General features: G+C 44.3%; 2 protein-coding genes and 1 long non-coding RNA gene across 3 annotated transcripts; all 3 read right to left on the bottom strand.

Moving 5' to 3' along the window:
- Window positions 1–18,666: 18,666 nt before the first annotated feature.
- On the bottom strand, window positions 18,667–40,041 carry LOC146175592 (uncharacterized). Its single transcript, XR_014701430.1, has 5 exons — window positions 39,841–40,041; window positions 33,346–33,524; window positions 32,527–32,654; window positions 20,008–20,154; window positions 18,667–19,949 (listed from the first exon to the last, which is right to left on the bottom strand). It is a non-coding gene; the product is annotated as an uncharacterized LOC146175592 (long non-coding RNA).
- An 18,239-nt stretch (window positions 40,042–58,280) lies between these two features.
- LOC146175591 (uncharacterized) lies at window positions 58,281–61,548 on the bottom strand. Its single transcript, XM_084580833.1, has 4 exons — window positions 61,523–61,548; window positions 60,915–61,108; window positions 60,343–60,397; window positions 58,281–59,121 (listed from the first exon to the last, which is right to left on the bottom strand). The coding sequence occupies exons 1-4, from the start codon at window positions 61,546–61,548 to the stop codon at window positions 58,281–58,283; spliced, it is 1,116 nt and encodes a 371-aa protein (XP_084436959.1).
- A 3,572-nt stretch (window positions 61,549–65,120) lies between these two features.
- Window positions 65,121–70,071, bottom strand: LOC146175590 (kunitz-type serine protease inhibitor dendrotoxin DaE1-like). Its single transcript, XM_084580832.1, has 3 exons — window positions 70,017–70,071; window positions 67,620–67,805; window positions 65,121–65,215 (listed from the first exon to the last, which is right to left on the bottom strand). Exons 1-3 carry the CDS (start codon window positions 70,069–70,071, stop codon window positions 65,190–65,192), a joined length of 267 nt encoding a protein of 88 aa, XP_084436958.1. The 3' UTR covers window positions 65,121–65,189.
- Window positions 70,072–72,089: the final 2,018 nt, after the last annotated feature.

Here is a 72,089-nt window from a genome sequence, read left to right as displayed (position 1 = left end):
TGCATGGTGATGGTATCAGAACTCTACAGTCCAGACGCAAGTTTTTGCGTCTGAAATTTTTATTTTTATTAATAAACCGCAAACTTGCTCTTGATCCTTACCCGTATCTATCCCCTCTTGCAACGCGCATAACCCGCCATACCCATCCCCTTTCTCTTACACCTTATTTTGCTAGGACAAACTTATTCAAATTTTCGCTCTTTCCCCGGACTGTTCATGACTGGAATGATTTACCTGCGTATTGCCTTCACTCGCTTGACTCCATTGACAGTGTGCTGCAATCAAATGGTTGATGTTATCCTTATGTATTTTGTTTTTGTAGCACCGCATCAATTCATCAATTTGTTTTTTTTTTTTGTTTTTTTTTTTTTGCTTTTTTGTGTGCCCTGATCACGTACCATTGATTCAGTTTATGTATCTTGTGCTTGTATTTCATCGTTCTCTACATCTTGTATGCCCCTCCTGCCTGGGCTTTTCGCCTGCAGTATCATATAAATAAATAAATAAATAAATAAATAAATAAATAAATAAATAAATAAATAACGTAGTGCCAGTCCAAAAACTTCTGGCGATCTGGCTTCATGCGTCGACTTGAAATATATGAATGCCTTGGCGACTATATAGCGGCATTCTTCTCAGCAACTCGTTTTCTGGCATGAAACAATACGTAGAAAAGGCACAGGACGCGTGAGAACCAAAGGACGCCGAGGTTGACGCACTTCGAATGATGAAAACCCAAATCGAATGAAAAGACCCCTCGCTAAATGGAGCACGTGGTCGTCGAACGTTTGGTTTCATCTCCTTCAATTTCCAGTTTGGGATCTTTGCATTCTCCGTTTCATCGACACTGCAGCAGCAAGGAACTCTATATTAAATACGAAGAGCTCTTCCTCGGTATCAAGAGCATATTATCTGATTGAAGATGATATTATCACAGTAAGCAGAGGATTCCGATTTTCGTGACGAGTAAAGTAAACGAGCTCGAAAATGTGAAGAATCAATGCATAATTCGCCAGGTAGAAAAGCGAAAGATCTGTTGCGCTCACGTAGTGCCAGTCCAAAAATTTCTGGCGATGTAGCTTCATGCGTCGACTTGAAATATATGAACACCTTTGCGACTATTTACCGGCATTCTTCTCAGTAACTCGTTTTCTGGCAGTCGTGCCAGTCGAAAAATTTCTGGCGATGTAGCTTGATGTGTCGACTTGAAATATATGAATAGCTAAGCGACAATGTAGCGGCATTGTTTTCAGCAACTCGTTTTCTGGCATGAAATAATACGTAGAAAAGGCACAGGACGTGTGAGGACCAAAGGACGCAGTGGTTGACACACTTCAATTAATGAAAACCCAAATGGAATGAAAAGAACTCTCACAAAATGGAGTACGTGGTCGTCGAACGTTTGGTCTCATCTCCTTCAATTTCCAGTTTGGGATCTTTGCATTCTTCGTTTCATCGACACTGCCGCAGCACACGACTCCAGGATAAAATACGAAGAGATCTTCTCCAGTATCAACGCCATACCATCTGATTGAAGATGCGTTATCGCATGTTATCGTAGTATGCAGAGAAGGATTCTGATTCTGGTGAGGAGAAAAGTAAAGGAGCTCGAAAACGTGAATAATCAATGCATAATTCGTCAGGTAGAAAAGCGAAAGATCTATTGCGTTCACGTAGTGCCAGTCCAAAAATTTCTGGCGATGTAGCTTCATGCGTCGATTGAAATATATGAACACCTTTGCGACTATTTACCGGCATTCTTCTCAGTAACTCGTTTTCTGGCAGTCGTGCCAGTCGAAAAATTTCTGGCGATGTAGCTTGATGTGTCGACTTGAAATATATGAATAGCTGAGCGACAATGTAGCGGCATTCTTTTCAGCAACTCGTTTTCTGGCATGAAATAATACGTAGAAAAGGCACAGGACGTGTGAGAACCAAAGGACGCCGTGGTTGACGCACTTCAAATGATGAAAACCCAAGCCGAATGAAGAGAGCCCTCGCTAAATGGAGCACGTGGTCGTCGAACGTTTAGTCTCATCTCCTTCAATTTCCAGTTTGGGATCTTTGCTTTCTCCGTTTCATCGACACTGCAGAAGCAAGGAACTCTAGTATTAAATACGAAGAGCTCTTCCTCAGTATCAAGAGCATATCATCTGATTGAAGATGATATTATCACAGTATGCAGAGGATTCCGATTTTCGTGACGAGTAAAGTAAACAAGCTCGAAAACGTGAATAATCAATGCATAATTCGTCAGGTAGAAAAGCGAAAGATCTGTAGCGTTCACGTATAGTGCCAGGCCAAAGCGTTTTGGCGATGTAGCTTCATGCGTCGACTTGAAATGTATGAATACCTTTGTGACTATGTACCGGCATTCTTCTCAGCAACTCGTTTTCTGGCACGAAACAATACGTAGAAAAGGCACAGGACGTGTGAGAACCAAAGGACGCCGTGGTTGACGCACTTCGAATGATGAAAACCCAAATCGAATGAAAAGAGCCCCCGCTAAATGGAGCACGTGGTCGTCGAACGTTTGGTTTCATCTCCTTCAATTTCCAGTTTGTGATCTTTGCATTCTCCGTTTCATCGACACTGCAGCAGCAAGGAAGAAGAGCTCTTCCTCAGTATCAAGAGCATATCATCTGATTGAAGATGATATTATCACAGTATGCAGAGATTCCGATTTTCGTGACGAGTAAAGTAAAGGAGCTCGAAAACGTGAATAATCAATGCATAATTCGTCACGTAGAAAAGCGAAAGATCTATTGCGTTCACGTAGTGCCAGTCCAAAAATTTCTGGTGATGTAGCTTCATGCGTCGACTTGAAATATATGAACACCTTTGCGACTATGTACCGGCACTCTTCTCAGCAACTCGTTTTCTGGCATGAAACAATACGTAGTAAAGGCACAGGACGTGTGAGAACCAAAGGACGCCGTGGTTGACGCACTTCAAATGATGAAAACCCAAATCGAATGAAGAGAGCCCTCGCTAAATGGAGCACGTGGTCGTCGAACGTTTAGTCTCATCTTCAATTTCAAGTTTGGGATCTTTGCATTCTCCGTTTCATCGACACTGCAGCAACAAGCAAGAAGAGCTCTTCCTCAGTATCAAGAGCATATCATCTGATTGAAGATGATATTATCACAGTATGCAGAGGATTCCGATTTTCGTGACGAGTAAAGTAAACGAGCTCGAAAACGTGAATAATCAATGCATAATTCGTCAGGTAGAAAAGCGAAAGATCTGTAGCGTTCACGTATAGTGCCAGGCCAAAACGTTTTGGCGATGTAGCTTCATGCGTCGACTTGAAATGTATGAATACCTTTGCGACTATGTACCGGCATTCTTCTCAGTAACTCGTTTTCTGGCATGAAATAATACGTAGAAAAGGCAGGACGTGTGAGAACCAAAGGACGCCGTGGTTGACGCACTTCGAATGATGAAAACCTAAATCGAATGAAAAGAGCCCCCGCTAAATGGAGCACGTGGTCGTCGAACTTTTGGTTTCATCTCCTTCAATTTCCAGTTTGGGATATTTGCATTCTCCGTTTCATCGACACTGCAGCAGCAAGGAACTCTAGTATTAAATACGAAGAGCTCTTCCTCGGTATCAAGAGCATATCATCTGATTGAAGATGATATTATCACAGTATGCAGAGGATTCCGATTTCGTGACGAGTAAAGTAATCGAGCTCGAAAACGTGAATAATCAATGCATAACTCGTCAGGTAGAAAAGCGAAAGATCTGTAGCGTTCACGTAGAGCCAGTCCAAAAATTTCTGGCGATGTAGGTTCATGCGTCGACTTGAAATATATGAACACCTTTGCGACTATGTACCGGCATTCTTCTCAGTAACTCGTTTTCTGGCAGTCGTGCCAGTCGAAAAATTTCTGGCGATGTAGCTTGATGAGTCGACTTGAAATATATGAATACCTTAGCGACAATGTAGCGGCATTCTGTTCAGCAAATCGTTTTCTGGAATGAAATAATACGTAGAAAAGGCACAGGACGTGTGAGGACCAAAGGACGCCGTGGTTGACACACTTCAATTAATGAAAACCCAAATGGAATGAAAAGAACTCTCACAAAAAGGAGTACGTGGTCATCGAACGTTTGGTCTCATCTCCTTCAATTTCCAGTTTGGGATCTTTGCATTCTTCGTTTCATCGACACTGCCGCAGCACACGACTCCAGGATAAAATACGAAGAAATCTTCTCCAGTACCAACGCCATACCATCTGATTGAAGATGCGTTATCGCATGTTATCGCAGTATGCAGAGAAGGATTCTGATTCTGGTGACGAGAAAAGTATACGAGCTCGAAAACATGAATAATCAATGCATAATTCGGCAGGTAGAAAAGCGAAAGATCTGTTGCGTTCACGTAGTGCCAGTCCAAAAATTTCTGGCGATGTAGCTTGATGTGTCGACTTGAAATATATGAATACCTTTGCGACAATGTAGCGGCATTCTCAGCAACTCGTTTTCTGGCATGAAACAATACGTAGAAAAGGCACAGGACGTGTGAGGACCAAAGGACGCCGTGGTTGACGCACTTCAATTAATGAAAACCCAAATGGAATGAAAAGAACTCTCACAAAATGGAGTACGTGGTCGTCGAACGTTTGGTCTCATCTCCTTCAATTTCCAGTTTGGGATCTTTGCATTCTTCGTTTCATCGACACTGCCGCCGCACACGACTCCAGGGTTAAATACGAAGAGACCTTCTCCGGTATCAACACCATACCATCTGATTGAAGATGCGTTATCGTATGTTATCGCAGTATGCAGAGAAGGATTCTGATTCTGGTGACGAGAAAAGTAAACGAGCTCGAAAACATGAAGAATCAATGCATTATTCGTCAGGTAGAACAGCGAAAGATCTGTTGCGTTCACGTAGTGCCAGTCGAAAAATTTCTGGCTATGTAGCTTGATGTGTCGACTTGAAATATATGAATACCTTTGCGACAATGTAGCGACATTCTTTTCAGCAACTCGTTTTCTGGCATGAGATAATACGTAGAAAAGGCACAGGACGTGTGAGCACCAAAGGACGCCGTGGTTGACACACTTCAATTAATGAAAACCCAAATGGAATGAAAAGAACTCTCACAAAATGGAGTACGTGGTCGTCGAACGTTTGGTCTCATCGCCTTCAATTTCCAGTTTGGGATCTTTGCATTCTCCGTTTCATCGACACTGCAGCAGCAAGGAAGAAGAGCTCTTCCTCAGTATCAAGAGCATATCATCTGATTGAAGATGATATTATCACAGTATGCAGAGGATTCCGATTTTCGTGACGAGTAAAGTAAAGGAGCTCAAAAACGTGAATTATCAATGCATAATTCGTCAGGTAGAAAAGCGAAAGATCTATTGCGTTCACGTAGTGCCAGTCCAAAAATTTCTGGCGATGTAGCTTCATGCGTCGACTTGAAATATATGAACACCTTTGCGACTATGTACCGGCACTCTTCTCAGCAACTCGTTTTCTGGCATGAAACAATACGTAGTAAATGCACAGGACGTGTGAGAACCAAAGGACGCCTTGGTTGACGCACTTCAATTAATGAAAACCCAAATCGAATGAAGAGAGCCCTCGCTAAATGGAGCACGTGGTCGTCGAACGTTTAGTCTCATCTTCAATTTCCAGTTTGGGATCTTTGCATTCTCCGTTTCATCGACACTGCAGCAGCAAGGAAGAAGAGCTCTTCCTCAGTATCAAGAGCATATCATCTGATTGAAGATGATATTATCACAGTATGCAGAGGATTCCGATTTTCGTGACGAGTAAAGTAAAGGAGCTCAAAAACGTGAATTATCAATGCATAATTCGTCAGGTAGAAAAGCGAAAGATCTATTGCGTTCACGTAGTGCCAGTCCAAAAATTTCTGGCGATGTAGCTTCATGCGTCGACTTGAAATATATGAACACCTTTGCGACTATGTACCGGCACTCTTCTCAGCAACTCGTTTTCTGGCATGAGATAATACGTAGAAAAGGCACAGGACGTGTGAGCACCAAAGGACACCGTGGTTGACACACTTCAATTAATGAAAACCCAAATCGAATGAAGAGAGCCCTCGCTAAATGGAGCACGTGGTCGTCGAACGTTTAGTCTCATATTCAATTTCCAGTTTGGGATCTTTGCATTCTCCGTTTCATCGACACTGCAGCAGCAAGCAAGAAGAGCTCTTCCTCAGTATCAAGAGCATATCATCTGATTGAAGATGATATTATCACAGTATGCAGAGGATTCAGATTTTCGTGACGAGTAAAGTAAACGAGCTCGAAAACGTGAATAATCAATGCATAATTCGTCAGGTAGAAAAGCGAAAGATCTGTAGCGTTCACGTATAGTGCCAGTCGAAAAATTTCTGGCGATGTAGCTTGATGAGTCGACTTGAAATATATGAATACCTTTGCGACAATGTAGCGGCATTCTTTTCAGCAACTCGTTTTCTGGCATGAAATAATACGTAGAAAAGGCACAGGACGTGTGAGAACCAAAGGACGCCGTGGTTGACGCACTTCGAATGATGAAAACCCAAATCGAATGAAAAGAGCCCCCGCTAAATGGAGCACGTGGTCGTCGAACGTTTGGTTTCATCTCCTTCAATTTCCAGTTTGGGATCTTTGCATTCTCCGTTTCATCGACACTGCAGCAGCAAGCAAGAAGAGCTCTTCTTCAGTATCAAGAGCATATCATCTGATTGAAGATGATATTATCACAGTATGCAGAGGATTCCGATTTTCGTGACGAGTAAAGTAAATGAGCTCGAAAACGTGAATAATCAATGCATAATTCGTCAGGTAGAAAAGCGAAAGATCTGTAGCGTTCACGTATAGTGCCAGGCCAAAACGTTTTGGCGATGTAGCTTCATGCGTCGACTTGAAATATATGAACACCTTTGCGACTATGTACCGGCATTCTTCTCAGTAACTCGTTTTCTGGCAGTCGTGCCAGTCGAAAAATTTCTGGCGATGTAGCTTGATGTGTCGACTTGAAATATATGAATACCTTAGCGACAATGTAGCGGCATTCTTTTCAGCAAATCGTTTTCTGGAATGAAATAATACGTAGAAAAGGCACAGGACGTGTGAGGACCAAAGGACGCCGTGGTTGACACACTTCAATTAATGAAAACCCAAATGGAATGAAAAGAACTCTCACAAAATGGAGTACGTGGTCGTCGAACGTTTGGTCTCATCTCCTTCAATTTCCAGTTTGGGATCTTTGCATTCTTCCTTTCATCGACACTGCCGCAGCACACGACTCCAGGATAAAATACGAAGAGATCTTCTCCAGTACCAACGCCATACCATCTGATTGAAGATGCGTTATCGCATGTTATCGCAGTATGCAGAGAAGGATTCTGATTCTGGTGACGAGAAAAGTACACGAGCTCGAAAACATGAATAATCAATGCATAATTCGTCAGGTAGAAAAGCGAATGATCTTTTGCGTTCACGTAGTGCCAGTCCAAAAATTTCTGGCGATGTAGCTTCATGCGTCGGCTTGAAATGTATGAACACCTTTGCGACTATGTACCGGCATTCTTCTCAGTAACTCGTTTTCTGGCAGTCGTGCCAGTCGAAAAATTTCTGGCGATGTAGCTTGATGTGTCGACTTGAAATATATGAATACCTTTGCGACTATGTACCGGCACTCTTCTCAGCAACTCGTTTTCTGGCATGAAACAATACGTAGTAAAGGCACAGGACGTGTGAGAACCAAAGGACGCCGTGGTTGACGCACTTCAAATGATAAAAACCCAAATCGAATGAAGAGAGCCCTCGCAAAATGGAGCTCGTGGTCGTCGAACGTTTAGTCTCATCTCCTTCAATTTCCAGTTTGGGATCTTTGCATTCTCCGTTTCATCGACACTGCAGCAGCAAGCAAGAAGAGCTCTTTCTCAGTATCAAGAGCATATCATCTGATTGAAGATGATATTATCACAGTATGCAGAGGATTCCGATTTTCGTGACGAGTAAAGTAAACGAGCTCGAAAACGTGAATAATCAATGCATAATTCGTCAGGTAGAAAAGCGAAAGATCTGTAGCGTTCACGTATAGTGCCAGGCCAAAACGTTTTGGCGATGTAGCTTCATGCGTCGACTTGAAATGTATGAATACCTTTGCGACTATGTACCGGCATTCTTCTCAGCAACTCGTTTTCTGGCACGAAACAATACGTAGAAAAGGCACAGGACGTGTGAGAACCAAAGGACGCCGTGGTTGACGCACTTCAAATGATAAAAACCCAAATCGAATGAAGAGAGCCCTCGCAAAATGGAGCTCGTGGTCGTCGAACGTTTAGTCTCATCTCCTTCAATTTCCAGTTTGGGATCTTGGCATTCTCCGTTTCATCGACACTGCATCAGCAAGCAAGAAGAGCTCTTCCTCAGTATCAAGAGCATATCATCTGATTGAAGATGATATTATCACAGTATGCAGAGGATTCCGATTTTCGTTACGAGTAAAGTAAACGAGCTCGAAAACGTGAATAATCAATGCATAATTCGTCAGGTAGAAAAGCGAAAGATCTGTAGCGTTCACGTAGTGCCAGTCCAAAAATTTCTGGCGATGTAGCTTCATGCGTCGACTTGAAATATATCAACACCTTTGCGACTATGTACCGGCATTCTTCTCAGCAAATCGTTTTCTGGCATGAAACAATACGTAGAGAAGGCACAGGACGTGTGAGAACCAAAGGACGCCGTGGTTGACGTACTTCGAATGATGAAAATGAAGAAAACCCAAATCGAATGAAGAGAGCGCTCGCTAAATGGAGCACGTGGTCGTCGAACGTTTGGTCTCATCTCCTTCAATTTCCAGTTTGGGATCTTTGCATTCTCCGTTTCATCGACACTGGAGCAGCAAGGAACTCTAGTATTAAATACGAAGAGCTCTTCCTCAGTATCGAGAGCATATCATCTGATTGAAGATGATATTATCACAGTATGCAGAGGATTCCGATTTTCGTGACGAGTAAAGTAAACGAGCTCGAAAACGTGAATAATCAATGCATAACTCGTCAGGTAGAAAAGCGAAAGATCTGTTGCGTTCACGTAGTGCCAGTCCAAAAAGTTCTGGCGATGTAGCTTCATAAGTCGACTTGAAATATATGAATACCTTTCCGACTATGTAGCGGCATTCTTCTCAGCAACTCGTTTTCTGGCATGAAACAATACTTAGAAAAGGCACAGAACGTGTGAGAACCAATGGACGCCGTGGCTGACGCAGTTCAATTAATGAAAACCCATATCGAATGAAAAGAGCCCTCCCTAAATAGACGTGTCCGCCGAACATTTGCTCTCATCACCTTGTCTTGATAGTTTGGCATTTTCGCATTATTCGTTTCATCGACACTGCCGCCGCACACGACTCCAGGGTAAAATAAGAAGAGATCTTCTCCGGTATCAACACCATACCATCTGATTGAAGATGCGTTATCGCATGTTATCGTAGTATGCAGAAAAGCATTCTGATTCTGGTGACGAGAAAAGTAAACGAGCTCCAAAACATGAAGAATCAATTCATTACTCGTCAGGTAGAAAAGCGAAAGATCTGTTGCGTTCAGGTAGTGCCAGTCGAAAAATTTCTGGCGATGTAGCTTGATGTGTCGACTTGAAATATATGAATACCTTTGCGACAATGTAGCGCCATTCTTTTCAGCAACTCGTTTTCTGGCATGAAACAATATGTAGAAAAGGCACAGGACGTGGAGGACCAAAGGACGCCGTGGTTGACACACCTCAATTAATGAAAACCCAAATCGAATGAAAAGAGCCCTCGCTAAATGGAGCACGTGGTCGTCGAACGTTTCGTCTCATCTCTTTCAAATTCCAGTTTGGGATCTTTGCATTCTCCGTTTCATCGACACTGGAGCAGCAAGGAACTCTAGTATTAAATACGAAGAGCTCTTCCTCAGTATCGAGAGCATATCATCTGATTGAAGATGATATTATCACAGTATGCAGAGGATTCCGATTTTCGTGACGAGTAAAGTAAACGATCTCGAAAACGTGAATAATCAATGCATAACTCGTCAGGTAGAAAAGCGAAAGATCTGTTGCGTTCACGTAGTGCCAGTCGAAAAATTTCTGGCGATGTAGCTTCATGCGTCGACTTGAAATGTATGAATACCTTTGCGACTATGTACCGGCATTCTTCTCAGCAACTCGTTTTCTGGCATGAAACAATATGTAGAAAAGGCACAGGACCTGTGAGAACCAAAGGACGCCGTGGTTGACGCACTTCGAATGATGAAAACCCAAATCGAATTAAAAGAGCCCTCGCTAAATGGAGCACGTGGTCGTCGAACGTTTGGTCTCATCTCCTTCAATTTCCAGTTTGGGATCTTTGCATTCTCCGCTTCATCGACACTGCAGCAGCAAGGAACTCTAGTATTAAATACGAAGAGCTCTTCCTCAGTATCGAGAGCATATCATCTGATTGAAGATGATATTATCACAGTATGCAGAGGATTCCGATTTTCGTGACGAGTAAAGTAAACGAGCTCGAAAACGTGAATAATCAATGCATAACTCGTCAGGTAGAAAAGCGAAAGATCTGTTGCGTTCACGTAGTGCCAGTCGAAAAATTTCTGGCGATGTAGCTTCATGCGTCGACTTGAAATGTATGAATACCTTTGCGACTATGTACCGGCATTCTTCTCAGCAACTCGTTTTCTGGCATGAAACAATATGTAGAAAAGGCACAGGACCAGTGAGAACCAAAGGACGCCGTGGTTGACGCACTTCGAATGATGAAAACCCAAATCGAATGAAAAGAGCCCTCGCTAAATGGAGCACGTGGTCGTCGAACGTTTGGTCTCATCTCCTTCAATTTCCAGTTTGGGATCTTTGCATTCTCCGCTTCATCGACACTGCAGCAGCAAGGAACTCTAGTATTAAATACGAAGAGCTCTTCTTCAGTATCGAGAGCATATCATCTGATTGAAGATGATATTATCACAGTATGCAGAAGATTCCGATTTTCGTGACGAGTAAAGTAAACGAGCTCGAAAACGTGAATTATCAATGCAAAGCTCGTCAGGTAGAAAAGCGAAAGATCTGTTGCGTTCACGTAGTGCCAGTCGAAAAATTTCTGGCGATGTAGCTTCATGCGTCGACTTGAAATGTATGAATACCTTTGCGACTATGTACCGGCATTCTTCTCAGCCACTCGTTTTCTGGCGTGAAACAATATGTAGAAAAGACACAGGACGTGGAGGACCAAAGGACGCCGTGGTTGACGCACTTCGAATGATCAAAAACCCAAATCGAATGAAAAGAGCCCTCGCTAAATGGAGCACGTGGTCGTCGTCTCATCTCCTTCAATTTCCAGTTCGGGATCTTTGAAAACTCCCTTAATCGACACTGCAGCAGCAAGGAACTCTAGTATTAAATACGAAGAGCTCTTCCTCAGTATCAAGAGCATATCATCTGATTGAAGATGATATTATCACAGTATGCAGAGGATTCCGATTTTCGTGACGGGTAAAGTAAACGAGCTCGAAAACGTGAATAATCAATGCATAACTCGTCAGGTAGAAAAGCGAAAGATCTGTTGCGTTCACGTAGTGCCAGTCGAAAAATTTCTGGCGATGTAGCTTCATGCGTCGACTTGAAATATATGAATACCTTTGCGACTATGTACCGGCATTCTTCTCAGCAACTCGTTTTCTGGCATGAAACAATACGTAGAAAAGGCACAGGACGTGTGAGAACCAAAGGACGCCGTGGTTGACGCACTTCGAATGATCAAAAACCCAAATCGAATGAAAAGAGCCCTCGCTAAATGGAGCACGTGGTCGTCGAACGTTTGGTCTCATCTCCTTCAATTTCCAGTTTGGGATCTTTGAATACTCCCTTAATCGACACTGCAGCAGCAAGGAACTCTAGTATTAAATACGAAGAGCTCTTCCTCAGTATCAAGAGCATATCATCTGATTGAAGATGATATTATCACAGTATGCAGAGGATTCCGATTTTCGTGACGGGTAAAGTAAACGAGCTCGAAAACGTGAATAATCAATGCATAATTCGTCAGGAAGAAAAGCGAAAGATCTGTTGCGTTCACGTAGTGCCAGTCCAAAAATTTCTGGCGATGTAGCTTCATGCGTCGACTTGAAATATCTGAATACCTTTGCGACTATGTACCGGCATTCTTCTCAGCAACTCGTTTTCTGGCATGAAACAATACGTAGAAAAGGCACAGGACGTGTGAGAACCAAAGGACGCCGTGGTTGACGCACTTCGAATGATCAAAAACCCAAATCGAATGAAAAGAGCCCTCGCTAAATGGAGCACGTGGTCGTCGAACGTTTGGTCTCATCTCCTTCAATTTCCAGTTTGGGATCTTTGAATACTCCGTTAATCGACACTGCAGCAGCAAGGAACTCTAGTATTAAATACGAAGAGCTCTTCCTCAGTATCAAGAGCATATCATCTGATTGAAGATGATATTATCACAGTATGCAGAGGATTCCGATTTTCGTGACGAGTAAAGTAAAGGAGCTCGAAAACGTGAATAATCAATGCATAATTCGTCAGGTAGAAAAGCGAAAGATCTATTGCGTTCACGTAGTGCCAGTCGAAAAATTTCTGGCGATGTAGCTTCATGCGTCGACTTGAAATATATGAACACCTTTGCGACTATGTACCGGCATTCTTCTCAGCAACTCGTTTTCTGGCGTGAAACAATACCTAGAAAAGGCACAGGACGTGTGAGAACCAAAGGACGCCGTGGTTGACGCACTTCAAATGATGAAAACCCAAATCGAATGAAGAGAGCCCTCGCTAAATGGATCACGTGGTCGTCGAACGTTTAGTCTCATCTCCTTCAATTTCCAGTTTCGGATCTTTGCATTCTCCGTTTCATCGACACTGCAGCAGCAAGCAAGAAGAGCTCTTGCTCAGTATCAAGAGCATATCATCTGATTGAAGATGATATTATCACAGTATGCAGAGGATTCCGATTTTCGTGACGAGTAAAGTAAACGAGCTCGAAAACGTGAATAATCAATGCATAATTCGTCAGGTAGAAAAGCGAAAGATCTATTGCGTTCACGTAGTGCCAGTCGAAAAATTTCTGGCGATGTAGCTTCATGCGTCGACTTGAAATATATGAACACCTTTGCGACTATGTACCGGCATTCTTCTCAGCAACTCGTTTTCTGGCGTGAAACAATACCTAGAAAAGGCACAGGACGTGTGAGAACCAAAGGACGCCGTGGTTGACGCACTTCAAATGATGAAAACCCAAATCGAATGAAGAGAGCCCTCGCTAAATGGATCACGTGGTCGTCGAACGTTTAGTCTCATCTCCTTCAATTTCCAGTTTCGGATCTTTGCATTCTCCGTTTCATCGACACTGCAGCAGCAAGCAAGAAGAGCTCTTGCTCAGTATCAAGAGCATATCATCTGATTGAAGATGATATTATCACAGTATGCAGAGGATTCCGATTTTCGTGACGAGTAAAGTAAACGAGCTCGAAAACGTGAAAAACCAATGCATAATTCGTCAGATAGAAAAGCGAAAGATCTGTAGCGTTCACGTATAGTGCCAGTCCAAAACGTTTTGGCAATTCGCTTCATGCGTCGACTTGAAATGTATGAATACCTTTGCGACTATGTACCGGCATTCTTCTCAGCAACTCGTTTTCTGGCGTGAAACAATACCTAGAAAAGGCACAGGACGTGTGAGAACCAAAGGACGCCGTGGTTGACGCACTTCAAATGATGAAAACCCAAATCGAATGAAGAGAGCCCTCGCTAAATGGATCACGTGGTCGTCGAACGTTTAGTCTCATCTCCTTCAATTTCCAGTTTCGGATCTTTGCATTCTCCGTTTCATCGACACTGCAGCAGCAAGCAAGAAGAGCTCTTGCTCAGTATCAAGAGCATATCATCTGATTGAAGATGATATTATCACAGTATGCAGAGGATTCCGATTTTCTTGACGAGTAAAGTAAACGAGCTCGAAAACGTGAATAATCAATGCATAATTCGTGAGGTAGAAAAGCGAAAGATCTGTTGCGTTCACGTAGTGCTAGTCCAAAAATTTCTGGCGATGTAGCTTCATGCGTCGACTTGAAATATATGAACACCTTTGCGACTATGTACCGGCATTCTTCTCAGCAACTCGTTTTCAGGCAGTCGTGCCAGTCGAAAAATTTCTGGCGATGTAGCTTGATGTGTCGACTTGAAATATATGAATACCTTTGCGACAATGTAGCGGCATTCTTTTCAGCAACTCGTTTTCTGGCATGAAACAATACGTAGAAAAGGCACAGGACGTGTGAGGGCCAAAGGACGCCGTAGCTGGCGCACTTCAAATTATGAAAACTCAAATCGAATGAAAAGAGCCGTCCTAAATGGACCTGGCCGCCGAATTTTTGCTCTCATCACCTTGCCTTAATAGCTTGGCATCCTTGCATTCTACGTTTCATCGACACTGCCGCAGAAAAGGACTCCAGGATAAAATACGAAGAGATCTCCGGTATCAACACCATACCATCTGATTGAAGATGCGTTATCGCGTGTTGTAGTATGCAGAGAAGGATTCTGATTCTGGTGACGAGAAAAGTATACCAGCTCGAAAACATGAATAATCAATGCATAATTCGTCAGGTAGAAAAGCGAATGATCTGTTGCGTTCACGTAGTGCCAGTCGAAAAATTTCTGTAGATGTAGCTTGATGAGTCGACTTGAAATATATGAATACCTTTGAGACAGTGTAGCGGCATTCTTTTCAGCAACTCGTTTTCTGGCATGAGATAATACGTAGAAGAGGCACAGGACGTGTGGGCACCAAAGGACGCCGTGGTTGACGCACTTCGAATGATGAAAATGATGAAAACCCAAATCGAATGAAGAGAGCGCTCGCTAAATGGAGCACGTGGTCGTCGAACGTTTGGTCTCATCTCCTTCAATTTCCAGTTTGGGATCTTTGCATTCTCCGTTTCATCGACACTGCAGCAGCAAGGAAGAAGAGCTCTTCCTCAGTATCAAGAGCATATCATCTGATTGAAGATGATATTATCACAGTATGCAGAGGATTCCGATTTTCGTGACGAGTATAGTAAAGGAGCTCGAAAACGTAAATAATCAATGCATAATTCGTCAGGTAGAAAAGCGAAAGATCTATTGCGTTCACGTAGTGCCAGGCCAAAACGTTTTGGCGATGTAGCTTCATGCGTCGACTTGAAATGTATGAATACCTTTGCGACTATGTACCGGCATTCTTCTCAGCAACTCGTTTTCTGGCATGAAACAATATGTAGAAAAGGCACAGGACGTGTGAGAACCAAAGGACGCCGTGGTTGACGCACTTCGAATGATGAAAACCCAAATCGAATGAAAAGAGCACTCACTAAAGGAGCACGTGGTCGTCGAACGTTTGGTCTAATCTCCTTCAATTTAAAGTTTGGGATCTTTGCATTCTCCGTTTCATCGACACTGCAGCAGCAAGGAACTCTAGTATTAAATACGAAGAGCTCTTCCTCAATATCAAGAGCATATCATCTGATTGAAGATGATATTATCACGGTATGCAGAGGGTTCCGATTTTCGTGACGAGTAAAGTAAACGAGCTCGAAAACTTGAATAATCAATGCATTATTCGTGAGGTAGAAAAGCGAAAGATCTGTTGCGTTCACGTAGTGCCAGTCGAAAAATTTCTGGCGATGTAGCTTGATGAGTCGACTTGAAATATATGAATACCTTTGCGACAATGTAGCGGCATTCTTTTCAGCAACTCGTTTTCTGGCATGAAATAATACGTAGAAAAGGCACAGGATGTGTGAGAACCAAAGGACGCCGTGGTTGACGCACTTCGAATGATGAAAACCCAAATCGAATGAAAAGAGCCCCCGCTAAATGGAGCACGTGGTCGTCGAACGTTTGGTTTCATCTCCTTCGATTTCCAGTTTGGGATCTTTGCATTCTCCGTTTCATCGACACTGCAGCAGCAAGGAACTCTAGTATTAAATACGAAGAGCTCTTCCTCAATATCAAGAGCATATCATCTGATTGAAGATGATATTATCACGGTATGCAGAGGGTTCCGATTTTCGTGACGAGTAAAGTAAACGAGCTCGAAAACTTGAATAATCAATGCATTATTCGTCAGGTAGAAAAGCGAAAGATCTGTTGCGTTCACGTAGTGCCAGTCCAAAAATTTCTGGCGATGTAGCTTGATGAGTCGACTTGAAATATATGAATACCTTTGCGACAGTGTAGCGGCATTCTTTTCAGCAACTTGTTTTCTGGCATGAGATAATACGTAGAAGAGGCACAGGACGTGTGAGCACCAAAGGACGCCGTGGTTGACGCACTTGGAATGATGAAAATGATGAAAACCCAAATCGAATGAAGAGAGCGCTCGCTAAATGGAGCACGTGGTCGTCGAACGTTTGGTCTCATCTTCTTCAATTTCCAGTTTGGTATCTTTGCATTCTCCGTTTCATCGACACTGCAGCAGCAAGGAACTCTAGTGTTAAATACGAAGAGCTCTTCCTCAGTATCAAGAGCATATTATCTGATTGAAGATGATATTATCACAGTATGCAGAGGATTCCGATTTTCGTGGCGAGTAAAGTAAACGAGCTCGAAAACGTGAATAATCCATGCATAATTCGTCAGGTAGAAAAGCGAAAGATCTGTTGCGTTCACGTAGTGCCAGTCAAAACATTTTTGGCGATGTAGCTTCACGTGTCGACTTGAAATATATGAATACGTTTGTGACTATATAGCGGCATTCCTTTCAGCAACTCGTTCTATGGTACGAAACAATAAGTAGAAAAGGCACAGGACTTGTGAAGACCAAACGACGCTGTGGTTTACACACTTAATTCAGATGATGATAACCCAAATCGAATGAAAAGAGCCCTCACTAAATGGACGCGGCCGCCGAAGTCTTGCTTTCATCTCCTTGTATTTCCAGTTTGGTATCTGCATTCTCCGTTTCAGCGACACTGCCCCAGCAAAGGACGCCAGGACCTTGCAATCGCGATCATCCTGTCAATCGGATGGTTCGTAGCCCTCCCGGTCAATACAAAGTGTGTATTATGTCTTGTGTGGTCGGGGGCGCCATATGGCCGATTTTGGTGGTCTGCGGCCCTGCCCCTGCCGTGTGGACGTGTAGCTCTGTTTGATTGGCCTGAGTGCCCTCGCTAATTTTGAACTGTATTATTACATTCCGTAATGACTGTTAGCGGAACACTTTTCGTTTTTGTTATCCTTGTTCCTACTTGTTGCTCCTTGTTTTTTCTCTCTCCCAATTTTTTTTTTTGTTCTTGAGACCTGCATTTTTACCCCCTCCCTCACTGAACTGCACCCTCTCCCTTCTCTCCCTTTTTTTTCCCCTCGTCTTCTTTCCTTGACTTCTCTTCCTTCCCACAGTTCCCTGCACCTTCCTTTATCGTGGGCACTCTCGAGCACATCGCAAGGATCTTGGCACGCTGGATCCAGCCTTGTGTTTTTTTTTCTCGTCTCTATAATGAGTCATTTTGTCGCGGGGCATTTCTGCCCTAAACATCACTTATGGCGCCCGATATTTGTGCCATATTTCTATTATGGTGTGAAAAGTTACGGATCGGCTACGCCACTGCTAAGTTGCGCAACCAAAGGGCTATCTTGGCGGTCACGAACTAAGTAACGAAATGCTCACTAGCCCCGACGGCTGGAATGTAAACATTGCCATAGCGGTATCATACGAAGATTCAGAGATGAAAAACGACGATCGAGGAGACTTTGAGGACATTTTCGCCGCCAATGGCATGGAGAAAGGAGCCGATCCAACTGAAATTGACCGAGTCCGAGCCAATCATGATTTGGACAACTCGTTATGCGGACATGCGCAAAAATGGGCAACACGAAATAGCAGAAATTGACAAGCAAGCACCTGCAGACGCCGGGGTGCGACATCTTGGTGACCGAGGAGAAAGACGGAGAAGACAATGCCCGAGCTAAATATGAGAATGTTTGATAAGAATGTTCGTCTACAAAAGAACCACTACAAAATTATTATGAGGGCCAAACAGGGTTTTCAACTGAGGCAATACTGAACGGTGGTAATGTGAATCATTCAAGAGGCAGGATGACACCATCCACAATGCCTAAGCATAGAACTCGAGTTCGATGGGGCTCCATAATTAATTAAGTGCATCATTTTAGAGACAGTGCCAGTCTTGAAGCAAATACTACAAATGATAATCGGGGCAATTAGGTACATAGGGAATATGTATGCGTCGACACCTGAGGATGTTATCCAGACAGTCGTGCACAAACTAGATGCAGGCAAGAAAACGAGCAGAACTTCTAGGAGCCTACGAGTTCGAAGGCTTTGAAACGATGCCAGCGGCAAGTAACTGTCAACAATGATCGTTTTAACGGTTGCTGTGCCAAGATAAGTCGTATATGCTGGAGAAGAATTCAAGTTCTACCTGTATCGAATTAAGTGGAAGGATTACCAGGTCTTTCTGCAACCCGGACACCGGTTGAGCATACGTGCATACCCGCAACAAAGGGCTGCAGAGAATGCAGCACCCAGAACCCCAAAGAAAGCCACAAATAAGCAGGTAGAAAATGCATACCCTGCAAAAAAGACCGTCTTAGGGGGGTCGAATAAAAAAAATAAAATAAAAACGCACTGCAGCGCAACCTGAAATCCTTGAGAATTGCGCCAGCAGACAAAGGACGAGAAAGAACAAAACAATAAGCCTGCATCATAAAAAGATGGCTTAGCTTCCAACGAGATAAAGGCACCAGCACCTGAAGCAATAAATGACTGAGAACGAGATACGAATCCCAATTAGTGGCTGGTGGAAGCAGAAAGGAGCACAACGCAATGCCAGGCGACTACCCGAGCTTTCGGATGGACTGCTGGCGAGACCAGCAAACAGCTGCTCATTTACTCCGTGCATTGAGAATCTCACCCGCCTGACTTCTGACTTCTGCGATGGCGAAAAACTCAGATCATGTCCTCGAACATCTCTACGCTCTTCCTGGGCCTCTGTATCCCTGAACGGCCTATTCAGCCTTTTCTTTCCGCTGTCATAGTCATGCAGGAGCTTACGAAAAATTCCGGCCAGGTCAGGAGTCGACTCATGGTTCTCAGTGTTGGTCTCAACGGGATCTTCAAAGCGAAATACACATGTTTCAACTCATGGTGGTAGTTCCGCTTTTGTCACCAGTCACAGTCTAGTGATCGCGTTATCGCATGTTATCGCAGTATGCAGAGAAGGATTCCGATTCTCGTGAAGAGTAAAGTAAACGAGCTCGAAAACATGAAGAATCAATGCATAATTCGTCAAGTAGAAAAGCCAGTGATCTGCTGCGTTCACGTAGTCTTCGGCATTCTCGAAAAGGTCGCCACGGAGGAACCTTGCATATGTGGTGACTAGGCGACGCAGGGAGGGGATTGAACCTACAGCGTCTGGTAGACCACAAGACTTGGTGGCTGTTGTGAGCGGCATTCCGTCAGAGAATGGGCTAAGTTGCGGAGCGAACTCGGACAACTAAGACAGAAAGCCTTGCAGGGGGCGGCTAGTCCTATGGACGGCAGGTGCTATTATGTCTTCACTCTCTTCTCTCGTTCATCAAGGGAAAAAAGTATAGATCTCTCTGGCAGCTGCAACAATTTGTCATTGATAAAAATAGCGCAATAACAACTGTTTGGGCATTCTCATTGCACACATGCACATTCATACAACTGTCTTCTCACGAAAGATCAACACTAATGCCGACTAAACCCGCCACTGAAACAACTAAGTTATGCAATACATGGGGAAATACATGCACGATCAATGTAGTTGACAGCGCAGGTGCCTTGAATGCAGGGCAGATAATTTTCCACGCCAAAGGTCGTCATGCCGAAGTCACTCGTGGTGCAAGCCCCATGAACGTCGGTAGTATGGAGAAGCCACAGTTCGCTGATCTGCAGAATAGAAATGGAGGTGTGACAGTGATAGGTGCAGGAGATTTGAAGTGCTTACACTTGCAGCATATGGGAGTTCAGCCTTTTAGCGACAGCAGCAGAACGTGAATATGTTGCACGAAGCATGGCTATGCCGCCTGGCTCAAGGTGTGGCACCTCGTAGTAGTCCCTGCCGACAGCACTGGCTCTAGTGGAGAAGGGATACCTGCAAACAAAGCACCCGGGAGTGCACGCAGTTTTGAAACATCCAACACACTAATCAGATTACTGCGGCGAATGGTAAAAGAGGCAGGCAAGATGGAACGAAACGGCAGGATACATAGCTCCTCTTGCTCTTGTATGCATGAGGGTGCTTGACTGAATGACACAACAAGAGTACAGAAATAAAGGCTGCTTGCAACCGAGGCTCTAAGGGAAGCTGAAACATGTTTTTATCGTTTTTTGTCCGCTGAACAAGACTATCGTGTTTAAAAATGGCAGAAATGAACGCAAACGACACGTTTTGCAAACACGAGCCCAAGCGCGACCGCCCTCCAAACAAACGCCGCTGTTGTCCGTGATTGGCCGGGCCCATCATGACGTCATTCTCGGTATACCAGGCCGAAGCTGGCGGTGTTGCTGCATGCGCCTGCTTCAGGTGACTTCACAGCCCGATTTAAAATCTTATTGATTATTCGAACAATCTAAAACAGCTTGGACACTTACTGTAAAAGTTAAAGAAACCAACAGTTCAAGAAAACGGCGCTGCGAAAACCCCTGTCAAGTACATCGACAGCGAAACTTTGTCCATCTATCCTCCTCTGCCTCAGCTTTAAAAATCATTTAAACATACTGCATAATTCGGTTTCACTAGTAATAACGGACACTTCAATAAGGCCCCTGTGCAAGGCACTGGCACCACGCAGATATGAAGATTCTAGGGCATTTGTGAATAGCTCACGATTTTTTAATTTTGGCATAATATTGCAACAGGAAGAAATATATTTACAAAACAGGATTAAATATATATGCATTGAGAGACAGCCAAGGAGCCAGAGATTGAGGACCCAGCGTTCGACGCACTTCTCACCTTCCACAAACGAGCGCGCCACTTCGTCCCGATCGTTTTCCACCCGTAGCATTATTGCATATAGTCATTTTTTGTCTCGACGTTGCACATTAGCTGTTACAGACACAGCAGTGAATGATTCGGATTCAGTTTTGTACGCTTAAAGTTCCTGATACGAGGCGGCATTGGGCCGCACACAGACGTTTCTCGCGATCACCTTCGCCGTATCGCGGATTACACAGAAAGACGATACAGTTCAATCAGAATGCAACGTATTCCAAGTACTTTTAGTGGAATGGAAAAATTGTGAAGGGCATAGAAAACTACCTCATTAAAACGGTGCTTCTGGGCTGCATTCATTAATTCGAATGATTCGAGAGCGCACATTGTCATTCCTGTGCACAGTTTCTTCCATGCAGTCCCCGCTATGCGTGTTATCCCGTGTTATCGGCAAATTGTTGTGAAGCGAACAAAGAAAGGGCGGATAGAATAGTGAAGCTCCAGTGCACATGCGTTAAACAGATACCCGAGAGGTACTACTGTTTTGAACTCTGCCGGTCCGAAGACGCGAAAACGAGTTCTCACTGCGCCGCCTCTTTTAACGAACCCAGCATACCCCAGCACTCATAGACGCTCCGGTGACAATATCATCTCAAAATGAACGTCCCCTGTTCCTTCGGTATCTTTTCTGTACAGTTGTACATCTCTTAAAGACCTCAAATCCAATCCTGCTTACATTTTCTACGCTTAGCGGGCAAGAAGTCGGATCTACAGCAATTGCAAATTCTTCTGTAAGGGTCTTATTGGACTGGCCGTAACTACTAGCGCATCAATATTATGGAATATGTTTTCATTAATATTGAAAGTTGACGCGAAGGAGAATAAGGAGACAAAGTTTCATCATCATCATCATCATCATCTTCAACCTAACTATACCCACTGCAGGGCGAAGGCCTCTCCCATATTTCTCCAATTAACCCGGTACTGTGCTAGCTGCATCCACTTGACCCCTGCGAACTTCTTAACCTCATCCGCCCACCTAACTTTCTGCCGCCCCCTGCTACGCTTTCCTTCCCTTGGAATCCAGTTTGTTACCCTTAGCGACCATCGGTTATGCTCTCTTCGCGCTACATGTCCTGCCCATGCCCATTTCTTCTTCTTAATTTCCACTAGAATGTCGGTAACTTGAGTTATTTCTCTGACCCACTCTGCACGCTTCCTATCTCTTAATGTTACCCCTACCATTTTTCGTTCCATAGCCCTCTTTGTTGTCCTCAACTTAAGTAGAACTATCTTAGTTACCCTCCACATTTCAGCCCCATAGGTGAGTACAGGCAAGATGCAACTGTTGTATACTTTCCTCTTGAGCGATACCGGTAAGCTGCTAGTCATAATCTGCGAGTGCTTGCCAAATGCGCTCCATCCCAATCTTATTCTTCTTGTTATTTCCTTTTCATGGTCCGGATCTGCGGTTACTACCTGTCCTAAGTAGACATACTCGTCTACTACTTCCAGTACTTCGCTACCTAATGTAAACTGCTGTTCCTTCTCAAGGCTGTTGAACATTACCTTAGTCTTCTACATATTGATTTTCTAGCCTACCTGTCTACTTCTCTTGTCTAGGTCATCAATCATTATTTGCAGTTCATCCCCCGAGTTGCTTAGCAAGGCAATGTCATGAGCAAATCGCAGATTACTGAGGTATTCTCCATCTACCCTTATCCCTAACTGCTCCCAATCCAAGTCTCTGAATACTTCCTCTAAGCAAGCTGTGAATAGTACTGGGGAGATTGTCTCCTTGCCTAACACCTTCCTTTATGGGAATTTTTTTACTTTCTTTATGCAGGACTATGGTTGCTGTGCAGTCACTATCTTCCAGCACTTTCACGCACGGCTCGTCTACCCCCTGATTTCGCAATGCCTGCATCACCGCCGAGGTTTCAACTGAGTCAAATGCTTTTTCGTAATCAACTAATGCTATGTATAAGGGCTGGTTATATTCCGAGCATTTTTCTATCATCTGATTGATGGTATGGGTATGGTCGATAGTAGAGTACCGTTTCCGAAAACCTGCTTGATCCCTTGCTTGGTTGCAGTCTAAGGTTGTCCTGATTCTATTAGCGATTACCTTAGTAAATACCTTATACGTAATAGACAGTAAGCTGATTGGTCTGTAATTTTTTTCTGTCCTTAGAAACTTTCATTGTTATGGTGAAGGTGATTGCGAAGAACGTCTGTGCGCTGCCCGATGATACAGCGCATCATGAACTATACGCGGACAAAACTGATTCTGAATAATTCACTGCGGTGTGTTTCACAACTAATTTACATTGTCGAGACAAAAAATGACTAGATGCAATATTGTTACGGGTGAAGAACGATAAGGATGAAGTGGCGCGCTCGTTTGTGGAAGGGTTTTCTGGCGGGCTAGTTGGTGCTTGTCGTTCATGATTAAGCTGCGCTCTGCATCTGCGCTCTGTGTGTTTGTGGAAGGTGAAGAGAAGTGCGTCGGATGCTGGGGCCTCATTTGCCTGGCTCCTTGGGTGTCTTTCAATGTATATATCTTTAATCCTCTTTTCTAAATATATTTCTTCTGTCATATAATATGCCACAATTTTAAAATCGTGGGCTATTCACAAATGCCCTAGAATCTTCATATCTGCGTGGTGCACAAGGGCCTTATTGAAGTTGCCGTAATTACTAGTGCCACAAAATTATACATGTTTTATATGATTTTGAAAGTTGAGGCAGAGGAGAATAGATGGAGAAAGTTTAAAAGATATAATTGTTTTTTAGTTGTCCTCAGAAATTTTCATTGTTGGCTGTTTTCTTGAAATTAGCGATATTGTATCTCTCTATGGAAACTTTATATAATAATACGCTTTAGCGTTTTGATAGATAACTATGCTGAGAACATAGGGCCAAATTATTGCTGCTCTGCCATAAATATTTATTGAAATATAAAGCACTGCAAAGTAGGTAAAATGTTAAGCGAAAATTCACTGCATACAAATCAAAACATGCATGTATTTAGTCAGACACTTTTCAGCTACCTAACATTACCATATCTGTATAATTCATAACCAAAGTTCGTCAAAACAGCAGAGAAGATAAACATGGCTTTCCACCCCTCCGTCGTTATTAATTCTCTGTGCCCCGAAAACGTTTTTGGCAGCAAAACTAATCGCAGCACTCTTCTTTGCAGTCATCAGACAACAATGTATAAAATTTTGCAAGAAATATAAAAGGTCGACCAACCATCCTTTGTTCGATCTTACATGGAAACACCCTAATAATTTCTCATTGGCGCTACAGCAGACGACGCTTGGGGATTGAGCGGCGCTGTAGTAAACGAGCTACTCATAGAACTGCCTACTGTAAATCACTTTGTCTCACAATCAAATGAAGATATCATTAATTACGGCGCCGCCTTAGCAGAGGAGCTAATGTATACAAGACACTCGGATTATCCGCGACGCACCGGCGACTACCGCTATGCAGCTGTGGAGAGAAACTTGCTTGTATCACAGTTATTGGTCAGCGATCCACAATAAGGGTTAATTTTTTTTAACATTCCGTTATCCTTGGGTTTATTATTTAAGATAACAATAAATTTAAGCACCCTTTCTTGACCCTATCGCAAGGGATCGACGGACAGCTTGCGGGAGGCGTGGCATGTGGAGGCAGTGCTGCCTTCGGACGATTCTTGAGTGTGCTGTTGCCGCGCGCGAGCAGCACGGTATTCCAGTCACTGCGTTATAAATGACTGCTACAAATGCAGCTTCATTCTACCAATCATATATCGTTTGCTGTACCTAACTGGTAACTGAAAACTAACCGAGAACGGCAGCGAGCTGTGCAACAGTAAGCCACGAATCGCGTTTTAAGTTAAGCCTCCTCGGTTAAGAACCACGACGGTGAACGCAGCCTTGCAAAAACGGTAGGTGCGGGAACAATGGCAGGACGGCATGCGGACTTCAGTTGCGCTGATTTAATTGGAATCCCAAGTGGCCACAATCACTACCAAGATCCGATGATCGTCATCGACAAATAATCATCAGTGCAAAGCACAGCTTATTCCAGAGAAAATCATTTTTTTTTTCCTTTTTATAACGGAGACCCACTGCGCTGAAAGCTTATTCTGGGAAACTATAAAGCACCATGTCACCTCGACCACCAATGTTAGCACAAGGGAAAGCCTTGCTGATAGGCACTAGTCGCTTCCCGCACTTACAAGAATGTTTGCTTTCTGACACGAGGAAAATATTTTTTGAACATCGGACGACGTTTATTCTACAACTGAGAAAAATAGGCTCATTTAGTCGGAGAGCGTCGAGAAGCGCGCGGCGCCGCACTCCGCAACAGCCGCGTATCTGCTGGTTGAGCTCGTCGAATCTGCACTCTAAGAAAAAAAGGTGTGATCTTACCCCTTTAGGGGGGTAAGTCCACTGACGCACTGGGGAGCCCCTTTGGGTGCAAAGTTACACCCTCGACGGGGGCTTAAGTGTGTGTGGTGTAAAGTTTACGCTACAACGAGGCTAACGTTATGCCATATGGTGAAGTGCAAGTATATGCTTCTGGGGAGTAACGTTACCCTTTCTCAGAAGGACTAAAGGTTAGGCCATGAAAGTGCAAAAATATGCTCTAAAATCGGGTGCATGTTTGCTCCCAGCTGGAATAAGCTTATGCTTAATCATAAGGCGTAAACTTACCCTCACAGGGCCTGCATTTATGCCAGCGTAATGAGCTTACTACAGCACCCCGTAAGTGCATCTTTGCACCCTATGAATGGGCGTAACTTTGCACTTTTACGTTCATATTTATGCTTCGTTTGGAAGGGTAATATTACCGCCCAGAGGAATAAAATAAATTCATATTACAGTGTTTTTTACACCCATTTAAGATAATGTTGTTTTCCTTCGAAGGGTATGTTTGCGCCCTTCTAAATATAGTCTAGGCGCACACTGGTACGCTAGTAATTTGAAAACGACCACACTTCGACTGATTGTGCAGTCAGTCACAAGACATCGCCGCTATCGAAGCGATACGAGACATACATTTTCTTTATTTGCAACGCAAGCGACTCCGTTTGGCATATGTGTGGTAATGCTGCCTCCGCTGCAACATTAGACAGCCTTAACATACTCCCTATACAGAAGAAAAACGTTTGGTGAAAAGATGTATGACGTCTTCGTCAGCCGGTCACAGATGCCCTCGCTTCCGCAGTGTTGGTTTCTTCGTGCTAGAGCGACATATTTGTGACGGGCCATGTAGCCATTCAGGGTGCAGTTTACACACCGATATTAGTACATGAGAACGGAAGGCAGGGTTTACTTTTTATTGCGTTTGAAAATGGCAGGATAACCGAGCAGTCTTTTGTCATCGTCGTGGTTGAATCCATACTCCGAGGGAACCTGTGTGAGAGAAAAACGAGAGAAAAATGAGATGTGGAGGGAATAGACACATTCACAATGTATACACATGCAAGCGATGGAAACACCTTGGCGACTAAACAGCAGCGGCGCGGCAAAAAAAAAAAAAAAAATGGAAGCGTGTTGGAACCGCGTCGCGGCTGCAGATACAGCAAGCGCTTTCTCTTGCATGGAGAACATTTTTCCAGCACCGCACCCTTCTTGTGGCCGCCAAGCGAGGAACATCTGACGGGGCGAGTTACCGAGGATCGCTCCTATTTTTTCTGCACAAATGCTTTCGCAGTAGTGGTGCCGGCCTGTTTTCCAAGCATATATATAAGTGCTGGGCTACTTTCAGCTAGCATGTGTAATGATATGCTTGAGGCATCTGTGGACACACCCTGATATACCTTCCCCCTGCACTTGACCTGCTTCATACATGACAGCCCTGCATTCAACTACTGCTCATAAAATAAGCCCACTCAACTATTGTGAAAAAAACGTTTGCTGGAAATATGCGAGGGAACCTCAGTAAGCCGTCCGGTCAAGGGTATTTCACCTGGCGGTCACAAGAAGGGTGCGCAGCTGAGAAACGGTTCATTATTGTGCAGCAGGCCAGGGCGTCGATAACTGAGGAGACGTTCGTGAAAAATCACGCTCGGAAAACTCCTCCATTTTCGCAAGCATGGTCATCAAAAATGGTAGATGAGGGGGCTTTGTGCAATCGCAGGAAGCTACTGCAAAAATGTCCATTATGAGACATGAAATTAAGCGGCGCGAACTGGCCTGAAATTCAAAGCTGTGTGCATGATTCTGTTAAGCGGTTTTACTGTAGGAGAAAGGATATGACACAGTAATCAACAACGCAAGCTCTCAACGCCAGATAACTCTGAAGGACATGTCCCAAAACTAGACCAAACTTAGATATGCCTAAATAAGAGTGCAAGGAACAACAAGGAAACACACAGAAGAATGGACGGACACAGGCGCTCAATAACTGAAATTTTATTTCGGAGCACAACATATATAAACATGCATAAAGGTTTAGTTAACCACCAAATTAGCTTGATTAACCTGTATCCTGATGTAAACAATTGCAATTTGAAACCACCTCAATATCACAAAAAGCAGTTTTAAAACTTCTGGTTCACCTTCGCTGAAATACATGCTATACGTATGGGTGGTCACTCAAATGCAGTCACGCCTGCTGATCATAGAGATTGGGACCACTCGAACCTCGGACTCAACATTGTTCTCACTATTGCGACGCATGCTGATTAAACGAGTACCGGCTTAAACACACAATAAGGGCAGCAAAAAGTTTGAAAAATGGAACTTACAAGCACCATGGGCCGGTTTACGTTGACCGCTGCCGTCGCACCTGCTGTCGCCCATCATTGGCATGCGTAATGGAGTCCGAAGCTGGTCTTTGTGACACGGCGCCACCGCAGCAGCAGCAACCTTTCAAGTCCATACTTGTTCTCAACGCTGGCCCAGCGAATCTGCTAACGTGATCTCTCCTCCGCTGCTGCTTTTGCGCAGCCAAAGACTGTTGCAGCACTAGAAGATGCGTACTTCTTGCTTTGTCCAAGCTCCACGTCGTCGCTGATTGCAAAGTCGTCGTGAGCTGTGCCCTTAACAGAATTCTGCCGCGTCAGTTAATTTAAGATTACGTCTTTACAGGGGTAGTTCCCTGCAGTGACAACAAAGGACTTTGCTCGCACATATCTATTTGCATGTTGAGTATGATACAAATATTTACAACTCAAGGGCAGTGCAGCCCATAGGCATAAGACTGAGGCCACTGCTTCCGCGTCCGAACAGGACATCGCTTCTGCTGGAATGACTCGTGACCCACGGAGCCTTGAGAAGAGTATGTGTCATTGTGTCCAGAGCCACCATGTGCTCGCCGTCGAAAAGAGGCACGCATTTTGGGCTCCCTGGGACCTGTCATATTGTTCACAATGAAGGCTTGTGTACCCCGCCTAGGCACTCTGGAAGCTACAGCCAAACTGGTTTTCGAAAGTCCGGCGAAAAATGACTTCATGCTGTGAAGAAAAGAGTTCCGGGGAGCAGCAGGTTCTTCTGATTGTTCCTTACCCCGCCTCCGTCATTGGCGCTTGAGATTCAGTGTCCAAAATTCTGATGTTCACTGGAGGGGCAAGCTTATCAGGACAAAAGAGCGTGCGTCACCTTAGCGCTGTTTCATACGGCGAGCGAAGGAATCAATGCCCAGTTTCCTGAATTCTCGGAACTAGAAAGGATAAGTGACCACGTGCAAGTATCACAGGCTGTACGTGGCTCCGCAACCAGCTAGCTGGTCTTTTGTAAGATTTCCACTCAACTTATGCTCGAAGGCATCGTGTCGCACAATGCTGCTGCAGACACGTGTGTGCTGCATTGAAAAACGCGAAGTGCCTGGTGTGCGGCGTGATGGAAAACATGCATGCGTCGTGTTTCATCACAAAAGCGCCCGAGAAGCGGCGATTGGAACCACATGACAGCCTGGTGCAGCAAGTACGAAACACGCCGAAGCACTGCGAAAAAAAGCAGCCCTGGTAAACTAAGAACAATAGAGCTAGCTCTTGGGGCAGTTTGTACACCTTAAAATTAAAAGAACCTGCTGAAGTCGGAACGAATGAAAAAATTATGAATGATGACACGCAAAAATAACGTCTCCTGCAATATTAATACAGAGCACGAAGACACGGTGTACGCATTCTGTTTTCTTCCCTTTCCAAACTGATTAGCCTATTTTTGAAAATTGAAAAAAAAAAAAGGAATGAAGAAGGGAGCATGTGTGTAGAACAGTAAGATCAAGCAAATGAAAACCTTGGTCGAGGCAAGACGAGTTATTTACCGCATTCCGACGGCCCGTTAAAGTGCATTTATAGGGCAGACAGGCAGGTAGTTCGTTTGCAGAAACATAAAAACTCTCTAAAAGAGGAGACCCAGGAATATACAGGGCGTTGCACAATTACCAGCGCGCTGTAGAATGCTCCTCCAAGCTAAACCGCAAAATCCTCGCAGCTGAAATTTCGCACAGAAATGGCATTTTGCCCTTTAGTATTTTTAATATTAAAGTTGTTTGGCGTACTTGCCTCGCCGCATATTATGGGAACATTCGACTTCTGATCGAATCAGGCAAGAACCATACCATTGACAAAATGCCATTTATATATATATATATATATATATATATGTGTGGACCATATCACGCCACGCTTTCCGGTCTCCCACTATCTTCATAACATCACATAACTTCATCTGCAGCGCCTCGAGGATGCCATCCAACCATCGCGTTCGCTGCCTACCCCTTCTCCGGCGACCCTCAACCTTTCCCAACATCAAATCTTTCTCCAGCGACTCCTCTCTTCTCATCAGATGACCAAAGTAGCTGAGCTTTAACTTTAGAATTTGACCCTCCAATGAGCAGTCAGGGTTTATGGTCGACAATATCGACTGATTTGATCTTCTGGCCGTCCAAGGAACTCTCAAGAGTCTCCGCCAGCACCACAATTCAAACACGTCAATTCTTCGGCGGTCAGCCTTCTTCACAGTCCAACTCACGCATCCATACATCACAACTGGAAAGACCATAGCACGAGTTATACGGATCTTGGTTGGCAGTGTAATGTCTCTGCTCTTTACTAGGCGGTCAAGGCTAGCCATGGTTCTCTTGCCCAGAAGCAGGCGTCTCCTAATTTCATGGCTGCAGTCTCCTTCCGGGATAATCTTGGAGCCCAAGAAGAGAAAATCAGTCACAGCTTCCACTTCTTGTCCCTTGATGCTCCAGGACTTGATAGGGGAAGACGCCATGATCTTTGTCTTTTTAATGTTCAGTTGAAGCATATATATATATATATATATATATATATATATATATATATATATATATATATATATATATATATATTATACATACGTGTGTGTTTGTCCATTTGTAAACTAAGAATGTCCGACTGACATACTTTCTGCGGTACGGTAAATGAGGGTGAAGAAATCCTTATTTTCAGTGCAGCTGGTCGCATTCAACAAAAGCGGGTAGAAAGAAACAACGTTTGATGAAATTTGTCCTCGAGTGTCACAGCTTTCAGCTGCCCACCAGCCTGCCTCTAGTTAACGTTATAAAATTAAATAATTTCAAGCCAGCATGACACCAAAGCTGTAGACGCGATAGCGCCTTTAAAACGGCGTTTTCATTCCGCGAATTCTTGCCGTTAAGAGACGCAGAGTTTGGGAATGTGATTAACGCCTTTAGTTTGCTTTGTTTGGAGGAACGGAAGGTGTTGTATCTGCCTCACTTCTCGGTGAACGGCGAACTTTAAAATGAAAGGCATAAAACCGGAGGTAGAGCCGCCCAAATCTTTAACTGGCGTGCGCATGACGACCTCCTTTTCTATGCTCCTGCGCCTTAATAAGGACAATACTTGCCAGATGATCAAGATTACGCAAGAGCTTGGTGAGCCATTTCTTATACTTGACTGTTCGCAGGTTAGCTGCTCTGTAACGCTCAGAATCACAGAAAGTACTGCCGTCACGAACGTCATTTAAGATTTCGGCAGCTGTACATATGTCGTTGGTTCCAATCTCTGTCGCAAACTAACCTTCAACATGACTAGCAGATGGATGCTAAATGTGACGCGAAAAGTGTATGACACCACCCTGAAAGCTGTATAAGGAATCGATTTTATCAAGATTTTAATATACACCAGAGCATATATTTTTCCACGAGTTGCGAGTTTCGGCGACGACCATGGCAATGGCGATGCCTTTTCGACCGAACGAGCTGTATGCGCTTCAGGTAAAATCAAATATGTGAATAATTTTGTTGCTGAACATCCCCCCCCCCCCCCAGCACCTCTTTCTCTCTTTTCTTTTAATCCACCTTCCTTCTTCCCCTTACGGTGTGGTTCAGGATTCTACCAAGAAGTGTGACAGATACTGTGCATTTTCTTTCTTTTAAGAAGCTTAGCAAATACGTTTGCACAACGGCCCGTGACCGCTATGCAGTCGGAGCGGCTCCACTAAGCCTGAAACAGGCTGTGTACTGCCAGAGCATTACTCCCACAATTAAAACAAAAAGTATCTGCTGTTTCATTACAATTTAGAAGCAGTTTTGCAGTCATGACGTCACCCCATAGAAACCACGACACACCTGCAGCTTGCTGTTCGTGACCGGGGAAAGGTAAACATGGAGAGGGACCCAAACCGCGCGCGAGAAAAACGGTGGCGAGGGTGGCATAAAAGGCGTCCCCTCTCTGAAAGCGATGGTGCGGGAACGAGACATGATGTGCTGCATGAGCGCCCCATCGTGACATGTGCTCAAACTAATCACCCCGCTGTTTAGGAGGCAGGAACATACACACAAACACACAAACGCTGGTAGAGAGGGTAAGTAGGGTTGCAGTAGGGTGCAAGTTTTCTAAGAGGGGGTAAGTGAATAGGGACCTGCTTCCAGCAGGTGCAAAGTTACCCCCAAGGCCTTCTAAAGGGGGTAAATGTCCATGCTATGCCCTTTTTACCCCTTTCGCACACCCTTTTTTCTTAGAGTGTGAACACGCAGAAACTTCAGCGCAGAACCGAACTGTAGAAAGCAAACGGCACCAGCAGCAGATTGCGCTGATCTGTCGATCACTGAAGCGTGGGATGGAGAGAAGCAAGCATGCAGAACGCGCGTCCGAACTAGCCGACCGGCAGGCATGCCGAGATTCGCGTCACATCCGCCCTTTCCCCAGTTTCAGCGATGACATGGCCGTGGCGCGTTTTTAACAAGCGTTCGTTTCTTGTTTTTGTTTTTATCGACATAAGGACCTATTGTCATCAATGACCTGTTACTTTGTTACTGGTATCGTCATTCTGATCGTCATTATCTCCTGTACTCGTCTCGTCACACACCTTGTCCAGGCCAACAATAAGCCAAGAAATGCTTTCGCATTAATATTATGCATGACGTGCAACTGGAGCACATGGTGTCCCTGAAGACAGCTGACCGCATAGAACACAGGTCCAAACTCCGCGGCGGATGGTGTGGAGACAGGAAGACCCGTGGCAAAATATAGAAGCAACCGTGGAAGTCGTACACGATATAATTTATAAAACATATAACGGTGCAAACCTGTAGGCGGCAGTGATGTCGCAGGAGACAGCACAGGGCGCAGATGTCCGAGCAGGCCATGGCCGATCTCCAGGAACGATACGAATGTGTTTTCTGCTCAGGAGGGTCGTCTGGTAATTCAAGCAAATCTGGAAAAAAAAGGCAGCTTGGAACAAACAAATGCCAGCATATCTGGTATACTCACCATTACTGCCGTGTGGCTACACGGCACAAGTCGACGAGGAGCGGCGCATGCCCCAGTCAGAACAGAAAGATTGCCGCACTGACCTTGGCTGCAGCGGAAACACGATGTGCTGCAGACCGCAGGCAGCGTCCGTTCTTCAGAGTTGCTTGACGAGGTTGGCGAGATTTTCCGAAAGCTACGTACGGCCACGAACCACATGTCGTACAATTACAGCGCACTTGCGAGCCATTTTTGTTCTTCAAGATGACATGGTGGCTGAGCCGCAACAGCTTTCGGAACGGGTGCCTATTCCGTGACGCAAACGGCAGCGGGCTTGCTTAGGTAAAGCTTCTTGAGGCAGCGAGGAATACGAGGCAGTGAAGTCAAGCAATTCCTCGCTAATTAAATACCTGCACCTACCCTGCCTAATGTCATCTAAACAAGCGGCCGCCCTGAGTCCTATTTCCCGCCGCGCTTTCGTCACGGAAATAAGACCCGATGGCGACTGTCCATGAAACCGCTACACAAGTGCCGAGATAATTTCATTTACAGTTTTGAAGCAAAAGAAAAGACTAATCCAATGTGAGTAGCTGAGTTAGAGCATGGTTTCACAGACACAAGTCGCCCTCGCCACGAGACTTTGCCCCGCAACTCACCTTCGAAGCCGAAGGCCTGGCTTGAAGATAATGCTGTCCCCGCTCCTTGGCCGGGCAGGTGTCTCAGCCGACAATGGGGAGAAAGTCACAAGTTGCACGGGTCGTGTCCAGTATTGGTAAGGTGCATCGGCTGGTCCCCTCCCTGGCAATGTGCACCCGTACTTATGGAACAGAGGAACCTGCAAGGGAAGAAATGGGAATTGTGCACACAATCAATAAGTGCCTAGTCGGCAATAACTTGGTTGCTAGAACGAGCAATGGAAGATGCAGGGAGCACAGAAAAAAGGACAAGACGAGGAGCTCAAGATATCGTGTTTCGTAAGTATGCATGAGGTCCTTGAGTGAAAAACACGCAATTATCAGAAAAACGAAGGCTGTTTTAAACAGAGGCGCGAAAGCGAATAGCCCTTACAATTGATTCCGAATTCCTGGCTTGACGATGATGCTGTCTACACTCTTTGCTCAGTCAAAAGCGTGATGGCTCCGATAGGCATCTGGAGGATGGCAAATATGACAGCAGCTTTGCGGCATGTGAGAGGTGCACACAAACAGCAGGTCCCGGTGTCGTGTGCAGTGCGGCAGTGTCATAAGCTACGTATCCTTGACAGCCAAGGCGGAGCTGTAACCAGAAGACGCAAGCGAGTAGATTTAGGGAGGAGACCACACTGGAGCACCGTAAGAACGTATACCAGCAAGGCAGAAGATTAACCTGGTGCACTTAAAGGACCTGGGAAAAGCTCTTTTCAAAACTAGACAACACGCATGAGACCAACAGGCATGGCGTGAGTGTCGCTTTTTCGGCTCCTAACAAGTGGGGAGAGTTGTGCCCCCGAATTTGCAACCCAAGAAAAGGGGGTTGCCAGATAAAGCACGACTCTCCGTTCACAAAGTGTTCTGTTGGAGTGGTCTATGCTATTCCCTTGACGTGCGGAAAGTTGTACGTAGGCCAAACTGGCCGATGCATCAACGAGCGTTTGGGGGAACATGCACGAAATTTGTCAGATTTAAAAGACAAGTACGCACATTTGGTTGCGCACGTAATCAACTGCAACGGATGCGGGGCCAGGTTGAATGAGACGAAGATTCTTGGAAAGAGTAAGGATAAAACGGCACGTGTTAGTTTGGAGGCTTTCTACATCAAGAAGTTTGACAGCAGGTGTATCAGCATCCCCTCATTATCTCTTCTGGCCTCCGAAATTAGGTTTTTAGATTCTGTTATCCATTAACCGAGTTTTTTTTTTCCTTGCGTTCTCGATGGTCGATTGATGATTTCCCCTATCTTTCTCCCCATCCTTCTTTCCCTTTGGAAACTTCGCCTATATAAGATCACTCGTGGTTTTCAATAAATTCAGTTGTGAGTAGCGCCTTTGTCCCGTCTTCTTTCTTGTGGTGTGTTTATTTCGGCGCAGTTTTTCACAGTACAAATATGAACCAACTAGCCCAAGAAACGGTGTTAACGCATGAGCAATAGGTATCGCATCAATCCTCTCTGCAACGCAAAACATTTTTATCTGGCTTCATTAGCACTAAACATATCGGCGATCGAAAATGATGCTTCTCTCTTTCTCTTCCCTTATCTCTTTCTCTCCCTTCCCCTGCCAGAGTGAAAGAAAAGTGTCCGAGTTGCGACGGCGCAAGCTCCGTGAAAGCCCGCTTCCTTGACAGCATCCAGTGAGCGGGCGCACCCACCAGGCCCTGATGACCCTGCTGTGCTGGCGGAGTGGTTAGGATGCTTGAATGCTGTGACCAAGAATGCGGAATCTAAACCCAGCCGCGGCGGCCGCTTTTCGATGGAGGCGAAAAGCAAGGCGCCCGTGTGCAGTGCGATGTCAGTGCACGTTGGCCAAGTGGTCGAAATTTTATGAGCCATCCACTACGGTCTCTCTCATATCGCTCTGAGACAACCCCGTAAACCAAGCAACCAAGCCCCGATGACATCATTTGATCTTTCTAGACGTCATAGGGGAAGAAGCAGCGCGGGGAGGCGTCTCTATAATCGGTATACCAAGCGACCGCCGAGAACACTTTTCAAAATTATATAAGCTCCACACAAAGCTTTTAAACTCAACTCGATTGCTCACAGACCAACACTATACATATCTTGAATTACAATTATACTACAAGGACCGTTTCAGGGACTATTTTGCGGAATGCAAAAGGGTGTGGTACATAGTTCTGTTATGAACCCGTTCTACGCTTTGCGAGACCCAATACTATTCCGACGTCGTCACCTTGTCAACCGATGTCCATCGCATGACCGTTTATACTGACCTAAATTCCCAAAAGTTGCGTTATCACTCTTATCTAGGCCTCTCCCATAGCCTGAATCGTTTCGCCATGTTAAAAACAATAAACCATCACTTTATCTGTCTCATATCACATACCGTTGTCACTAACATAAACTGGCACTATTATTAGCTATCACTATCTTAGTAACTATTTATACAGGGTGTCCAAACTAAGTTTAGTGAAAGGCTAAAAATAAAAAAATTGAGATAGGCCAGGGAAACCAGTTGCTAGAACTGGCCGTCTGACGCACCACAGGCAATTTTTTGTTTCGCAAAAAAATAAATATTACTGAAAATAATTTTCCTAAATTTCTAACCAGCATTTACTTTAGGCAATACATGTTATTTGCAAAGTTGGAGAGCACCTTCAGAACATATTCCATTTATTTGTGATAACGAACGCCTCACGCGTTTTTTTTTTTTCCCCGATCTGTAAGAAATACGCGCGAAATACAAAAAAAAAAAAATCACGTGAGTCGCACATTCGCGCGTTGCGAATGTGCTGCTCTGAACCATGAGTGAACGAACCACCATCTGCCAAGCGATAAGGCTCCACGACCTCGTCAAGAGCTTTTAGCAATGGGACCCGTCCGGGATGTTTCTTGGGCGTGTTAAAAAATGAAAAACAAAAAAAAAAATCAGCTGCGACCGCGGCGTCATGGCCCCGTTGCAGCGCCAGGCCGATATGTATGCTTTAGATTCTTCGCCCGCATCAGCCAGCCGGCGCACGTGACGGTGCCCGTTGCAGTGAGCTCACCGCGCTCGCTGCAACCATCGCCCACATATCCTCCTACCGCCGGAAATCGGCTGTCGAGTAACGGCTGTCGAGTTCGTTCAATCGAACACGATTGAGAGCACCACAATCATGGCGCGCGAGTGCGTTAGACAAGTGATATTTTTGTATTTCGTGGGCTTTCTCATTTAGAGCTCGAAAAAAAAAAGATACACGTGAGGCTTTCTTTGTCAGAAATAAATGGAATTGGGGTTTCCGAAGGTGCTCTCAAACTTTGAAAATCACATTTATTGTCTAAAGTCAATATTGAAAGGTTTAGGAAGTTATCTCAATTATTAATGTTAATAAGAAAAAAAAACGTTGCCTGTAGTTCGCCAGACGGCTGACAGCTGTATTCAAGTGGTTTCCCTTGTCTAGCTCAAATGTTTTATTTTTAAGCCTTGGCCAAAGTTAACTTAGACAACCCTGTATAGTCTGATATTCTCCTATGATTACCATTAATGTTGACCTGAATTGCCGTTGAGGTATGTTATCAGTCATTTGTCTTATTATATAATTAAGTATTTCTATCTTACTAGTAACTACTTAATACGATGAGTACGATTTTTCTTATTCCCCTGAGAGAAGTGCGCTGCTAAGACAGGAGGCCCAAAAGAATGAGTGCCGAAACTATGCGTCCGCAGTTGTTTTGCTTTCAATCTTACGATGGTTTAGTGAGGGGGCTGGAATGCAAAGCGGCGCAGGGAGTCCTGGGGAGTCTGTTTCTGCTCAGTGACTGTACGTTTGCTTTCCGCGTTGTAACAGAAATGTAAGCGCACAAAGTACGTGCGGTGCTGCGAATATGTTGCTCGCCTGCAGTACCTGCGCGTGAGTCGTTCGCACAAGCCCAACACATGCAGTGGCGGAAAAAAAAACAAACAACTACCACATCTGATAAAAAGGGCGGTTGTATACACTGACGCTTGGAGTCAAAACCTGGCAAATTAGACAAGACGCTGCTTAGCTGATGCATGAATAATTTTAACGTCTCTATAGCCGTATCACATAGCTGGCGCGAAAATTAGCAGGACACGTGTGCTCCCCTATTATGTGTTAGCGTTGCATAAAAAAGGACGCTGTTTCTCACTTTTTCATATTTTATATTTTTGTTTCGTATTCTTTATACACGAATGCTCGTCATCATTGAACATTAGCCTTGCATTCTGAGCAGTTCGGCGCCTTTGAATGCATTTCTGCCTCTGATTATTTTAAATAACTGATCAACTACACAATAAAGTTATCTTAACATCATCAACCATCAACTTTTTATTCTGAGCATTTTGACGCCTCTGAACCCGCTTTATTCAGTTTTAATTTCTATAATGATTTCAATCCTTCAATTTTTTAATTAGCGTCATCAAGCATTGGCTTCATTCTGAGCGTCTTGACACCTTTCAACCCCCTTTTACCAATATTTGACTTTGTTCAATTATTTCAATTGCATTCGGTTTTGGCTTTAAAAAAGACGCAGGCTCTGAAAGGAGTCCGGAAATTTCGGCCAACTGGGGTTCTTTAAAGTGTGCTGACATCGCAATGCGTTTTCGTCAACACCGAAAATCAGCGCCGTGGCCGTGATTCGATCCCGCATCCTTGGGAACAGCATGTCGGGTGCCTTATTAATTAATTGATCTATAACTCACTAAATTTAGCATCATCAAGCATTGGTTTTTCCGTCTGAGTATACTGGCAGCTTTGAACATTTTTTCTAGTTTTTGCATTTTTTTATTTCATCATTTAATAAATAAATCAATTACAATGATTTCACTAACCTGTCATCCCCTCTTACACAGCAATCAATAACCAATCACAAGAACGACAAATTATCATGATACAATGTTTTTACGCGGTCCCCAATTTCCGACACGCGGCGCCGACTATAGTGGTGCACCTAGGCCGAAGGCTTTTAGACCGGACGAGCTGTACAAGATATCGTTGGAAAATTAGGAGGACACTCATGCTCTACCGTTGAGGGTATGACGCAATGGCGTTTCGAACACACGAACGCTTTTTTTTTTATTCACTTTTATGTTCCTTAAATTCCTTTTCTTGTTTTCATACACACACATACACAATGACTACCAGTATTAATTTCACTATCATTGTCTAATCGTGTAGTTAATTTATCATTATTATCACTATATACATATCTTAGCAATATACGCTATATGTCATTATTTACTATTAATTTCATAGCTTATATTCATTTGCAATCGTTAATTGGCACATAGCATACCATCAAGTACAATGCACACACATTAGCTCACACCAATTGAAGGCACTTTCGACACACACTCCCTTCCCTCTTTACACCACTCATGAGCCAAGAAAGACTTGCGCCTTAAAAGTCTGCGGCAGTACATGAAATAAGGCATGCATCGCTTTGGGACGTTAATCCCCACCAAACAACCAAATAAGGCATGCAAGTATAAAGGCAAGCTCACACTAGTTGGTAAACGCGCAACGTAGGACGTTTTCCGTGTGCCGATTCCAGCAAAAGCCGGCTTTTTTTTTTTTTTTTTTTTTTTTTTTTTTCCCGCTGATGACTTTCTTAACTTCCGTTGAGGGATGGCGTCGCGGTTTATTTTCCCAGTTTCGCAGAAGAAAGTAGCGAATCGAAGCTGGCCGTTCACCCGCAAGCGGAGGCTGACAGCAAAGCAAGATGACGACGCGAGGCTGAAGTTCAGTGACCCGCGGGTGGAGGTGGCGGCTGACAGTGCAACAAGATGGCGCCGTGACAGTGCAGACGTGCAGACGGCGGCTGCGCGGGCGGTAGGAGAGCAAGATGGCGACGCGGGGCTCAAGCGGCTGCGCAGGCTGGAGGAGGGCAAGATGGCGACTCGGGAAAAGCGCGCGCTTTCTCGTTTTCACTAGTGTGATGTGACTGCCGCCCTTTCCACTCTTCTTGTTACCGTCCTCTTTCAGCGTCTCCTCTGCATTACACGGTAAACGCAGGGGGAAACGCGAATATCACGAGCGTTGTCATCAACGCTACGCCACTGCGAGAATTTTCTTGCTAGTGTGACGAGGCCTAACGAGTGCAAATCTTGCGGCGGCAGTGGTCTCACCAGAGGTAGAAGAATGCGATAAATGGCGGCACACGCTTCTATGCAGTAGCGAGGCGGGAATGCTTCTTGTTCAGGAATGTCTAGTTAAACACAGGCAAATTGTTCCTCCACACGACACAGTGGCCGCGTCACAAAGGCTTTCGGAACGGGTACTTAGTGCGTGACGGAAACGGCAGTGAGCTCGTATCGTTATCATTTCTGGAGACAACGACGAAATACAAGGCAAGACGCGGCAAACTACTGTAACAAGCACTGAGCTAATTTCATGTTACAGTCTTGATGGCAGAAATGCCATTAAGCCAATGTAAGCAGTTAATAAAGCTTCACACACACAAGCATAACTTGCCGCGAGGCCTAACTATGCACTCACCTCGAAGCCGAGGGCATAGCTCAAAGATATCCCAGTTTCTCGGTCGACCAGGAGTATAACTGCCTCTACAGCCTCCCGTGGCGACAAACGAAGACGACGGCAAACGGCCGCCAGCGTCCAGACATCCACAACGAGCACAGTGGTCAATAACACTAAAATCAATCTGGCACGTCACGCAACGCCAGCGACGAAGACGATATGACTGCTCGCGAGCGAGTCGTCCAAGGAACCCGGGAGGTGTGCATGCGCGGTCACTGATAAAACGCTCTAGAATGTTCTTTTTCGCTGTGATTGGTTCATTTCTTGGGCCTGCTAACACTTCCGCATCCGCTCGACTGTGCGCTTGTTGGACACGTGTACACGCCGAAGCCATGACGAAGCACTTCGACGCCGCTCTCCGAGCTGTCTGACGTTTTCTTTTTGTTTTGCGTCCGTCTGCGTCTGGCTGAAGCGATGTTAAGATGTCGAATTTCTTTAACAGGAGAGATCTCAGTGTGCATGCCGTTCAGGCCCGCTTGCAGGCATTTGCTTGGGCGACGCGTTTTCGCTACCGTCATCAGTGCTTGAGGGGGAGCCGAGTGAAAGCTTTTCACTCCGCTCTTTCTTGTTAACGAATCTTTCCGTACCAAACGTACCAGATTTTGCGCTCGACCGTTTCGGACATTGTTGCAAAATATTCGTGGATCTTTATCTGACCGGCTATAGTAATTATCCTCAATAGCTTTGGCGCAAATTGGTCTTAGTAGAACATTTACACAAGCCAAAAGCGTTGCTCCTTTTGAGAATTTTGTAGAGTTAAAAAATATGCATTGCGATTTTCAATTGCACAGCAAACACATTTGTAGCGCAGTTTTTTGTCCTTTTTATTTGATTATTTTATCAAGAACTACGGTTTTAGCGTTTTTTTTTTAATACTTTCGGGACATTGGCGAGCATGTTCCGCCGCTTTCTTGCAATTAAGCTAATATCATGCAATGCCTGGTATGTTGTTCGTTATTGTATGTGTGAAAAGTTTTTGTGTTTGTAGAAGAGCGTTACGCTATATACCTGGTCTTGTCAAGGAAAAGATTCATACTTATATACATGCTGGAGCATCTGTCCGACCTGCATAGGGACAGAGACTTCGTTATGCACCAATTGCATTTATCTTCTGTTCCTGCATCAGGCATTGCATTTGTCTGCTGTCAAAAAGCGAAATAATAAATAAATGAGCGGACATGGGAGCAGCCATCGCGGCACCATGGCTAACGCAACTCTGCTGTATGTTCCGGAGGTTCTGGTGGCCCTCGTAACGTCCTTTCATTCAGTTCCAATTACTTAAAACCTTCTTTCGTTCGGTTCGGTGAAATATAGTAATGAATTATTTTCCCTTTTTTCGTGCGATCCGCGTGAATGGTGGTATTCTGTATAATGGCATGCGCTTCATTAAAGAAACAGTAAACAAAAATTTGATAACTGCTAATTTAAAGTGCGCTAATAACGCACATCACATGAGCTTTTTTGCATTTCTACTTTGCTGAGTATATGGTTGCTGCGGCCTTCGTCGAAACCGCGGCCTTGAAATCAGTAGGCGAATGCCAAATCAAGCGTGTGAGGTGCAGACTGGGAAGAATTAACGTAGTTTGTTTATTGCATCCGCATGCACTTGGGTGTTTTTCTAACGACATAAAATGTTTTAAAATGTGCTTCAGGAACCATCGCTTTATTCTTTCATAACTATTAATTTAAGGTGGCTTCTATTCGTTCTTTATTGCACACAATTACTCATTTACAGTGCACTTAAAGCATCACAGATGGTGTCGTGGTAGGTATGAAGCAGTAGAAGCAGCGTACACAAAGGATCTAGTAACGTTGGCGTACACAGCTACACAAGAAATAAGGAAGCATCATGCCTAAACAATTTAAATAAGCTTTCGAGAATAGAAATCGAGCATTTTTTTTTTCTACCAGTGAATGCAAATTAAGGAATAAACTTGCCATAAGAGAGCAAAGAAGACACTTAAACAAGCAAATCTATTTCAGAAGGCTTAATCTTGCTAAGAAGCCGCAGCTAAGAGGAAAAAAGACAGCTCATGCCTTCCCACAGCATACGCACAGTCGGAGCCAACCGGCCCGCAAGGAAGGGGGTGGCTGGCGCGCTCACGGGTAGCGTGCGCAAAAGAGCAATAAAAATAAGAGCATGAAACCATACCATACCATGGTCATGGTGGCCAAGAAGCGGGCGAGGAGGATGAAGAATGGGGGGAGCTGTCATTTTATACGGGCTGCTGAGTCGTATGAGGATGATTCGCATTGCTAGCTTCCTTTTCTGTCTCGCGAAAGGCGGGAAACCGTTTCGTCGGCGGCGTGTTACGTTGCTCGTTGGCATATCTCGTCTGACTCTCGCACTGGAGCCGTCGTTGGCGTTGTCTACTTTATATGAAATTGGACGTTATGGAGAAAAACAAGGTGGATGCTATAATTAGACAGCGTATAAGGCGGTCCTGGGGTTACCTAACAATGCGTCCACCGAAAGGCTGCTGGGATTAGGGGTTCACAACACCGAGGCACACCTGGTGATGCAACTCGGAAGGCTTTCGAAAACAAAAACGGGAAAGTACATATTGGAGAAGATCGGTATTAGAGATGAGAATCCAGCCGGGGGCATGAACGTTCAGGTGAGGCGGGAAATGCACAAAGGATTGTACATAAAGCATTTGCCCAAGAATATGCATCCGGTAGTATATTCCAAAATAACGGCTTAAGGGGCTAGTTGGTGCTGGATCATATTCAGATATGATCCAAGATGGCAAAGAAGAGGAAGATGAGAAGAGGAGGAAGATGAATTGTGCCTGATTGTAGAAGAGGAGGCGTGGTGAAGAGGAAGTGTTTTCTAATTCTAATTACAGTTGGTAGTGTGCGCGTGTGTTGTGTATCTTCTCCTGTGGTAGTATATTGTATCTCTACCAGAAACTCCTCCTATTATCCTTTACGCCGACGATACAAGTGTATTTTTTTTTCAGCTGAAAACTTAGTCTGCTTATTTCCACATGTAAATTTATGGCTTGAGAATTTATCTGATTGACTTGTTACAAATTTATTTATTTATTTATTTATTTATTTATTTATTTATTTATTTATTTATTTATTTATTTATTTATTTATTTATTTATTTATTTATTTATTTATTATAACCTGAAAGGCCCCATTGAAGGGGTATTACATGAGGGAGTGGGTTTCAGGGCATAATATTGCTTCAAGTGATGATTTGAACAGTGATGGGTCCGTATGGAGCACGACGTCGGCAGGCAAGTCATTCCAGTCTTTTGTTGTGCGAACGAAAAACGAATATATATATATATATATATATATATATATATGCGCAGATGTACGGGCTTGCGGAGGATGGGTTGTCTTTTCGTGGTTCGCGCGGCTGGAGGTGCGTTATGCAGGGATGATAACAGACTCGTGCGAAAGATGATAATAGAATTTATGAAATAGAGATAGTCTTGCGATGCTACGCCGGTTAGCTAAATTTGATAAATGAGCATTGCATTTTAGTTTGGTTACACTTTCATCATAAGAATATGCAGAGAAGATGAATCTAGCGGCGCGGTTTTGTATTGCTTCTAGTGTGTTAGAAAGATTAAGTTGATTATTGTCCCAAATAGCGCATGTATACTCTAGTTTGGGCCGTACAAATGTTACATAGGCTAGTGATTTTAACGATGGTGGTGCTAGACGTAGTGTTCGCCGAAAATACCCCAGAACTCGACTTGCTCCTGCTGCAATTTCTGAGTTAGCTATTAAGTACTTAAAAGGTGGTTCAGAGGGACGCCTTTGAAAGGAAGTAAATAAGTTTTTTTCACGTTAAGAGACATGAGCCATTTACTGCACCAAGTTAAAATGAGATCTATGTCACATTGAAGAAGTTGGCGATCGCTATGAGTGATTATGGGACGGTACACAACAATCAGCAAATAGGAGTATGTAAGAGACAACCTTAGACTGCAATCAAGCAAAGGATCAAGCAGGGTTTCGGAAACGGTACTCTACTATCGATCATATCCATACCATCAATCAGGTGATAGAAAAATGCGCGGAATATAACCAGCCCTTATACATAGCATTCATTGATTACGAAAAACCATTTGACTCAGTTGAAACCTCGGCGGTGATGCAGGCATTGCGAAATCAGGGGGTAGACGAGCCGTACGTGAAAGTGCTGGAAGATATATATAGTGGCTGCACAGCAACCATAGTTCTGCATAAAGAAAGTAACAAAATTCCCATAAAGAAAGGTGTTAGGCAAGGAGACACAATCTCCCCAGTACTATTCACAGCTTGTTTAGAGGAAGTATTCAGAGACTTGGAATGGGAGCAGTTAGGGATAAGGCTAGATGGAGAATACCTCAGTAATCTGCGATTTGCTGATGACATTGCCTTGCTAAGCAACTCGGGAGATGACCTGCAAATAATGATTGATGACCTAGACAGGAAAAGTAGAAAGGTAGGCTCGAAAATCAATATGCAGAAGACTAAGGTAATGTTCAACAGCCTTGGGAAGGAACAGGAGTTTACATTAGGTAGCGAAATACTGGAAGTAGTAGGCGAATATATCTACTTAGGACAGGTAGTAACCGCAGATCCGGACCATGAAAAGGAAATAACAAGAAGAATAAGATTGGGATGGAGCGCATTTGGCAAGCATTCGCAGATTATGACTAGCAGCTTACCGGTATCGCTCAAGAGGAAAGTATACAACAGTTGCATCTTGCCTGCACTCACCTATGGGGCTGAAACGTGGAGGCTAACCAAGAGAGTTCTACTTAAGTTGAGGACAACCCAGAGGGCTATGGAACGAAAAATGGTAGGGGTAACATTAAGAGATAGAAAGCGTGCAGAGTGGGTCAGAGAAATAACTCAAGTTAACGACATTCTAGTGGAAATTAAGAAGAAGAAATGGACATGGGCAGGACATGTAGTGCGAAGAGAGGATAACCGATGGTCGCTGAGGGTAACAAACTGGATTCCAAGGGAAGGAAAGCGTAGCAGGGGGCGACAGAAAGTTAGGTGGGCGGATGAGATTAAGAAGTTCGCAGGGGTCAAGTGGATGCAGCTAGCACAGAACCGGGTTAAGTGGAGAGATATGGGAGAGGCCTTCGCCCTGCAGTGGGTATAATCAGGCTGATGATGATGATGATGATGATGAAGAGCATATGTCAGTTGGCAGGTCGTTTATATAGATAAGAAAAAGCAGGGGCCCCAGGACTGTGCCCTGGGGTACCCCAGATATAACGGAGGAATGAGAAGAAGAGCATTTATTAGCGAGAACAAACTGTTGCCGGTTAGTTAGAAAGTTACGAAGCCAGTCAAGTACCAAGGAATTGAGATTAAGACGTTAAAGTTTAAAAAAAAGCCGCCGGTGGGGAACTTTGTCAAACGCCTTTTCGAAATCTAAGAAGAGGGCGTCCACTAGAATGTTATGATCAAGGTTGGAGCTTAGGTCATTAATAAATAGAGCTAACTGTGTGTCGCAAGAAAAGCCCTTCATAAAACCATGTTGGCTAGCGTGAAAGAAATTAACAGATAAAAGAAATTTCATGATGTGAGAAGAGATTACATGTTCCATAAGTTTAGACGGGACGCTAGTAATGAATATAGGACGGTAATTATGACGGGAAGATGAAGGCCCTTTTTTTTTTTTTGGTACTGGAATGACTTTACTCACTTTCCAGGCGGTACAATGCCTGATGAAAGCGATTGCTGAAAGGTATGAGACAACAGGACACTTGTGATATGTTTTGTATTTTTTAGTACTTTTGCGTTAGTATCATCAATACCTGCTGATGATGTTAGTTTCAAAGAATCAATTAATTTAACAATGCCGTGGGGTTCGAATGATATATCGGGCATAGCAGGAAAACCAAAGGATGGAAAATCCGGTAGGTCCCCATCTGGTTCACGAGTAAATACAGAACTAAAGGTCAGATTTAATACTTCAGCAACATCATGTTCCGCAACTGTAATCATATCATCAACATGAAGTGTTATTGGGTTGCTAAGGTTAGGATTGATACATCTCCAGAATTGACGAGGGTTTGTGCGTAGCATTTCAGGGAGCGCGGTATTAAAAATGATTGCTTAGCTTTAAAAACATGGGCGCTAAATTTAATGAGCTAGCATTAAATGTTGACAAAACAAATTACAGCCTTTGTCAAAAGTGTAGATCCCGGGTTGTCCGCCCCTGAGCCGTGTAGAGGCGCCGATTTAACATTACTGGAGGCTGTTCCCATTCGAGAGGGTAGGGCAAAATTCTTCTTACAACCAAAAAATTTGCAACACTCGCACGAAGTGACTCAGAAGCAGAACCCCTGGCCTCTACACTTTTGACAAAGACTGTACATTGTGTTTACTCCAGTTACCAGGGCTCTTCATATTAGTAATGAAGTGATATTTCAGTCACGACCACTAGAACGGCATTCATAAATCAAATTTTTAGGCGTTCAGTTTCAGGAAAACCTGAGTTGGTCTTCTGATGTTCGCTTCATTAAGCGCAGTGTTGCACGATGCATTGATATGCTCAAACGGTTCCGTTTACTGTTGCCTCGTTATCTGCGGCATCAGCTCTATTTCAGCGCTGTTCACTCGCGGCTACATTACTGCCCGCTTGTACGGGGTAGCACTTCGAGGACAAATATGGAAAGCCTCTATTTATTACAGAAAAAAAGGTGTCCGCTTTACTGAAAATCCATCACGACGTGACTCGATATCACTACATTTTAGGCCAAATCGAATACTGGACATTGAATCATTATTTAAGCTGCGATTGTCAGAGGTTGCTTTTTCAGATTTTAAAAGCAGTCGAGCACTTTCATCTTCAAATATACAAAATATGAGCCACATTACGAATTTAGGAAAACCTTTTTTATCAAGAACAACTGCCGGACGAATTATGGTAGACAATTATTCAGTTGGCAAATTCCTAACCTCCTGGACCTCTATCCTGACCTGAATGATCTCATGAAAACCTGTTCCTCTCTGCCTGCTTTCCGAAAACAGGCAAAGATTTTCTTCTTTAGTCATTTTCTTGAGTGAATGTCGCGTGAATAAGTTTAAACCAGCTGGTGTGTGTAAGCAATGCAATGTTCGCATATTATATGTTATTTGGAAAATCAAGTTCTTCTGGAATGCCTTTCTTTTCGCTCTGTCAAGTTAACTTATCCGTTTTTATAATTTTATCTGAAACAAATGTGTTTTTTTTTTGTCAAGTAAACCCATCCGTGAGTATTGTTGTTTTTGTTTGTTTTTTTGTAACAAAGGTACGCGTTTTTTTTTCTCTATATATACATTCCAATATGAAATCCCTTGCTGTGTTCTTGCTGTGTTCCAAATTCTGTCTGTATGAATGCAGATTGTCTAGGGTCCAGTCAGGTGACCACGCGTGTCACCTTTAGCCCTCTTCATCCAGACAATTCTGTCTAAATCAAAACATAAACTCAACTCATGAAGGTCGCAGTAATGCAAGAGCCAGATCATTGCAAGCTAAGTTTGGGAATGACAAAGGGGCCGCCTATGTAGACGTGGTAGATTATAGGGACAGGAACGCATTTGCAGTTGTGGTGGTGGACGGATGAGAACGATCAGTGCCCTCTGGATCAGTCAGAATCCGCTCCTCAGAAACTGCAGAGGAGACAGCTATAGCATTAGCTATATCTCACACTAACGCTGGCCTGATATTCAGCGACTCAAAAACAGCCATTCGAAATTTGGCGAGGGGCAGAATATCTGGTACAACGGCACAACTTCTTAATCGGGCCAAGGGACGAGAGTTTAGGGAGGTGGCTGTACCAGGATATCTGGTTCAGCGGGACAACTTCTTAATCAGGCCAAGGGACGAGATATTAGGGAGGTGGAAATAGTTTGGGGGCCGGCGCACTCTGGGAACCCTTGGAATGAGGCGGCTCGCATAAATGCTTGAGGTTTCGTCAGCCGAGCAATTGAACCGGCGGTTCCGGGGAAGTCCACGAGAGATGGGCTGGTATCATTTCACGATATCACAAATCACTATAAACTCGAGCGGAGGATTCATCCGCCCCCGGACAAGCATATTTATTGATCAAGGCACAAGAATGCGTCTGGCGAAGATTGCCGCTCTTTCCTCAATCTCTATATATTGAACAAAATATACCCGGGAGAAATTAAGCCGGAGATGGTGCCAGGAGCTGGCAACATATATGACTATATCCTATATGGGAATGCAGAATAGCGCCGCCGCCGGCGGATATTATGCGGAATCCTTGTTTCGAGCAGTGGAGGCCGTGTTGTCCAGCTCAAACCCGGTCGTCCAGACCAGGGCCGTGGAGTGGGCCACCCAGGTCGCCGTCAGCCATAGTTTGATGGCCATATAGCACAGAATAGTACAGAGCAGCTGTCTGATAAATAAAGTCTTAATTTCCATCTATGCCGTCGCCTACACACTCCGAGCGACGATCTCGGCCGGATCGGCTCTCTTTCGTCGCACGGTTATGGCGCCAGCTTCTCAGGCTGGGTTATCCTTTGTCTGTATAAGGTTTCGTTTGTCTATACCGCGGTTCATGGCTGTCCTTTAAAGGGACATTGCGGCGGTTTTCAAATGTGCTGATATTCTTGATTTTTAAAGTAGAACGTCTATGAAGGTATTTTTTCGATTGCGCATAAAACATTTTCGCAATCACCGACTGAAAGCGCGCAATTCAAATCTCCTGCGCCCCGCGCGACTGCTACGGAAGAGGAAAGCAGAGGGACAAGCCTCGCTTCTCCGTCCGTTGTGACGTCACTTTAAGGAGGCGCAGGTATTCGAGCCGCCCGAGGGAGCTTTCGGCGTGCGCTTTTCCTCGTCTTCGGTGCGTTGCGAACGTACAAAACATGTCAACTTCGTGTTGTGCGCCCGATACAACACTGCTCTGCATGTGTTCGTATGCATGAGCAACTATGAGCACAACGATGTGGTCTTCTATCGTTTCTCGCAATGTCAGAAGCTCGCGGTGCAATGCGACGCTGCTGAGAAGAGAAATAAATTCAAGCCGTGACCAAAGGAAACATTCTACTCGAAGCATTTTCGTGACTGTGATTATTGGTGCAGCTTGTTCCTAATGCGATTTCTATAGGGCTTTGTCAAAAAGGCATGGCTAAATCACGACGTTCTTCCTATTTCCTCTCACAAAACAGTCGTGCCAGTCACCATTCCCTAGAACCGCGTTTAATAAATGAAGAAAACGGAGGTAATGTTTAATTGTACTTCTGATTGTAGTTCCATTACTTCCTCACTATTCAGGTCTCATTTGCGTGTGAACCGTCGCGTTTAGCGCTGATTGCGATCTGTTCACGGAGTGCAATCTCGTGACGGGGTGGGCAGACAGCATCGGCACGTGGTTGTACTTCAGTGTCTTGTTTTTCTTTTGTTTTGTTTTTTCATTTGCGCAAAGGTACGCGCAACGGCTTCTGTGCTAAACATCGGACAACTCATCAGCATTACGCGCTGATGATCATTTTCGAAAGAGCAAATGATTAAGATGAGCTCACTGTTGTGTCGCAGCTAGGTTGCGACGGCTTTGCGAGATCCTTCCCAGCACGGAACGTGGCTGATATGTTCGTGGAACACCTACGGGTGCGTTATTAGAAGATAAGACGTGTACCGGCTCAGCTGAGTATGGGCGCATTCAGGTATGAAGCGCACGAGCGAGGTTTCCTGCGAGACGTCCACGCAGGCAGTCATCGATGTTGTTCATATATGGCCTCGTGATTTTGTACCCGTTGCTGCCTCGTCATTTTACATAGCCCTGTCTTCTTTGGAGATGCAAATTGAATTAGAAATGAAACCGACGAGGCTCTAGTAAGAAGGCACGTTTCAGAACATCATGAAGGTATATGGGTGTGGTGGAGCTGCAGCTTGGCTTTCAATATACGTCGGCCGTCAATTCGCTAAACTTATATTGCGAGCGTGCGTTAAAAGGGAAATGTTCTCTACGTCTGCTAAATGTCCCATGACTGAAGAAGCATTCTGCGTATGTTTCAGTCGGTCTCCAGCATAATAGCTCCGTCAATTCCTCGCATGCATCGCAGAGCTCGGCACCCGCGCTTCGCTTACTATACATTTGTCTTGTGGCAGATGTGTACTGCTTCACTCTTTCCACAAGCTTCTTTCCCCAAGGTATGAGGCCTGGCACTCAAAGCAAGATTTGCTTTTGGTGCACCATGCCTTGGACACTTTTTTCACAACAATAACTTTTCAGGCAGGGCGGGAGGCCTGAGATGGGGGTAGTCGGCTAGTGCATTGTTCGCTGCCCTTACTTCCCAGGAATATGTGTGCCGAGGTTTCGCTGAGGGCCATGCAGTTTCTGCTAATAATTACGCGCACATTTTTCAAAATGCCTTAATCTATACCACAGCAAGATTTCGTGCAAAACATACGCTCCCCACAAGGAAAGTGCTGATCGTTTGTGGGCACATCTGGTACGGACACATGCGGTGAAAAACGCGATGGTCATTCGAGTGGAAATCTCGAGCCATAATTACTTGCACGAAGCCGAAGGGAGCTGTGACCAGGGCCGGTATTACAGAAAGTGAACGAGAACTGAACGCTTTTACGTCACCTGATATGCACTTCTGTTGTGTAGCTTTGCAGAAAGGAACAGGAGGTGTCGTGACGTAAAAGTGTTCAGTTGCGAGGCTTTGAGCGGAAGTGCTTACAACCAATCACTGAGAGTTGCAAAACTGAACGCAAACTGAACGCTGTTCTATACCGCCCCAGCACGCAGCGCAACGACAGAGCCGCATCGGCAGCTTCCTCGGTCCTCAAAATGTCGCCACGCGACGTCTTGGTCAATCACAGGCGACATCGCGACCCGCGTTGAGCCTCGTCGCGCAAGCTGCATGCGTATTTCTGCTGAAAAAAAAAAGAAAAAAAAAGGCTTTTTCTGCTTTTTTTTTTTCCTGCCTAATTGCAACCTGATATTCGAGTTCGCAGCATGAAAATCTGTGTTTCTGCTGAAAGCTCGATTTTTGAAAAAAGTGCTGCAGTGTCTTACGCTCGCCTGTATTTCTGCGGCCATATCGATGGAGTCTACAAGCAGAACTTCCTAGATTGCCTGAGCTCGTCCTTGGCAAGGATTTAACTCTGCAATAATCGCAAGGATCTAGCCCTGTGGACTTGTGTGTGCGCTCTGTGAAGCTCGCTCAATCGCAACTCTTGCGCGCGGAGTTGATTTCGCCCGCATGGCCATTTTGTGAACACTCCCTCTGTGGCCGGCCATCTTGGGAACTTTCACTCGCACGTACCTTGGGTGCCCGCTCCTTCGTTTAATTGTGCAGAGCTGCATGGCGTGAAACAAACCTCCACGCAGGGAATTTGCTTAGTGTTTTACCATGAGTCAAGAAAAGTAATCCAATTTTAAGGCCCGAAAAAGACTTGCGCGCAAGCCTTCTAATCGGCGAATCCGCTCACTTGGCTTTGGAATACCGCCTGCTGATTCAAGGTGAGTGTTGGGTTTGCATGTACCGATACATATTACAGTATTTCCCGCTCAATTTAATCCAAACGCCAGACTATTTAATCATAGCGCCATAGAATTTAATCTAGGCGCCACAGAAAATAATCCAAGCGCCAAAACATTTAATCCTGCCGCCACTGATTTTAATCTGGTCGCACTTCAACAGTTCCTGGACAGCCAAAACCATTAAATCTATTTCATCAACCCTATATACCTGCGGATCAAATAATTGGGCTTTCTGAGCGTATTAATATGAATAATGTTGTCAAGCGATTTTGGTGGGTCATGTGACAGTGTAATGTGATTTGGCGTGACATGTGCGATAATGCGCCCATTTTTCAACTGTATCATCATGGGTGTCAAATGAAAGGGCTATTCGAGCTTTATAACGCGAATATTGCAGTAAAACCATTTTGCTGAGTTACATGACAGTGTAACATGATTTCTCTGGACATGAGAGATAATTTTCTTGTTTTTAACCCTATAATCATGGGTATGAAATGATCGGGATTTCTGAGCGTATTAATATGAATAAGGTTGTAAAGCGATTTTGATGAGTCATGTGACAGTGTAACGTGATTTGGTGTGACATGCGCGAGAATGCGCCACTTTTTCAACTGTATCATCGCGGGTATCAAATGAAAGGGCTATTCGAGCTTAATAACGCTGTTATTGCAGTAAAACGATTTTGCTGAGTTACATGACAGTGTAACAAGATTTCTCTGGACATGAGAGATAATTTTCTTGTTTTTAACCTTATAATCATGCGTATCAAATGATTGAGCTCTGTCAGCATATTAATATGAATAAGGTTGTAAAGCGATTTTGATGAGTCATGTGACAGTGTAACGTGATTTGGTGTGACATGCGTGATAATGTGCCCATTTTTCAACAGTATCATCACGGGTATCAAATGAAAGGGCTTTTCGAGCTTAATAACGCTATTATTGCAGTAAAACGATTTTGCTGAGTTACATGACAGTGTAACATGATATCTCTGCATACATGCGCGATAATATTCTTGTTTTAACCCAAAAATCATGGGTATCAAATGATCGAGCTCTCTGAGCATATTAAGATGAATAAGGTTGTAAGGTGATTTTGATGAGTCATGTGACAGTGTAACGTGATTTGGTGTGACATGCGCGATAATGCGTCCCTTTTTCAACAGTATCATCACGGGTATCAAATGAAAGCGCTTTTCGAGCTTAATAAGGCGAATATTGCAGTAACAGGATTTTGCTGAGTTACATGACAGTGTAACATGATTTCTCCGGACATGCGCAATAATTTGCTTTTTCTGTAACCTTATAATCATGGGTATCTAATGATCGGGCTTTCTGAGCGTATTAACATGAATAAGGTAGTAAAGCAATTATGATGAATCATGTGACAGTGTAACGTGATACGTGATATTTTTAGCTTTTGGCACCCTATAGTCATGTGTTCGTTACTATTAAGATTTTTGAGAGTAATGGGGCGAATGTTCCAGTAATATAGCTTTGCGGAATTACGAGGTCATGTAGCGTGATATGGTGCGACATCCGCGATTGTTTCCATCACTTTGAACCGTACAATCACAGGTATCAAATGAGTCGGTGCTTTGAGAGCAGAGAGATGAGTACTGGAATGAATAAATATTGGTGAAATATGAGACATTTCGACTTGACACGGTTGATATTCTATTAAATAAACATTTTTTTCAACCCTATCAGCACCGGTATCAAATGATGAATAGTTTTTTATAGCACGCCAAGGCAAATACTGCAGTAATACCTTTTTTTTCTGATTGATTTGGCAGTTACGCGGTTTGTTTTTAGATACGCGCTAATACATCACATTGATGTTTGCCAGAAAATAGGCAAATTGAGAAAAATCAGAAATTATTTCACTGCATTCGGCTAAACACTCAAAAAACCGAGTAAACTTATGCGCTTAACAAATATATGAAAAATTAACATATTATCGGGTATGTCCAAGCGAATGAAGTAGCTTCGTACAATAATTTAGCAAAATTATTTTGCTGCAGTTTTAGCCTTTTACGCCGATTTATTCGACACCAAGCGCAATAGGGATGCCAAAAGCGTATTATCGCGCATGTCAAACCAAATTACCAAACATCGTCTCATGACTCAGCAGAAAAGCTTTACTGCAAAATAGTTTTGCTGCACTCAGTGGATGATTCTGACAAACATCAGTGTGATGTATTAGCGCGTATCTAAAAACAAACCGCGTAACTGTGCCAAATCACTCAGAAAAAAAGGTATTACTACAGTATTTGCCTTGGCGTGCTATAAAAAACTATTCATCATTTGATACCGGTGCTGATAGGGTTGAAAAAAGTGTTAATTTATTGGAATATCAACCGTTTCAAGTCGAAATGTCTCATATTTCACCAATATTTATTCATTCCAGTACTCATGTTTCCGCTCTCAAAGCACCGACTCATTTGATACCTGTGATTGTACGGTTCAAAATGAGGGAAACAATCGCGGATGTCACACCATATCGCGCTACACGACCTCGTAATTCAGCAAAGCTATATTACTGGGACATTCGTAACATTACTCTAAAAAATGTGAATCATTAGGAACACATGACTATAGGGTGCCAAAAGCTAAAAATATCACGTATCACGTTACACTGTCACGTGATTCATCAAAATTGCTTTACTACCTTATTCATCTTAATACGCTTAGGAAGCCCGATCATTTGATACTCATGATTATAAGGTTACGGAAAAAGCAAATTATCGCGCATGTCCGGAGAAATCATGTTACACTGTCATGTAACTCGTCAAAATCCTGTTACTGCAATATTCGCCTTATTAAGCTCGAAAAGCGCTTTCATTTGATACCCGTGATGATACTGTTGAAAAAGGGACGCATTATCGCGCATGTCACACCAAATCACGTTACACTGTCACATGACTCATCAAAATCGCCTTACAACCTTATTCATCTTAATATGCTCAGAGAGCTCGATCATTTGATACCCATGATTATAGGTTTAAATCAAGAAAATTATCGCGCATGTATGCAGAGATATCATGTTATACTGTCATGTAACTCAGCAAAATGGTTTTACTGCAATATTCGCGTTATTAAGCTCGAATAGCCCTTTCATTTGACACCCGTGATGATACTGTTGAAAAAGTGGCGCATTCTCGCGCATGTCGCACCAAATCACGTTACACTGTCACATGACTCATCAAAATCGCTTTACAACCGTATTCATATTAATATGCTCAGAAAGCCCGATCATTTGATACCCATGATTATAAGGTTAAAGAAAAAGCAAATTATCGCGCATGTCAAGGGAAATCATGTTACACTGTCATGTAACTCAGCAAAATCATTTTACTGCTATATTCGCCTTATTAAGCTCGAAAATCGCTTTCATTTGATACCCGTGATGATACTGTTGAAAAAGGGACGGATTATCGCGCATGTCACACCAAATCACGTTACACTGTCACATGACTCATCAAAATCGCTTTACAACCTTATTCATCTTAATATGCTCAGAGAGCTCAATCATTTCATACCCATGATTATAAGGTTAAAGAAAAAGCAAATTATCGCGCATGTCAAGGGAAATCATGTTACACTGTCATGTAACTCAGCAAAATCGTTTTACTGCTATATTCGCCTTATTAAGCTCGAAAATCGCTTTCATTTGATACCCGTGATGGTACTGTTGAAAAAGTGGCGCATTCTCGCGCATGTCACACCAAATCACGTTACACTGTCACATGACTCCTCAAAATCTCTTTACAACCTTATTAATCTTAATACGCTAAGAAAGCCCGATCATTTGATACCCATGATTGTAAAGTTAAAGAAAAGGCAAATTATCGCGCATGTCAAGAGAAATCATGTTACACTGTCATGTAACTCAGCAAAATCTTTTTACTGCTATATTCGCCTTATTAAGCTCGAAAAGCCCTTTCATTTGACACCCATGATGATACAGTTGAAAAATGGGCGCATTATCGCACATGTCACAACAAATCACATTACACTGTCACATGACCCACCAAAATCGCTTGAAAACATTAGTCATATTAATACGCTCAGAAAGCCCAATTATTTGATACGCAGGTATATAGGGTTGTTGAAATAGATTTAATGGTTTTGGCTGTCCAGGAACTGTTGAAGTGCGACCAGATTAAAGTCAGTGGCGGCAGGATTAAATGTTTTGGCGCTTGGATTATTTTCTGTGGCGCCTAATTAAATTCTATGGCGCTATGATTAAATAGTCTGGCGTTTGGATTAAATTGAGCGGGAAATACTGTAGTTCTTTACAGCGTGAGCATATGCGGGAGGCGCATAGAGCCTTGAGCATACGCATGGAAAAAGCACTGGACAGGTGTTCTGAGGAATAAAGGAAACATTTCATGCAATGATGCATGTTCGCTTGTTACATCGTGAGTACTTGTGGGAGACACATACAGTCATGAGCACGAGCAGCGTTGAAAATATGCTCCGCGGAAGAAATAAAAAATTTGAATCTGCTGCTGTGTTTTATGGACAGCAAGATAACTGCTTATGTTCTAGCGAGCGGGACTTCCGATCGAGGCGTGAACATTCAGTTAGCACTGAGCCTATTTTGGTTTTCTCTTATTCCAAACATTACGTACCGCACCCGCCCCTGGCTACAGCGCTGCTGATAACTGTAGCTAGTCTATCCTATGATAAGATTCAAATGACTACTGAGCACTTTTGATTTTTTAGATTTTGCAGACTTTGTTTATTGAACCAAATGCCAAAATCAGTGTCATTATTAAGGAAATCACAGATTTATCAGAGAATAAAAGTAAAACCGTTGGCAGTATGAAACATTGCAGCAAGCAGTGAGGACTAATGAAATCAAAATCCAGGTCTTAGGCTTGCAGTTGTAAGCAGATTGAATTTGACTTACGTCACCTACACCACTCTCTTAAATTCTCCCCCCACTTATATCATATGTGGAGTTATATGTTGTTGCGTTGGTGATTATATTTTAGCAATATTAAGTTAGAACCTGTACTCTGTTGCCAACAAATGTTTAATTTAACATTGAAATATCTCGCATCTAAAATGGGTGCGCTAGTCGGTTGGTCTTTGAGTAGGCTTCCTGGTATTTCTCTGTAAGGAACAGGATTAAGAAAAATAGAAAGAGAATGCCCCTGGCAGCACTGAAATTGACGCACAAGAGGAAGTGTGAACGTTCGGTGAAGAAAGAAGACGCTGATGCGGGCGATTGTTACGGGTTTCTGGGTATCCCCGCCGTCGCGCTGCCGCCCTGCTGACCTGCGGTCGATATCATCGTCCCGTCCTAAGACTAGCACGTGACAATATTAAAACAGCTCAGTTGGGAAAACACATGTCGTTTTCTCATTACGTCCCACAACCCGACTACCAACATTGACCACTATAAACACGAATAAGCCTATAAGGAAGTAAAAAGGGAGTAGCTTGTCCTCTAGCACATTCTCTATAAAGTCAAGGAATACTGCATGAGCAATGAGGCAGATTTTCATCCCTAGAAACATAGAAGCTAATTCTCACTTCAAAATGTGCAAATTTCTCAAAAAAAAAATCTGTCTTTTCTAATTTCTTTATTTCTAACGTCAAACTTCTGCAGCATCCGTTAAAAGCCTCCTTTCATTGCTAATTACATGAAATAAATACTATTTAGGAAGGGAATATGCTTCTATCAACAAAATATTGCCTTCCGTATATTTAGTGATGAAACTGTAACTGAATGCTTGGAGAGAAGACGAAGAAGGAAAAGAAAGAAAAGAAAGAAAAAGAAGAAGAAGAAGAAGAAGAAGAAGAAGAAGAAGAAGAAGAAGAAGAAGAAGAAGAAGAAGAAGAAGAAGAAGAAGAAGAAGAAGAAGAAGAAGAAGAAGAAGAAGAAGAAGAAGGAAAAGAAAGAAAAAGAAGATAAAGAAGAAGAAGAAGAAGAACCAACAGAAAAAGAAGCTACGTCGGCTTTGCTTACGCAATCTACCGGGTTTAACTAAAGCTAAACCCCAGCTAATTTTTTGAAGGACGCCTTTCTTTCTATTGCGACGAGATTTCTAAAACTAACGCAACAAAATGTCATATTGTGCGTGATGACAGTTCCAATAGACACTGCCGCCCTTCCGGGTCGTAGTTCGGCGTTGCATTTGTACTTTGAGACCTTTAATCAAATCGTACGTTACGTGAGCTTCTGGGCAGGGCTTCAGGCACTCTTGGGCCGCTTGCATGCTTGGTTCCGGTTTTTTATTTATGTTGAACGCCGCTGCCTCTGCATCATTCTTTTGGACCGAAAAACGCCCGTTACTGTTTACTGAGAATCGCGGATACAAACCTTTTATTGCAATACGACGTGCCTAACTGCAAATGTTACATAATGTGCATATTTCACTACCCCAAGCACAGCCAGAGGTCTGCTAAATATTTAGTACAATCCAAGCATTGAAGGACACTGGCACGGTTACAGGTGGTATTATATTTCCGCTGTCAGAAATTCGTCGCGCTATCCTTAGAATTTTTTTTTTCGTTCGTTGTCTATCGGGTGTGACTGCTATTGTGGCCACGCGACCTCTGTGGCAGTACCTGAAAGAGCGAGGCGATCACGTCATGACGCATTGTGCGCTAGCCCGGACTCGTGGATCGATCGTCAAGAGAATAGCCAAAAAAAAGAAGTCCTTCATTTGAGCCTCTGGCACTCATTCTCTTGCATTTTCTACAGAGTGTTAATCGCGGTGCAAGAAATTAAACATCCTCGACGGACACGCGTTTCTTTCCCATTCTTTTACGACGCGTAAATCGGTGCAAGAAATTAAACGTCCTTGAAGGAATGAAACATATAGAGGCGAGCAATGCTCAGAGCCATTGTGGAGCTCAGGTTTTGCGTCACTGCACATTCGTGAGCTGGAATGTCAGACTGTGCGTCTCAGTACGGGCTTTTGGCCGATGCACGTGCGATGCACGTCACCATGCAGGTGAGCCAAACGAGGAACGGTAGCACGAAGAACACTGGCACGATCAGCGCGAGACGTTCGTCGATGCTGTAGGGTCGCGTCCTGTGGCGATGCCCCTGCGCACCCTTCCCCTGCGAGTCGTTAACAAATTTCACCTCGATCCAGGCAACATCTCCCTCCAGTGTCTGCACGGCCACCAGCTCTGCCATGGAGGCGTCGATGTGCCGGCTTCTGATTGGCTGCTGCTGTTGCTTGGACGACGAGCGGTCGCTGCGGTTGTTTGGCTGCGAAGATAGAACAGCCTGCAGGAGCTTGCCGATGTCCACCAAGTGTGGCCGCTGCTTGTGACTGCTGTTGCTGGCGTTCACCTTTGCTTTGTTGCTGGCGTTGTCGATTCTATGGAGGCCCGTGATAGGCCGTCCACCGTCGTCGCCTCCGGGTGGCTTTGCGCGCTTGTGGACTTCGCGCCGGCTTCTAGGGTTAGCTTGAAGACAGAAACAAATCGAGGGTGCCAGAAGCAGCAGCAGCAGAATAGTGGCCGGGTGGAACCATGTCGCCATACTGGGCACCCTGTCACCTTTCGAATTTTCAGAACGTCCCCGCAAGAAGGTGCTTGCCGCCGCTTTTTCCACTACCACACTGGCTTCAGCATCTTGCGGACAGGCTGCTGGACAAGCGGCGGCCAGAGCATCGCGTCCACGTTCTTGTGATCTCTGGCGGCGGTACGCGCTGGTGTGGAATAGTTCGTGCTTTGATAGCATCTGGAATGACAATGATGATGAAGATGACGACGACGAGGACATTTCGATTGCCCTGCTTAGGAGGAAAAAGAGGTCTGCAGATGTTGCCCTGTAGAATTCCTCGTATCGATTATTATTTAAGCCGTTCCCGGTTCACGTCGTCGATTTTTTGTTCGTGATGCAGTGACCTGGAAACAACAGATTATACATCTCCTTCGGCTGGAGGTGTGCTTCCCAGAGAAGGCTATATCTGTAAATTCATCTCGTTTGACTAGAATTAGTTTTAGTGTGTAGCACTGCAAGCCCCATGAATTTCGCCGATGTTTGTCTGAAAATCGCTTCCCCCCTCTCAGTCTTTCTCCATGAACTCCATGGTGGCGAAGGGACTACGTTCGTCTTGAATTGGCCAGCTCACGGCACACTAAATAAAAACACAAAAATTCTATTTACCTCGATTCCCGCACGGAATTCTAAGTTCATATGCATATAGGTCGTTTCAAAATGCTAATGGTGAAAAGATGTTTAGCCAACTTTAATCAATATATAGTCGATCATCCTATGGTAAGAGCCTTTTAGAAATCTAAACTAACACTTCAGTTCGCATTTATTTGTCTTTTTCGCGTGGCACAAAAATGAAGATGAAAAAAAAAGCAGATAGGAAGGCTTCTGTTCTATCAATTTCTTTTAGGCACGAAATTATTTTTCTCGAGTTTTGGCAGCATAAAACGAACATAGGAATGCGAGCCTGAAAACGAGGGTTAAAACTGAATATTCCACAACCATCCATTCAAATGGCATCCAGCAGAAAAAAAAAAGTAAACTTGTGGTGTCCTTAAAAATTAATTGACGTGATAACATGCTGTTATGGACATTATGATTCTTAAGTATAGTAGTCTTCGTTAGTTGCTGATTGGTAGTTACTGTCAGTAGTGCTAATTGTTAGTAGTTAGGTGTGGGGGGAACAATCTCCCATCGTCTCCTTTAAAGTCGGCTTTTCATCCGTGGTATTTACTCTAGCTATCGCGGAATGGCGCCAGAAATGGTGGTCAACATTTACTATCGAAAGATGGTGCCAGCGTTGCGGTAGCTGGCGAGCCACGGAAGCCCTCCAGCAGGTGGTTCCACGCAAGAATGCAGCATATTACCACAGCCAGATGAAATCTATTACCGCAAGGAACCAGGGGAGCCGGGAGGTTTGGAGATACGTGCCGTCACTCGACAGGCAACCCGCCCAGCCTGTGCTCAGAGAGGAAGCAACCGGCGAGCCCGTCAGCACGATACAAGACCATCTCACCCGACACATGGGTCAGGCTCCCCGTCGACGGCAGTTCCAGCCGATTCCCGCTCCCCTATACACCAGCACATCGCCAGGTGACGAGGCTGGCTATGAGTTCGACCGGCAGATATCGCGATCTGCTCTGGACCGAGCGCTTGCCCGCATAGATGTTCACACATGTGCAAGGTCTAGATGCGATACTCGCGGGCTTGGTGAAAAGCCTAGGGGACTCAGCACGCGACATCCTGACCTACATCCTCACCGGGATTCTAAACGGGAAGCCCTTTCCGGCGGACTGGCTATGTGGGGGGGGGGGGGGGGGGGGGGGACGCTGGCCTTTTACGGGACTATCGACCCATAACAGTCACGAGCGTGATATATCAGCTCTTCACTCTCGTGGTGAAGAGCTGAGTGAGTGCCTGGGCAAAAAGCTCTGGTGCACTGACGGAGTTACAGAATGGCTTCAAGGCAAACAGTCGCATCGAGGAAAATCTGTTCGCCCTCTTCCAGACAATTTATCTGGCTCGAAATGAGGCACGGGGCTTGGAGGTGGGCGAAACTGCGTACAACTATATCCGTGTTTTCCTTACGGATCGCATTGCCACGCTCGTTGCCGGTCTCCACATCTTCGAGGATATCTTCCTGGGCAACAAGAGCATGCCGCAGGGCTCCGTCCTCTCTCCGCTGCTTTTCAACATCACTATGATGGGCCTTCCGGCTCGGCTCGCCCGTCACGAGGGCCTTCATCATAGCATTTGCACGAGTGACTTCACCCTCTGGAGGACTGGCGAAAGTGATAGACACATTGAAGAGACTCTCTAGGCTGCGATCAACACAGTTGAAGACTACTTATCGGACAAATGACGTAACTGTGCTCAGCTTTAAAATCTGAGCTCTTCTTTGTGCGTTATCAAGACTCTCCCCCTCCCCCACAACATGCGTCCAACTCATCATCAAGACCGCAGCGAAGCTCAGGCCGCGTCACTCCAGCAGCGATATGCTGGCTGAATTGGCGTACTTTACACATACGCGGCAGACCACCCTACTCGGATTGCTGCAACAGCGGTTGCCACAGATGAGAACATGACTCTTCATGCCTCCTGCTCCGTACGTACTTCACATATCACTACAGCGGAGGAAGGACCTATTTCTCTCGCGCTCTCCACTTTTAAAGCTAAAGTAGTCATAAGTAACTCACAGTGCGCCATTCTTAATTTTACTCATGGCCGTATTTCAGTTGAAGCGTTTCGCGTACTCATATTAAATCCTCCTAAACACCTGACTCTCTTGATATGGGCTCCAGCCACAAGAGTCTCAAGGGTAATGAGGGAGCACGTGAGCTAGCTCGAGGGCTCACTTTCCGAGCAGCTTATCATTTCGCCTCCAACATGCCCGCCTTGGTCAGGAGGGACACCATAATCACTTCACGCGACCTACTCCAGCACTCTTTCTCGTCGTCTTTCTCGTCGTCTTTTTCGCCAACTCTATCCAGGTCCGCATCAAGACCTTACAAGTACAGAGGCCGTCATATAGCGACAACTCCAGACGGACACTTTCCCCAATCCCAAAATATTCCATAATATATTTCCTGAACGGTATATGCCCATGTGTAAAGACTGCAATATTCTGGCAGACCTCCTTCACCTCAGACCTCATCTGGACTTGTCCACGACAACACACGCCAAAACCCACACAACATACCTGGGAGGCTCGTCTACGCAGCTCTACCCTGGACAACCAACGAACTCTCATCGGTCTCGCTCTATAGAGGCTGCCAGATTTCAAGAAGCCTTGGCCGACCCCTAGACTTGGGCTTTCGGCCCCTTGACGTTTTTCATAAATGTTTACCGACCAACCAAAATGCAGTTTTTTCAAGCGAAAGGTGTCTTTCACTCGTTTGGGTAGCCACGGCCCGCCATGATGTCCAGATTTCTGTTTCACCTAAACCTCTGGATATACTGTTGGTTGGGTCCTCTATTAGGCGTGGACGCTCGACGTCGCAGGGAGATAGTGGTAGGCATTCCCCAAGAAGTTATCATGTTGTTGGCTCTGTGTACTCGCCTGTGGGTACCGAAACAAATGTGGCATTAAAATAGACTAGACACTTTTTCCGACAACTTAGGGCATATTAGACTTTTCGATACACTAATTTCATTTTCTACGCTTTCAAGCAACAGCAAAGGAGGAGCGTCCAGCGTTGCCATAAACGTACGAAAAGCACGCTCTTCCCAGTGTAGAGGCAGTACACCAAGCTCATTCAGAATTTTTTGCCAGGTATTTGTGCACGAAAAAAATGATGTATTCATGGTAATGTCTTCTCCAAAGACTGCCTTGAGAGCGATTTCATGGTCACATTTTCAAAGTCGCACATCGATGAACGATATGCTACTATCAGGACCCGAAAACTTTTTCACGGAATTAACAAAAAATGCTGCTGATAGCTCTCGCACATTCAGCCGCACAAAACAATGTCTGAACTTTAGACCATACGCTCGATTGTATTGTGGGTTACAGGACATTGATAACGTTCGCAAGGGGACATTTTTTCCTGGAGAAGTTTTTTTCCGCAACCGAATATGAACCTTATTGTATAAGGCTGGAAACTTGGCCGAGCCGGTGACGATTATTTTTGTCATGGGGTTGCAGCTCCGTAGCTCGAAACAGGACGGTGAAAATGAATGAGATTTAGCGTGAGCGTCCGTGTTGCATAGTTCTCTGTCCGTCGTTTCGTTTCGAACTACACTCTCATGCCAATGAACCTCAGGTGATTTACGTTTCCGGAACACTCCCCAACGTCATCCTGCATAGTCTGAATCGTTTGTTACAAAGCTACTCTAGCTTTCCAATGCGCTTGTTCAGCCCCATAAACAATATGTATTATGGCGAGTTCTGTTGCGAAGTTCATTGACCACACTACATGAATTCCTCTCCAAAGCCGCACGAGCGTGCGTTGCGTGGCCTGAGTGACACCGTGTTTTCTCGGAACCTCAGAATCGAAGGTTCGAGTCCCACCTCTAACGAAATAGGTTTGAGTGAAGTCAATTACTCATAAACAGGCGGTAACCCTTAGTTACCATCACGCGTCACTTTTGTCCCACGCATTACGTCACGCTTAACATGAACGTTTTGCTATGTTTGAAATTTCCGCTCGAGGTCACATGGCTCTGACGTCACGATGTTTCCGTTTCCGCTTTTTCCTGGACGACGATTTTCTTTGCCGATGGGATACTTAAACTTTCACATTAAAAGGAGGGGTAGAAAGAGAATACTACTATCGCATTTAATATGCATCAATCCAATTGATTATCCCTCGCTATTTTTTCCTGACAGCTGTAGAACACTTTCGCATACAACATGTTCGTATCGAGAAGTATCCCACCATTCGTCTGCTTGAAAATATCGCGCACCCATCACAATCGTTTTGAGCCAGCCATCAACACTTAGTCAACTTTTAGTTGTGGAAGCTTTTGACTGTGGTTGTATGCACCTTTTTTTTTTTTTTTCGTTGTATCATTACACGTTTTGTAACTGCGCAGTAGCTTGATAAAGTATGCGTTTAAAGTGGGGAACTAGACGTGTCCTCTCCAATCGTATACATTTGCTCCAGTTTTAAGGGTCAGACATTGATCCTTCGCCCCACCGGGGTGGCGCTCGACTATGCGCCCACGGATGCGGGATCGAATACCGGATGCTACAGCCACTTTTCGGTGGAGGCAAAAAGCAATGCGCCTGTGTGCTGTGCGATGTCAGTGCACGTTAAAGAACCCCAGGTGGTCGAAATTTCCGGGGCCCTCCGCTACGGCGTCTCTCAAAGCTTGAACTACTTTGGGACGTTAAACCCTGCAAACGAAACCCACCAAACCATTTATCCTTCCTCACATTGCCGACACCGATATTTTGCTTCAGGGGGAAGGAACTAGGGGTGAAGTTTTCTCAAGTGGAAAGGAACATGCTCTGCAAGTACAATGCATATAGTGAGCTGTGGGTCTACGATAGCGGGCTTTACGGGCGGCGTGTCAGTTCCGGCAATTTAGAACGCGTTATAGAGATTACGCCTGTGGAGAGGAGTTGTCTCAGATGAATAGTCATGCTCTGTGAATAAGGGATGTTCATATACGATGACTAAGCGTATTTTAATTTATTTCAGCAGCGCGGAATTGTTTAATTCAGATGTGCGATTAAAGCGTCACTTGAAGGCGCCGGATATTCACTGAAGAAAACCTCACAGCCCAAATTAAATGTGAGCGACAAATAGTGGGATAAATCGGCGGATACCGTTCAAAAACTGCCCCCCAATATACGTATGCGCGGTGGCTAACGCGCGCTGTTCTTGAGCTCGAGAACCTGGGTTTAATCCCTGCCGCGGCTGCGACGTTTCGATGGAGCCGAAGCATATATATATATATATATATATATATATATATATATATATATATATATATATATATATATATATATATATATATATATATATATATATATATATATATATATATATATTTATACACGGCGCTGCAGATATATATAATGCTGTCTTAGTTTCACGTGGCGACGGCCCAGGCATCTGGACCAACCGAACGTAGAATGGAGAGCAGACTCGGAGCAGATGAGGCCCCAGCTCACGATGCAGCCGCCAGCGCTTAGATGCACGCTTGTGTTTTGTTTAAACATCGATAGGTCACTCAGTGGCTGCAAATTTTCAGTGCCTCCTTCAAGAGAAACCTGTGCAGGTCATGAGACAAGAGCGCCGGATTTCATACAAATGGAATTCACACTACATCTGTTCTCATTTCAGCGAAACGGGTATGAAAGTCGGCCTTCTTTATTACTCTTTCTCGTAAAATTTGTAGAGCAGCACGTTTCCTTTAGAAATACTTGTCATAGCTCCTTCCTGCAAGGAATGGAAAGCATGCGTTAGAGCAAGGGGTTTCCGCAGGAATTGAGAAACGTAGAGTGATTGGGGGAGTGCCTATATTTCTAGTGGGTGAGGAGAAGGAGAAGTGGTACTAATTTGGGTAGCTAACAGTGTAAAACATTAGGGGGTCTCTTAGATGTCTCTTAAAACGAGAATGGCCAAAGCCTGCCCTTCTCCTATCATTTGCCTCTCATCGTTTGCCTCTTATCGTCGTTTGTTGTGGTGCTACATATAACTATAATTGGTTTGCAGGAAAGGAAAGGAGCAGTGCCTGTCACACTTTATTCTGAAAGTGTGAGTTTAGACGGTACACCATCGGTCCTGTCGCATGACGTTCTTTGGAGCGCGTCCAAATGTGGGATTGCAGATGGCAGAACACAAGACAAGAACACATCTCGCGGAATATGACAAAGGCTCACGCACAGATATCGCGCATATATCTCGTGCACAACTCTCGCGCACAGGATTTCAAGCCTAAAGGATTTCGCCTTTAAAAAAAAAAGCATAATTATTTCAGAAAAGTAAAGGAGAAGGGGATCGTGGTTGTGCGATTCCTCAGGGATTCTGTGTAGTTTAGAGCATAGGCGTCTACCTTCCTGTGCACACTCGCTCTAAGCGATGTGCCCAGATTTAGATATGCGTAACAATACCTGTCTGGTACTACACGTTACTACAAGGTTTAGAACAGACTTAACTGGCGCCGTGTGAGCCGACTATAATGTTAATTTATCATACCAGTACAGCACCAGCGTATCATCGCTCAAATCAATTGCACTTTCGGGCTTACAGCCACTTGAACTGCACCGCCGCACAGCCAGTCTTCCTTCCTTTCATAAGTACTTTTAGGATCTAGGATCTGTTTCCTACATGATCCTACCGGCCCGCATATCTCATCGCACTCGCCATCAGCTTCAGATCAACCGTCCGCATGCTCGCACCACCACGTTTTACGTCTTCTCTAGTACCACCGCAGACTGGAATGACCTTCCTGTTGTATCGATAACCTGTCCTGTCAACTTCGCGCGCGCAAAGCTAACAGTTATCCATCACAAGCATAACACGTACACCCGTGGACAAAAGTGGTATACTCCACACGCTGCGAGAAAACTGCCAGCCAGATTTTTCCGACAGAAAAGCAGTTATTTCTGAGATATGCAGAGCGTACCCTGTTTGATATACTTGGCATCTTGTCCAAGCAATTTTGTGTGGCACATTTTTTTTTATAGTGAAAAAATTCAATCGTTGCGGTTCGTATGGAGTATATCACTTTTGTCCACAGGTGTACATGACTACCAAGGTCGATCTATAAAATTATAACCACCCCTCAGAGCCTGAAGAGGGGTCCTTAAGTAAATAAAATTTAAATAAAATGAATTGTAATAAATGTTTGGCTCTGTTGGTTTTCTAAGCGAACCACTTGTTAATCAAACAATTTATGTCACCCGTAGCCCAGCCTAACGTAAAACAGCAAGATTGCAGCCGTCTAAACTGTATGTCTCTGTCTTTGTTATAAGGTACACTGTATATTAATATTGACCCTTGCGAAGTATAAGGTAACTCAGTCACATTCAAACTATTCTTTAACTTAAAGAATCGCTTGCACTTCCTATATATCCATCTACTTTTGATGAACAAAAGTGGATGGAAAGAGAAGAAATATAAACAGTGGACGGCGAAACCGAGATTAATTATTTGAGGGAGGGCGTTTACTAATTACTGCCCCTGATACATTTTGTTTTCCCTAGATGTGTTTCTTGAACAAATCATATAAGATCATGAGGACAATTTCTTACAATGCGAGGAAGAACAGGTCAGTCTGCGATGCGCGAGCGCGCACGCACACGCACGAACAGACACACACACAAACACACACACACACACACACACACGCACACAGGCGCACATACATACATACATACATACATACGTACGTACGTACGTACGTACGTGCGTGCGTGCGTGCGTGCGTGCGTGCGTGCGTGCGTGCGTACGTACATACATACATACATACATACATACATACATACATACATACATACATACATACATACATACATACATACATACATACATACATACATACATACATACATACATACATACATACATACATACATACATACATACATACATACATACATACATACATACATACATACATACATACATAGAGGCGACGGCCACGTTTGAAACTAATGATTCGACCGTGGGACCGGCCTTCCTCAGAATGGCGGTCTGAGGGCCGGTTCCACGGTCGAAGCGTTAATAGATTCAAACGCGGTCTTTGCATACCTAGCTGTGCTTGATGACCGTGCCACGTCTACTACTACTTCTCCTGTGCGATCACTCTCTCGCCTCTATCGCTGTGTGCGACACTCACGGACGTCGCAGGCGCTGCGACACTCGGCGAGCGTGTCGAAGCGGTTGGCGTTGCCGAAGCGGCCGTTGTAGTGGAACTGGCGGCACTTTCCCGCCTGCCGGTCCCAGTAGAAGCGCTTGACACCCAATTGGCAGAAGCCAGGGTGGCTGCGGAACGAGCAGTATCGAGGCACCGCGACCGAGCCACCTGCGCATGCGCCCCGTCATGACCAAGTGGATTAGATTATGGAGCAGATAGTGCAGCATTCACTGGCGTGGGACGGGGTTAAGTGGAAGGTCAGTAAGATGCATTTCTACGTCTATTACAAACGCGGATATCGACTGATGATGCTGGTATAGCCCAAGTGAACTATTCTTGAACACTTGGAAGCAGCAGCTTCATGCATGCATATGGGTAAAATATAACGAGAACGGACACGAAGAAATACTATCAGTATGCCCTGATGTATTGCTGAAATATATTCTACTCTGAAGCGGGCCAGTAGATGCAGCCATGGATTGTAACTACAAAGTCTCATTGGCATAACAAAAAAAAAAAATTAGAGGGTCTCTTAGATGTTTTTTAACAGGAGAGTGGCGAAAGCCTACCATTCATCTCCTATGATTTTCCTCTCATCGTTTGCCTATTATTTGCCCATTTTGTGGATTCCACAAAATGGCCAATAATAGGCTATTCCACAAAATAAATTACTTCCGTTCGTTGCAGTGCTACATATATTTATAATTGGTTTACAGCAAAAGAAAGGCCCAGTATCTGTCCCACTTTCTCCGGCAAGTGCATGTGTTTGTTAGGAGCATTGGTTTGGACGGCAAACCATCGCTCCTGTAGCGTGGCGTTCATTGGCGCGCGTTCAAGTGTGGGATTGCAGATGGCAGGAACGCTAGACAATACAAGATGAACGCATCTCGCGGAATCTCCCGCACAGGTCGAACGCCTAAAGGAGGCGTTGACAGATCTCGCGCACAACTCTCGCGCACAGGATTTTGTTCCGTGAGCCCAGAAGGGCTTTCGCCTTATTATAAATTGGAGAAATCATTATGGAAGAGGAGTAAGTTATCCTTCCCTTCACCAGTCGTCGCACGTGCTTGTTTATATATAGCTGGCTAGGACCTTCAAGGTCGCGGGAGCGAACCCCTGCCGCAGCGCCCGCGTTTCGATGGAGCACAGGGCGCATTTTGCCTGCAACGCCATATAGAGATCGATAGAGAGATAACGATGGGCAGCCAAATGTTACATAGACAGATGTGTTGAATGTAAAGGCAGGGAGGTCAGCCGGAAAGTTGAGACACCGCAACTGCTGGCCCGGCGGCCACACGCGCGCGATGGGGGACTTCACAACTTGGTCATCCAATCATGTGATATACGCAACTATAGTGCCTAGAATAACGTAACCTAGTTACGCGATGAGGTCACAACCCGGCTACCCATGGCGACTACCTGTTACAGGATTACGTTACAACATACATACCCTATTCATGGCGGCTACCCTTGATACGTGATGTAGTCACAATATGGCAATACGTCATCACGTCACAACGTTATACGTGATGTAGTCATATGGCCACAACGGCAGCACTGCAATGCTACGGCAATTTGATCACGAGGTGCGCTGACAAACGGACGGACGCAAAATGTTCGAATGGAAGCAGTAAGAGCTTACGCTAAGTCATTACGTTGTGTTCCCCTCTTTTATTCGCATTATTAGACGTTGATGCACGTGCCGTCATTTATACCAGGGCTGACATTACACAACGCTTTAAAGATAAAGAGCTGTAGCACTTCAAAACAAAACCTATTCTAGATTTGACGCAGCAAAAAATTACTTGTCAAATTATTAATAAAACTGATCGCAGTAACTATCCACTAGTTGCTTTCACAGCTGGTGTGCGCACGTATTTTACTTTCATTATAGCATTTTGCCAAAAGAATTCCAAACTCGATAAATATTTTGTGGAAACGCCACAGAACACTTGCACTTGCAGCTAGAAGACTTCAGGTGACTATTAACTAGATATATAACCTTTCCTGATTAAATAGAGATGTAACCTTTAGATGTTAGGAAAACATTTTTTATTATTAGACAGGCTCTTTTCCAGCCGCGATTTTTTATACGTATAATTATGCACGATAAGGCACCATGCGCTTACTGTATGGTGGATGGTTCGTCTGATGAATAGTTTAATTCTCGTTAGCGGGAATGAACCAGATTATTTAGCTTCTGCAGAAGTAGTGCAGAGGGACCGAATAATCATGTTTGAACACTTAAAAAGCCGCATACATTCTTTTTCTCTTTAGAAGTTTTAGACGCATACAGAATGTTTTTGTCGTTCCTTTCCTGCTTTCTGGAAAGCTGTCGTGCAGTGGAACAAAGAAAAGAAATCATATATTTCTGCTCACCTATGTAAACAGCCAGGAACAAGACAGCCAGAATTAGACGTGCGCTGTTATTCATGGGGGCAGCGATGCAGGCTTACACCAGCTCGTATGCAGAGCTCAAATACCATAGAGTGCGCAAAGCGCTAGCTGAAGTAGGTAATAAAATTATACGCACCTGTGTGTAACTTGGAATGCCCGAGGACCGAGTCCCGATTTTCAGAAAATGTACCCTTGCGCAGGTGCGCTTTGATCGCGACGTATATACGAGTAGAATCAGTTTTGAAAGCTTTCACGAGTGTTAAAGTTTTCAAAAACTGATTTTACACGCAACCTCTCTATACGTGGAGAGGACGCTTTGCTATAATACGCGGTCGTATAATCGCCGTAAGCCATGCATGGCTTTGTTTAATAGCATTAGCTTGCCTTGGAACAGAGGAATGAACACGCGCGAAAGCAATAGGCGTTTAAACGTTTAAAGGCGTCGAAAATTCAGCTCTATACAGATGTCCGCATGTCAGCGTACATCTTGTTTGACGAAGCAAATAACACGGTCTACCCAGGCGGCTGAATGGGCGGACTTGCTGATAGAGGCGTGCGCCGAGACGCCGGCGCGCCGCCGCCGCCGCCGCTGTTTTCTTTCGGCGTGGTTGGCGCCATGTAGTTAGATACACTAACTACTGACAGTGCGCATTTTAAATAGAGGTAAATGTTTTTTAATCTTTGCGAGGGAGCGTCGGAGCCTTTACATTATCTTGAGCTTGTACACGATCTGTTCGCGTGATCTGTGCGCTGATGTGTCACTCGCAAATAGCGGACGTGGGAGGAGGGATTTTACGAATGAAAGCGATTGATGGCGATGATTGAAAATGACTTGTAATGAACAATATGTCAGTCGACGACTTGAAATGACCGCGACTGATTGGAAGTGAGTAAAATGACTAGGCAGTTCTGATCCAAATGGTTCATCAAATAAGCAACAATATTCCCAACTATACGCGCTGATTTTCTACGCGCTACACCTCTGTATAAGCATTTACCTCTGTATAAGCATAATAAGCTTAAGCTACTTTTTACCTCTGTATAAGCATTGGTATTGATATTCAGTATTTCGTGCTTAGTTCACTGAAATATACTGACGAGACGTGAAGGAAATTAGCGAATTTGAATTTTACTATAGCAAATATTGCAGTTATCAAAGATATTCGCATCCGCTCCAGCTCCACATAAAAAATAACTTTTTTTTCTTCGAGCGAAAGTGGCAAGCAAAAATTGCTGCAAGACAAGGTTAGCATTCATAACACGTGACTGCACTTACTGTCCATGCAGTTAGCAGCTTTGCGTTATTTCAACTGATTGGCTGTCTGCACAAGGGCCAGATAGTAGAGAAAAATATTTACCCAATTTATTGGAATCTTAGCTTCCGATATATATAATACAAGATATGAGACTCAGGTCTGATTAGTATTGGGGATTTCGTGGTCGTATCATAAAATACGACAAAATTACAAAATTTGCGAGCTAATCGAGCGCGCTTCTCTAGGATCGAGTTGTAGCTAGCTGGATCGCTGTAGCCTGGAAGGACATCCTGGAAAGATTCGTTACGATCTCGTTCCGACTGCACGAGGAGAACAGGGAGAGTCAGTGATGACGGCGGCTAGTGGGCGGGAGCAAGGTTTGCCGAATAAATGTCGTTTTGCACCTCTCCCTGCTGTCGTTCTCAAATGCTTTTTTTTTTTCGGCCAGCTAACATGCAAGGACAGCTTTTTTATTTATTTATTTTTTTTTTCTTGGGGGAGGGGGGGGGGTATTGCTTCAACTTTCGGAATCGGCTTAGAATAGCCGTTGGCCTAGATGCCCTTTTTAATTCCTCTCAGTCCTTTTGTGCGAAAATCCCAATATTTCAACGAAATAACGTTCTGAAAGAAAGATGCAATGGTATGAAGCATGGTTTCGGTTTCCACGCCGCCGCCACCGGAGGAACATGTCCGCGCGACGCGGCCGACTAAAAACGACCACCAGGCCGCCGCCGGTCGAAACCGGCACGGCTCACACCTCAATAACAAAACAATTTGAAAGTTTATTTCTGCGCAATAT

This window comes from Amblyomma maculatum, chromosome 10 (assembly GCF_055883805.1).
Source record: "Amblyomma maculatum isolate TAMU_Amacu chromosome 10, ASM5588380v1, whole genome shotgun sequence".
Classification (NCBI taxonomy): domain Eukaryota; kingdom Metazoa; phylum Arthropoda; class Arachnida; order Ixodida; family Ixodidae; genus Amblyomma; species Amblyomma maculatum.
The sequence above is the reverse complement of the archived record's forward strand: the minus strand, read 5'-3'. Positions and strand labels throughout refer to the sequence as shown.

Coding starts and splice junctions, on each gene's coding strand:
- LOC146175591 (XM_084580833.1), bottom strand. CDS start 61,548: ATGAGTAAAATTAAGAATGGCGCACT. Junction 61,109..61,522: donor AAAATTAAGAATGGCGCACT/GTGAGTTACTTA, acceptor CACTTTCGCCAG/TCCTCCAGAGGGTGAAGTCA. Junction 59,122..60,342: donor GAGCCTGACCCATGTGTCGG/GTGAGATGGTCT, acceptor CCTCCTAAGCAG/GGCAATCGAAATGTCCTCGT.
- LOC146175590 (XM_084580832.1), bottom strand. CDS start 70,071: ATGAATAACAGCGCACGTCTAATTCTGGCTGTCTTGTTCCTGGCTGTT. Junction 67,806..70,016: donor GTTCCTGGCTGTTTACATAG/GTGAGCAGAAAT, acceptor GCGCATGCGCAG/GTGGCTCGGTCGCGGTGCCT. Junction 65,216..67,619: donor TCGCAGCGCCTGCGACGTCC/GTGAGTGTCGCA, acceptor CATTCCTTGCAG/GAAGGAGCTATGACAAGTAT.